Source organism: Magnolia sinica, chromosome 12, assembly GCF_029962835.1.
Source record: "Magnolia sinica isolate HGM2019 chromosome 12, MsV1, whole genome shotgun sequence".
Lineage (NCBI taxonomy): Eukaryota > Viridiplantae > Streptophyta > Magnoliopsida > Magnoliales > Magnoliaceae > Magnolia > Magnolia sinica.
The window spans coordinates 58,741,274-58,813,362 of NC_080584.1; the positions used below are offsets into that span (position 1 = coordinate 58,741,274).

A 72,089-nucleotide genomic window follows, 5' to 3' on the forward strand; every position below is an offset into this window, starting at 1 on the left:
TATAAAATTCCCACTAGCCTTTGCCTCTGCTAATTTCCCCATCCAGACCTTATTAAGACCTTTGTATTCATACCTTCTATCTTGGAAACTGAAATTACAAAGCACAGTAAATACCATTTAGTTTGGAAGAAGTATCCTATATTTCACATAGATTGTTAATTATTTATTGGATCATCTGAGTTTGTATTTGACAAAGGTCTCCTTTTAGATCAGTCTTGTATTTTCTTATCTCAACCATGCTCCATCAGACCAGTGTTGAATCCAAGCCCTCAAAATAAAGTAAACGTTTCTTCTTTTTTTTTTTTGGCCATCAAATGAGGAAATGTTTGTTAAATACAAACATCTCCACAGATGAGTGCACCATATATTTAAAAGAAAACAGTTAATTATTACTATTATTTTATTTCAGGGAAGTCTCATACATACAAAATAGCATTTGGATGGTAATTCAAATGCACCCAACATGAATGATATCTACCCTAACAACAATAGGATACCAATCATGTATTTAAGTTCATGTCCCTTAATCTCAATGAGCACATCCTTACAGGACTAATTAGAATATCCATCTTTTGTGGGCGTCACTGACCACACATCCACAATCTTCCTAATTCTGGGAGCTATCTTTTGTTGAAATTGGAGTTCATTTTGTTAAACACACACTCACACCCCACACACACCCACACACTCACACCATAGTGGAATTTCATTACAATTGGTACTCGAACCCATAACCTCATGTTGAAACTCTTGCTAGTTCATTCATTGCTCCTATTTTAGGAAGGAAACAATAACAAATTTTGGGAGAATGCAGAGCTGCCACAGGTGGGCTACATAAATCAGGTTTCCTAGAAATGAGGCCAAAAAAGGCAAACTTGCAAGCATGAAAAGAACCATGAATCAGATAATTGTAAGATCAAAGGCGAAGAATTCTTGCAGAAATGGCCAATCGATATTGTTATAGTTAATTATTCATGTGATGGCTAGAAGATCTTAAATTGTTGAATGCTCCAAACTATTAAAAAATAAAAAATAAAAAATAAAAAAATAAAAAATAAAAAATAAAAAAAACAAAAAAAACCTCTAATCATTCAAGAGTAAAAGCACCGTTTTCACAACACAAGTTCACTGGGGGGGTAATAATCTCAAAATTGATACACAAATTCCTACAAATAGCTCATTTCCTAAGCTATTTTTATTCCTTGTGCTATCTAAAGTTGTAGTCATCTAACCTTTTTCTTTTATCCAATCTATGATTGGTTCATCATTCAATGTACCTATGTCTGGAATTGCCTTTAACGCCCCCGACTTCCACTATGTGAGCTGAAATTTAAGTTGATTCATATTTCTGTATACTTCCAGCAATAGGACTTGGACGTTGCCATCTTTCCTATTCTAAAAAATGTCCATAATCACATGGGTCCCGGAGCCCTTTGCAATTATTTAGTAATAGAGACTTGGATATCTGACAACACAAACTGGTTTTAGAATAGCAAGATGGAAAGGGGCATTTTTCATTTTCTGAATAAACAAATGTAAAGAAAACATAGCAAAAGTCAAAGCAGATGTTCTAAAAAAATGTGATGTTTTGAAATAAACAAATAGATGCTTTTGTAAATGAAAGGGTTCCACATCAAGCCAGCTTCAGTGATTTGTAAGAAATGTTGATAACTCACTGCTTTTTAAGAGCGACATAAGAATTCAATTCTTTAATCTGCAAAAAATGAGAAAGTATTCTCAAGTTCAATACATAACAATGAATATGGACAAAAAGCTTATTAGAGTTTCAAACAAACACCGAGAAGTTGCAATTGCATATAAAGAGTAAAGATCTTTAAGGAGTGAATAACACCATTGATTGTTTTTTCTCACTACGCATTTCATTGGTGTCTGGAGTATTTCTACTCTCCTCTTCCTTAACTTCTCAGTCAAACTCTTTGATAAGCCTGAGAAACAATAACCCAATGACAAGTATGGAAAGGTTCTTTCATCTAGGGGATGAAATTTTCCACATCTAGTTCATCTAATAAACTAGTATCATGCATGAAAATGGAATTTTCCACCAACCTCTTGCATTCCCGCATCTTTCCTGTAAGTTCTTCCAACTGCCGGCTCTGCCTATTTGAGTCTTTAATCTTCTCCAGTTTCTGTATTCCATTTCTACAAGAAAACATATTGCACATTTCAGATATCTTTATACAAAATGATGAAACCCCATTAACCTTGAGTGCCCTAGCCCATGCCGATGCAAAGCAACCCTGTGTCTTAAGAAGTAAACATTTCCAGGCACCAAATGCACATCAACAGCTTAACAGAGCAACCTCGTGTCATAAGAAGTAAACACTTCCAGGCACCAAATAAACAGATAAGCATAATTTCTTTATTCACATTCGATTGAATTTGGGACCCAAATGTATTGCTGAAATTTTGTTTCAGATCTAGAATTTAGAAAAGCCAAGTTAAAAACCCAAACGTATTGCCGAAAATTCAGGAACATTTGAAAATCCAATAAATGAAAAACAGAAAATCGATTCTGAGATAAAATTACAAAGAAAGAGATTTACCGTTCTCTGAGATGGAAATGAGGAAATCGGAAGGGCAGGCATGAACCGAAAACTGATCTCTCCATCTTCCGTGGCCAATTTTAGGATTCCTACTAAACGTATGGAGAAATAAGAAAAAAACCAACACACACACACACATTTAGTATGTAGAAATAAGAAACACACACACACACACACACACACACACACACACACACACACACACAGATTGAGCGCGAGATGGACAGAGAAAGAGGGAGAGACCTGAGAGAGGGAGACCGAGAGTGCTCGTGCCATGGTCATTGCTTCGACGCTCGATTGAGAGAGAGAGAGAGAGAGAGAGAGAGAGAGAGAGAGAGAGAGAGAGAGAGAGAGAGAGAGATTTGGTCCGTTATTGAAGGGAGGAGAGAAGAGGAGAGAAGGGTTTTGGGAAAGAAGAGGCGGGAGAAGGGATTTGGGAGAGAAGAGGTGTGTGGGAGAGAAGCGCGATTTGGGGGTAAAAAATAGATTTTAGGTTTTTTTTCATTTGGAAGGAGCGGCGGTGGATTCACGGTATGCGGGCAGCTATGTAAAAACGCCCCTGATTTCTATCTACAGTGGCGGTTGATCAAAGCCGCGTGTGATAAAAACGCCCGTAATATTGGTATATTTTTTGTAGTGTATTAGACAAGGTGAGTTAGACTTAACCGGAATTTTATGTGCAGTAGAAGCTAGATTGTGGCTTACACCTGGTAGAAAGCTTTGATCATGCACCCATGTGAACTCCCCAGCGAAACATTGCGGACCTCCTCTTAAACCTATACAATAAAATAACTTCTTCTACTTCAACTCATATTACAAAGATGGACAGACATAAAATGAAAAAAAAAAGAAAAAGAAAGGAACAAATGAAACAATTCCTTGGTACGTATTATACTAATAACAACTTGGACATTTTCCTTGCTCCCGTTCAATTTTCACTTAGCAACTATCCAACATAACTGCCCTATGATCATTGCAGAAACTTTGCCATTTCTTCCAAACCTATTTTGAAGTAGTTGTATGCATATCTGAATGTGTTTCCAATGATATGGTTTTATGGTGCATTTGGCTCCTAACCTTGAGAAATGGAAAAAAAATAGTTTGTGATTTTGGAATCTCTGCACTTAGTAGAATTTCCAACAATTGAGAAATGGGGCTCCCATGTGCTATATTGGACAGAAAGGGGTCTTTCACATCCACATGTGCATTATTTCACAATTTTTAGAAATTCTACAAAAAGTAGAAATATTGATAATCATGAATTATTTTTCTCATGGTCCTAGTCAAACGCAAGCTGAGGCTTTGGTTTCCCTGGGAATTTCTATCACTGTCTTTTGCCTTTTTTTTCTTTTCTTTTCTTTTTTTTTTAAAAAAAAAAAGAAGATGGGCACTTGCCACTAGCATTGTATTGATGAAGAAGAATCTACATCATTCAGGCAATGGGGCCACGATGGACAAAAAAGAAATCAGGCCCGACTATCATATACCCAAAGCAGAAAAAACAAACAAAAGAGAGGCTGGCAATGTGCCAGGAGGGCATCAGTAGCGAATGGGGTGGCGGGGCAGCAGAGGAGGAAGAGCATCAGGAGCTGCCCGTGCAAGAGGAAGCAGGCAGGGGAACACGCAAGAAAGAGGGAAAGAACAACATTTTCCTCTCCTAACAAGAACCGGTGAGAGCTACAAATGCGTACAGACATACCTAACCACAGAAATGTTAGAGCATAGGAGAGGGAACTTCTAAGCTTGAGGTTGAGATATAAATATTATAGTCACAAATTTTGGCTCTCTTGAGAAAGGAAAAAAAAACTATAAAAAAGAAAAAAGAAAAAGAAAAAGAAAGAAAGATGCTCTTTTTTATATGCTGCAGTGCCACCATAATACAATATGTTATGGTGGCAATTTTCCACCTCGCGGATTGCATCATAAGTGATGATCTGAACCGTTCGTGTTCCAAACTCCATGGTACCCTAGCCATCATAAGAAGCATTGTTGAATGGGTGATTTCGTATAAACATGAATATTTAATAGCTCATAGTCAAATCAAAGATTCAAAGGTCAGGATTATAAAACCATATCTTCTATACGGTAGCATCATGAACATGAATGGTTCAAATCATTTAAAGGTTGCAATTAGGGGTGGAAATCTGCCATGTACAATATTGTGCCATGGCGGCAACCTACCCCATCAAAACTCTCTCTCTCTCTCTCTCTCTCTCTCTCTCTCTCTCTCTCTCTCTCTCACTTGGACAAAAAGAAAATCCAAATGCACTGCAACTCATGAATTCTCTAAAACAAACTCCGCTTCTACCGACAAAACACCAGCTTAGTTTCTTCCCAAACAAATAAAATTTCAAATTCAGCAAAGTAAAAGATCCAAACATTAGACATCATCTCTTAGATAATGGTGTTTGCTGCACACAAAATTTTTCACTACAAATCTACATGTTACTTCTGAATTGGTCTTGTAATTTCCAAACCTTCTATTTCTCCCTTAAGATTCACTATCACACCAACATTATATTCGAAATACATGTATACACAAATAAATAGACTAGAGCATTTGAAACCAATTGAAACTTCATGAGCATTTTCACAAACACATCATGAGCAATGACATTTTCACAAACACGTCAAGAAAAGAACAATGGTATTGTAGACATATATCTTATGGACTATAAACAATGTATATTGATAATGGATTGTTCGTCAATTCGTCAGAAAATTCATCAATCAGAGATAAGGAAATAGGAAAATTTTCAACAAATTCAGAGGAAACGATGAGAATGGACCTGAAATTCGTGTTCGCCTTTGCAGGATCAGTCAGAGAGAGATTGCAAAGGGAAACCCTAAAAATCTCCTGGAAGAAGACCCGTCTCCTCTTTTTCTCTGAATTTGTTGGATTTCTCAACTGAAAGCTTGAGGTTTGAGAAACAGAAATTTATACAAAGAGAGAGAGAGGAGGCGATTAGGGGCAAGTAACTGAACCAAAACTTACAGGATTTCTCTCTGATTCACTAGAAAATGCAAATGAGAAGGGGAGAGAGAGAGAGAGAGAGAGAGAGAGAGAGAGAGAGAGAGAGAGAGAGAGAGATGAATTTGGAAGATGACGCTTCGATGGAAGATGACGCTAGATGGAAGGTGATGCTCGATGAAAGAGGGAGAAGAGGCAATGGCGCTCGACGGAAATGGCGCTCGAAGATGAATTTGGAAGATGGAAATGGCGCTCGCGGATATCCTCTTTTTGATACGATAAAAAATTGAAATCCGAATTCTGTTAGTTTTCCATTATTATAACACAAGCTATATTAACAGCCGTACATGCATGGGACCATTTTCTAGATGCTTAAATTATATTATATAATATAAGTATAATTATTTACCATCTACAACTAGACCGATCATTTGGATAGTCTGGATAAATCTAAATCTTTGCCAGTACTATTATGAATGAGTCACCATTATTTTAAATCAAATACAAAACTCACATGCTTTCACTCTCACGAAAAATGGTACTTGAGCTTTAGATCTGGTATGGCTCTGTGGGCCCCACCATGATGCGTGTCAAACATCGACCCCATCAGTTAGATGTACCATTCCATGGTGGGCCCATGAATTAAAAATCAAATCAATATGTGACTTATGTGGGCCACACCACATACAAAAGTTGAGAGGGGTTATCCTCCATTAAAACATTCATAATTATTTTTGGGCTCACAAAGATGTGTTTCACAAATCCAGCCCATCCATTATGTGTATTCCACTTGGATGAGGGGTCATACCAAGTTTCAGACGCATCCAAATTTCAGGTGGGGCCCCACCAAATGCTTTTATATGTTTTAGGCATGTCTTCACATGATTTTAGATGGCATGGCCCACTGGAGTTTCGTATATGGCTGATTTTTAGGATATCCCATAATTTAAAGGGGACCCATCAAATGCACGGTGTTGATGTTTGACACACGTCATGGTGGATCCCACACAGCTTGACCTTGTGGGGAGTTCTCATGAGCTCGACCTATAGAACGTTTTCCATATATATATAATATTTAAAAAAATATAAAAGTCTATGATGTATTTATTATATCCACACCGTCCATCCATTCTAAGATATCATTTTAAGTCATTAGCTAAAGAATGAGACATAAAAATCTGTAGTGGACCTTGCACAGAAAACAACGGAGAGGGTGATTCCCACCGTTGAAACTATCCTAAGGCCCATCGTAATGTTTATTTGAAATCCAACTGGTTCAAAAGTTTAAAAAAAAAACTTTTGTGGCCCACCATTGAAACAAATATCAGCTTGATCAAAAACTTGTGGCCTTTAGAAGTTTTTAATGGTGGGCATTACTGTCCCACTATTTTCTATGCTGGGGTCCACTAGAGCTTTGGATTTAACTCGTTCTTTCGACATTGCCCTAAAATGATCTCTCCAAATGGATGGAAAGTGTCGATACAAAACATACATCATGGTGGGGCCCAAAAATGAGAGGTATATAAATCTCAGGTGGACCACACCACATGAAAACAATAGTGATTGGATATCCATCATTAAAATCCTCCTAAGGCCCACTTTACTATTTATTTGACATCCAATCTGTTTATTAGGTCATGTAGGCCCCAACAGAGCTCTTTGTTGTCCAACTCCTGTGGCCTGACCTCAGCCAACCTGATGCCAGACTTGACCTTGGGCCCACTTTGATTTATATATTGTATATCCATATGGTCCATTTGTTTTGCCAACTCATCGTAGGATATGAGCCCAAAAATGAATCATATTCAAATCTTAAGTAGACTACAACATAAAAAACAATGGTAATTGAACACCCACCATTAAAAACTTTATGGGCCCACCTTGTGCCCACTGTAATATTTATTTTTATCCGACCTGTTGATTAGGTCAAACATACCCGATCAAAGGAAAATAAAAAAAATAAAATAATTAACAAACAAATATCAGCTTCATCCAAAATGTGGTGTGGTCCAACAGAAATTTGGATGTGCTCCATGAGCTGACAAAATGGATGAATGGTGTGGATATACAATACTTACTTCAAGGTAGGCCCAACAGTTAGGGCCGCACCTAAATTGAGAGGTATATATATAAAGATCATTTTATGACTTGATCCCAAAAATGAGAAGTATATAACTCGATATCTTAGGTGCACCACACCACATGAAAACAATAGTGATTGGATATCCATCATTAAAATCCTCCTAAGGCCCACTGTACTGTTTATTTGACATCCAATATGTTGATTAGGTCATACATATTGTTTTCACTTTTATATGGCCCCAAAATGTTTTTTAATGGTTGACACTCATTTAACACTGTTTCCTGGAATGTGGTCCACTTAAGATTTGGATATATCTCATTTTTGGTCTCATACCGTAAGATGATCTTTAAAAATAAATTAATGACATGGATTAAACACATACATCATGGTAGGGCTCACAGAGCACCAACCACTAGCCATTAGATGGTGTTAGGGGGAGTAGTCAATTCGTTCCCCTTATTTGTGGTGTGGTCTATTTAATCTTTGGATATGATTCATTTTTTGGATAATTCTCTAAAATTATCTCAAAAAATGGATGAACGGTGTGGGTTGATCCCAAATTTTCGGTAAATCCAAAACTCAAGTGTACCATGCCACACGAAATAGGGTGGAATAATGATTTCCACCGTTGATACCTTCCTTGGGCCCATAGTAATATTTATTTGACATCCAACATGTTCATAATATCAAAAAGATATAAATGAAGAGATATCTCATAACCTAAAGGGGACAAATCAAATCCACAGTGTTGATGTTTGACGCACATCATAATGGGGCCCACAAAACTTATTAACATCAATTCTTAGGTTCTCACGAGGTCAGTAAGCTGGGTCACAATTTTGACCAGAATATTTGGCCAATTTTACATGTCTGGTCCATTCACTCTATTTTATTGATCATTACCCTCAATTTGACTAGTTACTCGCCCTGATCATGCTACATATTATAAAGATATTGGGCAAACAAGATTGATCAACAATTTGAGTGAATTTTGATTTAAACATCTGAAGTTATTTACTCTTCAATCTGGACTGATCAGATTGTCCAAAAATGGTTAAAGGTTGTTCATAATATCAAAAATATATGAATGAATAGAAAACACAAACATCAGCTTGATCCAAAACTTCTATGGCCTCCAAGAAATTTTAAATGGTAGAGGTTCAATCACACTATTTCCTGTGGTGTGGTCCACTTGAGCTTTGGATATGCATCCTTTTTGTTCTTTAGACCTCAAATTATCTGTTAACATGGATGAATGGAGTAGATAAAATAAATAAATAACGGTGGAACCCACAGAGTTTACTCTGGTAAGGTTAACGAGTAACTCACCTAAACGTAGTGGAGAAGGGTTTCCTTAAAACATTCATAATCATATATTGGGCTTGCCTAAATGTGATTCACATATCCAACCTACTCATTATGTGTGTCTCACTTGGATGAGGGGTCATACCAAGTTTCAACCACATCTAAAACTGATGTGGCCCCACCAAGTGCTTTTATATTTTTTAGGATGTCTTCACATAGTTTTAGATGGTATGGCCCACTTGAGTTTCGTATACAAATGATTTTTGAGATATCTCATAACCTAAAGGGGACACATCAAATCTACGGTGTTGATGTTCGACACACATCATGATAGGGCCCACAAAACTTACTAACATCAATTCTTAGGTTCCCACGAGGTCAGTAAGTTGGGTCACAATTTTGACTAGAATATTTGGCCCATTTTACATATCTGGTCCATTCACTCTATTTTACTGATCAATACTCTCAATTTGACTAGTTACTCACCTCAATCAGGCTACATATGAGAAAGATATTAGGCATAAAAGGGTGATCAACAATTTCAGTGAAATTTGATTTAAATATCTGAAGTTATTTACTCTTCAATCTGTACTTATTAGATTATCCAAAATCGATTAAAGGTTCAATTAGTGGATGTGCCTAATAATTTAGTAATTTTATTTTTCATAGATAAATTTCAATTTCCATTTAAAAATAACATTTTTTTTTTCAAAATGTATATTTTTTTTACTCTTTTAACAAAATATCATTTTTATTATAAAATATTTCAAAAAAAATTTAAAATACAAATTAACATGTGATATTCTTTTCAATATTTTTTTTCACATGATATTACAAATCATTTAAATATTACCTTTTAATTATATATATAAAAAATCTCACTCATATGATATAAAAATTATATATATATATATAAACATACTACCTTTACCTTACCGACGGTTTTCATCCGTCGGGAAAACTCTAACCGCAAAACTTTTCGTAAGGCAGCGGGGAGATTTTCCAAGTTAAAATTATATTATTATTCCTGACAAAAAATTGTGTTTTACCAATTATTTCCTCTGCGTTAGTAAAACATTAATCCCGACGGCTTTGGTCCGTCGGTAAAAATCTTACCGTGAAACTATTCAAGGTAGCGGGAAATTTCCCAATGTTGAAAACTAATAACATTATTCCCAATGAAAATTTTCGTTGGTAAAAGTATTATTCCTGACGGTTTTCGTTTGTCGGTAAAACTCAGAGCGAAAATTTTTTAATTGAAAAACATAACACTTAATCGACGAAAATTTTCGTCGGTATAACTTTATTCCCGACGGTTTTAGTTCGTTGTTAACACAAAAAACATAACACATACCGACGAAACTTTTCGTCGGTAAAAGTATTATTCTCGATGGTTTTAGTTCGTCAGTAAAACTCAAGGCATAACACTTTTACCGACGAAAATTTTCATCGGTAAAACTATTATTCCTAACGGTTTTAGTTCATCGGTAAAACTCATGGCGATAATTTTTTAATTGAAAACATCACACTTTTACTGATGAAAATATTCATCAGTAAAATTATTATTCCCGATGGTTTAGTTCGTAACACTTTTACTGACGAAAATTTAAAAATATTATTCCCGACGGTTTTAGTTAATCGGTAAAACTCAGGGCGAAAGTTTTATGAGTGAAAAACATCACTTTTACCGACGAAAATTTTCGTCGGTAAAAGTATTATTCCCGACGGTTTTAGTTCGTCGATAAAACTCTAGGCGACAAATTTCTAAGTGAAAAACATAACACTTTTTTCATCAGTAAGTGGTTCGGTGCTTTTTACCGAAGAAAATTTTCTTTGGTAAAAGTTACCGCGAAATTTTCAAAATAGCGTGAAAATTTTCTATCTTAAAAATTAAAATAGTTTTACTGACTAAATTTTTCGTCGATAAAAACATTATTACTGACAAAAAAATTCATCGGTAAAAGTTCAGTTTTACCGATGAAATTCAAAAGGTACTTTTACCGATGAAATTTTTTTCGTCGGCAAAAATTTCATCGGTAAAAGTGCTATTTCTTGTAGTGTCGGTTTGAATCACCATCTCATGCAGGCCCATCACCGATATTATGGATTTCGAGGTTATCATCAGTGGCTCTGCTGGGTTGCTCATCTTTCTGACCCGATCATTCCCCTTTAATGTATTCTCACAGGTGTCCGTTGCAAATGAGGGCCTCGATCTCTTCCTTGAGGTCGAAACAATCATTGGTGGTGTGACCATGGTCACGATGGAAGCGGTAGTATTTCTGCTTATTCCGCTGGTCTACACTAGTTTTCATACAGCTCGGCCATTTCAGCAGCTGTTTATCCCGTACTTCCAAAAGGACTTGTTCTGGCTAGGCATTGAGAAGGGTGTCTAAATTGAATTGACTCTCAAGACATCTGCTCGACTGCTGACCTCTTCTCATACCCTCACCCGGTTTCTTTTTGCTGGAGGACACTTGGGATGGGGCTTCCTCTCTATGTTTTTTGTCCTTCGCTGAGCTCTCAGTGTTTCGAGTAGCCTTTCAAGAACTGAAAAGTTCCTCGACATTAGAGTACTTCTGTGCTTGATTCATGAGCTCTCCCAGAGTCGCGGGAGGGTTTTTCCCTATTGAAAAGAGAAACCTCCCTTCTTTAAGACCAGCTATCATGGCGATTAGAGCTATTTTGTCTGAGTAATTGTCGACCTGCACCGCCTCCCCATTGAATCGCACAATGTAGTCTTTCAATGTTTCACCTTCTCTTTGCTTGATGGTGAGCAGGTGAGTGGACGATTTCCGTTGTTCTTTTCCGACAATAAACTATGTCAGGAACGCCTTGCTGAGGTCGGCTAAGGAACTGATCGACCTCGACTTCAGCTGCCTGTACTAGCTCTGCACAGTTCCTGTCAAAGGAAAAGGCACGACACATGATTAGCTTGGATGCCGACTAGAGCTCCATCCAATCTCTGAAGGATTCTAGATGCTTAGTATGGTCCCCAGAACCCAAGTATGGGGTGATGGGTGGCATCTGGAACCTCGAGGGTAGGGCAGAGCTTATGATGTCGTTGGTGCACTACACTAAAATTGTGAAATGGCAACGGATTTTGCGACGGATTTGGTTCGTCACAAAAAAGGCTTGGTTTAATGACGGATTTAATCCATTGCTAACGGGAAATGTCCGTCGCTCACGTTATTTTTCTCGAAATTTGCTAGGTCAAAAGTTGCGGAGTTTAGCGACGGACCAAAATCCGTCGCTAAAATCAAAATTGTGAAGGATTTTGGTCCCTCACAAATTACCACCCAAAATAATAGTTAGCAATGGATTTTAGTTGCTTTTGCGACAATTCATGGTCCGTTGTAAAATGACTTTTGCCTTGGACATTTGTTTGTTTTTTTTTTTTCTTGTTTTTTAAGAATATGGTTGAAAATTATGTTTTATCGTGGTATAAAATTGGTTTTTTTTTTTTTTTGTCAGCTTGTTAGTACACCCCACTATTAGTGTACACTTCACTATTAGCCACCCCCACTAGGGATTGATGCCAAGGCCTCAAGTGTTGAAACGAGTTTATCTTTCACTCAGTCTACCACTTGAGCTATGGATCAGGGTGTTAGTATAAGAATTGGTTTTTAATAGAATTTCAGTGGTTCAATTGTACTTATTTGTATCTAAAATTATTTTTGTATCAATTGATTTAAGGTAACGAATTTTTTATTTTGTTTTTATATCAAATGAGTAGAAATTATTATTTATTTTTTTCATTAAAACTAATATTTAAATGCTTTGTAATATGACATGAAAAAGAATATTGAGAAGTTAAAAAAACAATTATGATTATAAAAAGATGATTGAGAAATAAAATGGAAATAATTAACGATGTTTGAGAAAATTTGAGATTTTGAAAAAGAAAAACCGTGATTTAACAAAAATCTAGATTTTGGAAAAAAAAAAAAAAGAACATTGAATAAAGTTGATAATTTTGAAAAAAATAATTTGATTTGAGAAAAAAATAATATCTTGAAAAAGAAAATCAAAAAGAAAAAAAATGTGAAAATTTTGGCAACTTCGAAAAAATGAAAATATTTTGAAAAAGAAAATAAGAGTTTGTATTTTGAAATAAAAAATAAAAATGAGAAGTTCGATAATAATCGAGAAGTTAAAAAAAAAATGAAAAAAAAAGAAAAAGATAATCAAGAAGTTCAAAAGAATTAAAAATTTGAAGATAATCGATACCTCAACAAAAAACTGACATTTTGAAAAGGAAAATAACAAAGTACAAAAAAAAATTGCGATATTGAAAAATAATTGAAAATGTTTGAGAAAAATTGAAATTAAAAAAATAATTAAAAAAAAAGTGATTTAGAAAAACACAGATTTTGACAAAAAATATCATTTTGAAAAAGAAAATTGAAAAGTTGGAAACAAAATGGTGCTTTTGAAGAAAAAAAAATAGCATCTTGAAATTTTTGAGAAAAGAAAATTAGATTTTGGGAAAATTTTTGAGATTTTAAAAATACAAATTCAGAATTTGTATTTAAATTTTTTTTGAAAAGTTTGATAGTAAAAATGAGATTTTGTTAAAAGTTATGAAAGAAAAATTAAGATTAAAAAAATATACATTTTGAAGAAAAATGTGATTTTTAAAAGGAAATTGAGATTTATCTATAAAAAAGAATAAGATTTTTTACTAAATTACTAGGCACATCACTAATTGAACCTTTAACTTTTTATGGGCACAAAGATTCACCTGTGAAAAAATGATAGCCCAAGTATAATGAAGTGTAATTGGGATTTGCTAAGGTTGATCTAAATGATCAAGTATGTTCAAAACGTACATGCTAATTAGCATAGAGAACAAAAATCGGCTCAATATGACTTGAAACAAATTAGATCCATCTAAAACACTCTTTAAATGGGCATGATTAGTTTGTTTAGTCTAGACTGATTTTGGACAATCTGAACTAACCTCGAAGTCAAATCTGACCATTGGATCGCAAGATATGGCCCATCATATTGTTGATCAATCATGTCCACCCAATATCTTTCTAATCCGAAACTCGATCGTGGTGAGTGACTAGTTAAATCGAAGTTTGAATAAAAAAATTTGCATTTTCAAAAAATTTGTGAAGTTTCAATAAAATAAGTTTGAAAAATTTTGAGAATTTTAGATAGAAATTGAGATTTTGTGTTTTGAAATAAATTAAGAAGTTTTATAAAAGAAAATGAGGTTATGAAAAAAATTGTTATTTTGAAAATAAAAATTTTGAGAAGTTTGAAAATATAGATTTTGAAAAAAGATAAAAAATTTGAAAAAAAAAAAGATGATGATTGAGAAAGATTCAGATTTTGAAAAAGAAAATGAGATTTAAAAAACACTGAGATTTTTGGCAAATTTTTGACATTTTGAAAATGAAAATTGGAAAGTTTTAAAAATAAAATTGTGATTATTGAAAAAAAGTTTAAAATTTTGAAGAAAATTTGATAATGTTGGAGAAAATCTAAGATTTTGAAAAAAAAAAAATTAATAAGATAAAAAAAAATGAAGTGTTTTGAAAAATAAAATTTGAAATTTTTATGTAAAATTGTGAATTTGTATTTGGAAGATAATTGAAAGAGTTCGGTAAAAAATGAGATTTTGTAAGAATAACTCATAATGAATTGTAATGGCAAGAATAACTTATAATGATGAGATTGATCTAATTCTATGATCAAACCATCCTAATGTTCATTTGAACAGAACGGTTAAATGTATTCATATTGTGCTAATTAGGATATACTACAAAATTCAGCCCATTACGACTTCAAACGAATCAGATTAGTTCAAAACACTTTTTAAATCGGAACGAATAGTTTGTCAAGATCTTGATCAGATTTTGGACAATCTGTCAGTCTAGATTGAAGAGTAAATAACTTCAGATGTTAAATTAAATTTCACTCAAATCTGACCATTGGACGTAAGATATGGCCCATCATATTGTTGATCAATCTTGTATGCCCATTATCTTTCTCATATGTAGCTTGATTGGGGTGAGTAACTATTCAAATTGAAGGTATTGATTAGTAAAATAGAGTGAATGGATCAGATATCTAAAATGGGCCAAATATTTAGGTCAAAATTGTGACCCAACTTACTGACCTTGTGAAAACCTAAGAATTTACGTAAGTTATGTGGGCCCCATTATGATGTGCGTCGAACATCAACACCATGCATTTAATGTGTCCCTTTAGGTTATGAGATATCTAAAAAATCATCCGTACACAAAACTTTAGATTATAACATGACAACCTCATGTCATATAACATGGTAACCACGACCCATATAATATGACAACTACGACTCATGATGACTATGACTCATATAACATGACAACTACGACCCATATAATATAACAACCTTGATCCTTACCACATTACAACCATGACCCATTGTAATGCCCCAGATTTTCAGGGGCCGAGTAGGGACTCGGCTCTTGAATTCCCAAGTGCTACGTGTTCCCTAATGGGCTCTAAATTCTAATGCGTTTGGGTTTATTCATAGCAATGAGGAGTTACGCAAACTATAAACATGAGAATATCATAAAAATGTAAATACGAGCCACTAAACATGTAAGATATCCAAAATACAGTGCCAAGAAAATCCAAACCAGGAACTAGACCCACCCAGATAAATATCCCAAAGTGACTAGGGCCTTGGCCCATGTCCCGCGACCATCCAACCATAAATTAGAAGAAACCGTCGAAGTCTAAGAGTATATCAGCTGTGCCACGTCGTCCACACTGACATCGTCCAACGCGTCTCGCTCCAGGGTTCCTACATCTATATCGGAGTTTGGTTGGTGTTTTAGAATACCGTCCCAGAGTGGGAGTGAGTAGCTAACTCAGTGGTATCATTAGCAATAGGCTACACAAATTATCATGCATAGAGTACATTTAATAAACAACAAACAACATAGAACCCTAAATACTGTTGTTAATGCAAATGCATGGTTATGACATGATGCATGCTCTTCACCACCAACACTCCTTCAAGCGACAACATCTAACTTTCGCGAACCAACACTCCCTCAGTTGCGATCTCGACTGCATAATCATCACAATAATAATGCAATACTGTGGAACATGTTAGCCAGGTTGATTAGTTTAGTTCATTCATTCAGTAGGTTGGGGAAACCGAAATACCATAATGGAGTTATTGCTCTAACCCGATCGTGCGGCTCAAGGGCCGTAGTCATGTGACTCTTGCAACCCTTAACCCTATTATGGGGTTGTCAATCCCGAAAAGTACTATAAACATAGACGAAATAGATTGAGACTTAAATGTCCTAATCGTGATCACTGTAAGGAGGTCGTCACCCCACCATAGGCCGACAGCATGGTTACAGTGTCCCATACCACCGTTCTCGGCTCACGAGTCTAAGTGCTTAATGGACACTACGGGGAGGCTCGTCACCCCAGTGTAGGCTGACAGCACAGGGATAGTGTCCTATACCACCATCCCCAGCTCACGAGACTTTGTGGGCCGTACGTAGCGATTAGATGTGGGCGCAATGGTCTGAGGGTACTTCGGATTCATACATGCGTGATTAAAACATGGTTAACGTACAAGGATGGTCGACTTATAGTCAATATGCCCCGACGGGCTGAATCGTAACTAATTGGCCTGAGAACACTGCCTCATGTAGTCTAACTACGGCCAACAATCTACTGTTCAACTATTCGGGCCAGATTCACTCATTGACAGGTACAACAAGGACCGCCCAAGGAATTTCAGGTAATCGGCCGATCCATAGGGGAAATATGCATCAATACACAGCAAGCAATGATATAATTCATTGTAGGATGGACACTATTTTAGTATAAACAACACATGAACAACAACATATTAAATTCCACCCAATTTTACAGATTATACGTAACATATTCCAGCCTATACAATCACATGGACGATCATATGACAATACACAACACTTAATCTTCCAGGGACCAACATAAATCACATAATTCAGCCATACATTGAAAATCGAGGCAAGTAACTCAACTAGTCAGTCAATTTGCAACATCTCATGCCTTCACCCAATCATAGTTAATCACGAAATCAGGGAATCAACCACCAATCAACAATTTACAACAAATCATGTCTTTATTCTAAGCAAAATTAACAACTAATCAGGAAATCAACAACCAACCAGCAACAATTTGGGGAAATTTAAACATTTGTATCCTACATGACATGCGAATCAACAAGTCACATGTTTAGGGTATTGGGGGTCTAATCCCTTTCCATAATTTCAGCAATTCCTAGTCCAATATCCTATTTATGCAATCCAAATGAAAATTCAGCCACATGCACTAAGAGTTCACCAATCACATTCATTAAACCTACGCTAGGTGCGATAATCGACCACCTAAAGGTAATGGTCCACACCTATTCTTGGTCAGAGGTTACTGGGATTGTCCTAGTGACACCGGGTCCACAAGCTTGAGGTGCTGGGGCCTTGCATTGCATGGAGCGGACAGAAAATTACATGCATGATGCTAATAAACAAGGAAATGAGGTTTAAGACCATATCTTCCCTTAGATGGGGCGGAATTTCGCTCCAACGACGAAATGTGTCGGTACTTTTCGGCAATGGAGAGGTGAGGGTGCCGGAATTTCCAAATTCCAAGCACCAAGCTCACATGCACACCACAATGGCTCTTTCTCTCTCCTCCCTTGCTCTCTCTCTCTCTCTCTCAGATTTCAGCTGCTGGAATCTTAGCAAATGAGAGAGGTTTAAACTTATATAGGTCCAGATTTATTTCTGTTGGCCCTGAGTTTCATGAAGTGCCTTTAATGGCCCTATGAGACCCATTCTGGTTATTGGGGTGCCTTGATGGCCCCCTGGCCCATCTAATTTATGGGATAGATGTCCTATGGCTCGATGAAGGGATAAGTAAAGTTTGATCGCAAACGGATGTGGGAATTTGCCGCAGCGGCCCAATTCGCGATCAACGGTCACTGTTCCATAATCAATGGTCAGATTTTATGGGCAAGGGCGGGGAAATATTTCTAAACTATGGTGCAAATTTGGGTGAAATCCGACTGTTGAAATGTCCTAATTTATCGTCCTAAGTGGTGGGGCCATTTGCTTTAAAATTCAGATTTTTGGTTAATACTAGGGAGAGTTGCATTTTACAAGTGCTGACTAGACAGCGCAAATCGTCTATTTCTAGGCGTCGTCTGAGTCGATCATCTGCAATGGACCACAAGCCCAATAGGGCAAACATTACTCTAAAATTTTGAAACTAGCAGCCCACTAACGAGCAGTGTAGAGCTTGTTCGGGTAATCAGGGCACTTCTAGGATAAATTGAGTAGGGGGATTTCTAGGGTGCTCACTTCAAGAAAAGGGGGCTTTAGCCTTAATTTTTTAGCCTTGGTTGAAAAATGGAGGCTAAACGTGTTTTTTAGCCTCGGTTGCTAAGGAACTGAGGCTAAAAGTTCATTTTTTTGCTTCAATTGCTAGGGAACTGATGCTAAAAATCAACTTTTTAGCCTCAGTTGCATAGTAACCAAGGCGAAAGGTCTACTTTTTAGCCTCAGTTGCATAGTAACCGACGCGAAAGGTCTACCTTTTAGATTCAGTTATATAGGAACCGAGGCGAAAGGTCTACTTTTTAGCCTCAGTTGTATAGGAACTGAGGCAAAAGGTCTACTTTTAGCCTTAATTGCATAGGAACCTAGGCGAAAGGGCTACTTTTTAGCCTCAATTGCATAGTAACGAAAGGTCTACTTTTTAGCCTCAGTTGCATGGGAACCGAGGCCAAAGGTCAACTTTTTAGCCTCAGTCGTATAGGAACCGAGGCGAAAGGTCTACTTTTTAGACTCGGTTGCATAGGAACCAAACCGAGGTGAAAGGGCTACTTTTTAGCCTCAGTTACATAGGAATCGAGGTGAAAGGTCTACTTTTTAGCCTCAGTTACATAGGAACCAAGGTGAAAGGTCTACTTTTTAGCCTTAGTTGTATAGGAACCGAGGCGAAAAGTATACTTTTTAGCCTCAGTTCCACGAAAGGTCTACATTTTAGCCTTAGTTCCACAGGAACCGAGGCGAAAGGTCTACATTTTAGCCTCAGTTGCATGGGAACCGAGGCCAAAGGTCAACATTTTAGCCTTAGTTACATAGGAACCGAGGCCAAAAGTCTACTTTTTAAACTCTGTTGCATAGGAACCGAGGCTAAAAGTCTACGTTTAAGAATATTGAAAAAAATTGAGAATCTTGAAAGAATTAATAATTTTTAAAATTTTTGACAATTGTGAAAAAATTGAGAATTTTGAAAAAAAATGGAGAGTTTTGAAAAAAATTTGAATTTTGAATTTTCTAAGAACTAAGAATTTTTTTAAAATTTGAGAACTCTTAAAAAATTAAGAATAAAAAAATGATAATTATGAAAAAGTATGATTTTTTTTTAAAATTGAGAATTTTTAAAAAATTCAGAATTTTTAAAATTTTTAAAATTTTTGAAAAAAATAAGAATTTTGAATTTGAGAATCTCAAAAGAAATTGAAAAATATTAAAAAATTGAGAAATTTCAAATAATTGAAAATTCTAAAAAAAAAATAAGAATTTCTAAAACTATTAAGAATTGATTTTTCTTTTTTTTTTTTTTGATAATTTTGAAAAAACTGAGAATTTTAATTTTTTTGATAAATTTCAACAAATTTATAATCTTGAAAAATTTAGAATTAAAAAAAAAATAAATTAAGAATCTTGATTTTTTTCTTTTTAAGAATTTTTGTAAAATTGATAAAATATAGAATTAATTTTAGTGCAGGAACTCAAAAATGAAATAGATCCAAATCTCATTTTGGGCCCTACAAATGAATGGATGATTTCCGCATTGCCTGCCACGTGTACCGTAGAGAGACGAGTATAACATGTTCCGTTTCTTATAGATCCAGTATATCATCTCCGTGGCTTTTATTCATCTTGGAACTTAAGCTTGAAGTAGAGCCCTCTCTCAAAATCCCTGAGCTCCAAAAGGAAAACAGAGCGAAATCACATTTTACTTCTGCAATTCTCTCTGTCAAAATCCCCAAGCTTTGAAAGGAAAACAAATCGAAATCACGTTCAACTTCTGCAATTCGATCCTTTACAATGCCTAGAAACGTCAATTCTGTCCTCCACACCAGCAATCTGTTCGTCGATTTTAGGTACTCGTTCTCTCTTTTTTTCTACTGATTTCTCAACTAAAATCCTCTCGAAAATTAGAAATCGAGGCAGAAATCTTCATTTTCGTGCGTTTTCTCCATTTGGCCGTTCAAAATCCAATTTTCGCATTTTTTTGGTTCGATCTAAAGAGTTTTTTTAAAATTTTTTTAATTAATTTTTTATTTTATTTTATTTTATTTTATTATTATTTTTTTTTGCTGTTTTCACTGAAATCTTGCTCAGGAAGTGGAAAATCATGTCGTTTCTAACTCATTTGCTGGATTTGAGCAGTTTTTGCATTGCAATATCAGTGATTAGGGTTTGGTGTTCGATCTGAGAGCAAAACCTTGTTCTCTGCTGCGAAATCTGCTCCTCCATTGCCGATTTCCGTGCAGGCTAGATAAACAAGGGGCATATACACCGATATCAGCTCCTCACCGAACCGAACCCTAGCTCTTCTCTGTCTTTTCCAATATTTCTCTCGTCTTCGTCAGATCTTCCGCCTCTCTCTCTCTCTCTCTCTCTCTCTCTCTCTCTCTCCCCCTGATCATCAGATCCTCAAAAGACAGCAAGCTCTTTTCCATTTTTTTCCACATATGGATTTTTTTTTCTCAATTTTTAGTGCTTAATCTATTTTAATATGAATCCATCTTATGTCTCTCAATTCTGAGAGATTTCGTTGGATTTTGATCTGATTCTCGAATCTCATATCCTTAATTACGGGTTGGCTACACCTACAACCCACACTTCCTAATGCTAGGGAATTCAACATGTCCAGGTAATATTGGAGAGGGTAGAGCATTTAGCTCAGTCAGTTTCTGTATACGAAGACAAAATATTTCAAAAAAGAGCTCGTATTCAGTAGGTAATTGGCTTGTTCTTATTCTTATTCTTCTCATCTTTGTTTATCATTGTCTGACAAGCTTGAAACTGTCATGCTTCTTGTTTTTTGTTGGGGTTAGGTCCCACAGCTTCCATGTTAAGCAAATCCGGGTTAGTGAGAATGTACTGTAATCCACATCTTGTCTGTTTTCTCATTCTTTATGGGATCCTCCTTTTGGGTTTCCTTTCCAGCACTTCCAACTCTCAATTCCACTCTCCTTCCTTTCCCTACACACATCCATCTGCATTTCACTTCTTGTTTGAGAGTTTCCTTTTCCAGAAAAATGGAGTGATTTGAAACGAATTTCTTTCTTTGTGAAAACAAATTCAGGTGCAGGCATGGGTATTTCCATGTGGTGAACAATGACTACACTCACTGGGAGATGTATGCGATTGGCGGAAGTGCAAATCCCACCATCAACAGCCAGGGCAACAGATATCTTGCCCCGACGAATCGCTTTGCCAAGGAGGTAATGTAACAGTAACAATTGAATTCTCTAACATCTCCACTACCATAAACTACATTTACAAATTGAAAAATGGTATGAGCAAGCTCTGTTAGAGTAGATTCCCACCACTAATCCTATTATATTTGAAATATCTGTTATAAATTAGATTATATTAGATTTTAGGTTACCTTTAGTATATAAACATGTCATTGCCAATGGAATAATTCACCTAAGATCTTCACAATGTAGTTGCTAAAATGTAAGAACTCAGTGATTTGGTCCTTAGTACAAGCTAAATGTATGTCATCTCATCTAGTGAGGTTGTCACATTTCAGGCACTTGTGGTGAAGCTAAGGGAAGGCACCGGGCCAAATGCTAATACTGGTGTTGTCACTGGAGTTCTTGCAACTGTTGGGGAGCTTGCTAGGGTGGTGGGTTTACTTCCCTATTTTTTGGGTTATATTTTGAATCACGCAGTGTGCTATGGTACAAGTTCCAATTTCATTAAGTCCGATACTTTAAATTAGCTTGCCTTTTATGTGGGTGGTACGAAAAGGAATGATGAAAAGGTTCTATTTTGATGCTAAAGGTTTCTAGTGAGCGGTCGACATGGTTTACTGCAGCTCTTCTATAGCTTGGTTCTGGGCATTCTCCAGTTCCTTCACATTCTTGTTTTGTTAATCTCGTTGCTGAAAATAAATCAATTCCTCCATTTGCACTGATCCATTCTTATGTGTGGGGAGGGTCTGCTACCGGATTTTTCTCTATTCAGTTAGATGTTTCATTTCATTTATCAATGGTTTTACTAAGTTTATATTGAAATATCTGATGAGCAGCATAAATGAAGTCCCATAAAGAATGGAGATATGTAATTCTCAAAATTCTTGTTACTGATGGATGCAAAACTGAATATGTACTGCAACAGTGCCATTGGCACTCTCCTGAACTGAATATGTAGTGCAACAATGCCACTGGCACTCTCCTCAGAGGACACCGTCAATGGGAAGAGGTACGGTGCTACCTATCTCTAGAAGGAAATAGATAATATCTTCATTTCTGGATGTCCTGATTCCATAGCATAGTTAGGACTTATTTTTGTGTCTTGGGTGAAAAACTGCCAACATTGAGGTCTCTCGCAAGGTTATTATTGAAGGCCATTTGAGAAACACCATGGCTTCAGTGAATTATAGCTGTGGGTATGTAACAGATGCGTATGTTTATTGTGTGATTAGTCATTATATCATACAACTTTGCACGTCTTACATCTGTGTATGTTTATTCCTTCTCTTTCACCTCTGTACATTGCTTGATCTTTCTTTCTTATTCTGGATCATTGCGGAAAAATGACTTATGGTTATCATACACATTTAGCCGTTACTTCCTCTCACTCAGTTTATCATACTCAGTTAAAAGGAGTACTATTTCGTTTATAAATTATATATGAATTGTCTTGTAGGTAAATTATACATGGAAATAATTTTATATACAGAGGTAATTATTTTAAAGAGACAATCCAATATTCATGTATCACTATAAGATAAAGCAACTCCTAGTTGAATGAAGAGACATGGATTATCCAATCAATAGATCTGGATTGTCCATTAGGTTCAGCCACACTTCATGGGCCACCATGTAAAATACACTGATTGGATTATCATAACTGTCCAAAAGTTGAACTTTCATTTGCTGACATTCTATTTTCCAAAACATGGATGTGTTGGTTAGAGTCACCTGGGCAAGGTGATTGTTTGGAATCATTAACAAATGTGCCCCACCAAATGGGTGGTTAATATGTTAATTGGACCTTTTTCATAGCATTCTCGACTCTCCATTTTATGGTTCTATTAATTGGATGGCTTGATTCGTGTCCCAACGAAGGGTGGGTTGGGTTAAAGGGACTGTCAAAATCATTTGATTGGTCTGTCTAGGTAGCCTTATGCAATTGGGAGCAATGGATCATTTCTCTAATTAAATTTCAGTTTACTTAGTTCATAATTTCTATGGTCAGATATCCCAAATACCAAAAGAACTAGTTGATGCATACAAGAAAGTAACAAGAACGTAGGAGGTAAAAGTGCACAAAAGATGTTCCAATGTCGCACAAAAAAAATTGCAAGTTATTCTTACCATGCCTCGAGAACATTCCAAAAGTATGTAGAGCAAGCATATGAAATTCCTGGAAACTATTCTTTAGTGCATCAACATGGTGATTGGCACTGGCCTTATAGTTTGACTTTGTTAATGCTTGTGTTGGAATGAAGTACCCTGAAATTTCAGTTTTCTTTGGTTACATGGTTCACCACGATGCTTACCACGAAGATCCTTATGCAAAGGAGTTTGGCATCAAAATCAGTGAGAAACTTGCTTCGGTTGAAGCACGCATCTTACCTGAACGTTGGGTAAGTAAATTGGTATTTTTTAAACAAATGTGGGATTTGGTTCATTGACTAGCTAATTTAACCACAGGAATTCCCTCCTGTGAGTGCTTTATAATTTTTCATCATTGCTTCTGGTTGGTTTTGCAGCTTAAATACCATGACATTGGTAGAGAAAAGGATTGCTTGCCCCAAGTTGGTCAATGGAATATGATGAACAAGGTATACTCGTTCAGAAGTTGAAACTCTCATTTTAACTATGAATTAAATATGCACGTTGGTTCTAATCGGTGGCTCCAAATTCTTAGGCTCCCTATTCTTGTTGCTGCGATTAGAAAAAAAAAAAAACTATAGCCCTGTCCTAGTTTCTGTTCATGTCTGAAATCGATAGAATAAAATCAAATAATACAAGAAAGATGTTATTCCTATATATAAAAAAGAGAAACTATTATGAGGGAAAGGAAATTAAAGGATTTAGCGTTTGACCTATTATTATGTTTAATTTTATTTTTTTAAAAGCAAATCTGTTCATGGCTTTCAGTAAGGATGGGTTTTTCATTCATGATATTGAAATATGTTTTTCTATGGCATATTGGGACATGGTTATTGTATTGCTTCTACAATTTCGATCCTCACATGAATTCTCTCTCGATTATTTCGTTTCAGCCTGTGTAGATCTAGATTGGACTTCTTGAGGTTAAATTTCATATTAGTAATTGGTTTTCATGTTACGTAGGATGCCTTGAAATGATGTTACTGGAGCTTGATACTGATAGCATCTGCGACAGATAATTTGTCAAGGCAATTTAGGGAACTGTTTACTGCATTTACATTTGCTATTCCATGATAAATCCACATGTAACTTGTTGCAAATTACCTTGTTGTTTTTCTTCTTCTTCTTCTTCTTGTTTTTCTTAGGTTTGGTGTTACTGGGATTATTTATTTCAAGTTTTGTGGAACTAATCATTATTGTTTAAAGTCAATGCATAAAATCATGGTTGGTACAGCATATAAATCTGCATATAACTTGCTGCAAATTGCCTTGTTTATTTGTTTTCTTCTTTATTTCTTATGTTCGGTGTTACTGGGATTTATTTATTTCAAGTTTTGTGGAACTAATCATTATTGTTTATGAAATCAAGGTTAGGTGGTTACTAACATCGCTGTCAAATCGCGGTTTTGTCCATTAGGAATTTTCACTGTCTGTAACTCAGCGATACTGCCATTTCATACTTTTCTTAGAAAGCATTGACCTTTTACATGGCATATGAACCCGAGGAAACCTTGGGACCGTGTCTTGTGCCCTTTCTTCCAGCCACGTAATTATTTATTTATTTTATTTTAATTTTCCCTTTGTATTTATAGATTTCCCAACTGAAGTTCGGAAGGTGTGAAACTTTTTTTAAAAACAATTTCCCGACAACATTTGCAGGTTTGTTTTCCGGGCCAATTGCAACTATTCAAGTTCCAACTATCAACATTTGCAGGTTTGTTTTCTGGGTCAAGAACATTGCTCCAGGATTGCTTCTACAAAAATTTTAAATCCAGTACACTTCTTTTTTCTTTTATTTTTTAGAAGGATTTTTCCTTTGGGAGTTCCATTACTTGCTGCCCAAAACATCTACACTGAACACTTGACACGCCATCAATTCCCATGAAGCAAAATGTATTTTTTTTGTCTGCATTTTTTGTTTTGAGAATTGACGATTTATTTTTTTATTTATATTTATTTTTTCTGTTAAATATGATTTTCGAAAGCTAAGACAAAGATTTGTATATCTTTCATTTTCAAGTTTGAATTGGCCAAGTTTATGGAAAACTAATGAACTTTACAAAAGAATGGTTGGACCCATGAATTCCTCTCTCTCTCTCTCTCTCTCTCTCTCTCTCCATATATTTCTCTATATTATACATAGACACATATATAATGGTATATGTTCAAATGAGATTGGTATTCTACTGCATGTAGGTGTCATGACTGCATATATATAGCATTTGGGAATAAAGATATTAAATCCAGAGCTGAGAGATTTTTTAGCAGTATCACAAATTCAATTGAGACAGTTCTGAGGCGCAATTTGGAAGTCAGAATGGGACTTATTGCAGATGGGGAAAATTCTATAAACAGGATAAAAGCAGTCAAGTCACCAGATTCTATGGCAGTGGCATAGAAGCAGATGGAAATGATTGGGATGATGGGCAGGCACTGAAATGCAAATAATAGCAGATTAAGTACTTCATCATATCAGGGCCCATGTAAAGAACAACTCAATCTGACTAGAAAAAGCTTTAATGGTTATGAGTGTATGCTGCGAAGAACCCCAGATTCGTGAGATTTGTTTATTTTAGAAAATTGAGAATGGGTTATGATTGAGCATGTGCAGGTTCGGGGGCTCCCTTGTGCCCACAATTTCCATGTGGAATGCATTGACGAGTGGCTCCGACTGAATGTGAAGTGCCCCCGTTGCCGCTACTCCGTCTTCCCTAACCTCAACCTCAGCGCACTCTCCAACCTTCACGCTGACTCTGGGTGCCCTCTGCTAGTGTTTTGACAGCCACACGCTACGTGCACATGCAGCTAGCAGGCCAGAGCTACCTGTTGAGGTTGCAGGGCCTGCAATGCACAATCCGAATGGAGAATGCTGGTGGAGGCAATGATGATGTTGGCCTGGAAGCAGCAGAAGATGGACGGGCAGTGTTATGTCAGGGTCCGCCAAGCACGATGGCACCAGTGATGACGGGCGCGGCCATGACTTTGTATTATTTGTGGAACCTAATGTTATGTAACAGTTTGATTGAGTTAAACTTTAAATAGACTGTTGTTAACTCTTTTGTTGGTATTATGGCTTTCATGATTGATTGTTTCATGAGTGGATTGAATGAATGGATTTGTAGTTTAAATAAATATTAAAAAAATAAACATTTTTAGCCTCAATTTGTAACTGAGGCTTGGATTTAGCCTCGGTTGTTGAGAACCAAGGCTGAAATTCCGTAGCTAAAGGCTTTAGCCTCGGTTGTTGAGAACCAAGGTTAAAAATAGATTTAGCTTCAATTGGAGGCAACTGAAGCTAAAATTTGGATTTGGTCTCAGTTGGAAACAATGGAGGCTAAAATTTTGATTTAGCCTCATTTCGAGAAAACTAAAGCTAAAAAGGTTCTTTTAGCTTCATTTGAAGAACCGAGGCTATAAAAGTCATTTTAGTCTCTGTTGCTAAAACTGAGGCTAAAGCCTTTAGCCACGGGGGTTTCAACCTTGGTTTGGATAACTGAGGCAAAACTGAGGCTAAAGGTTTTAGCCTCACTTTTTAACCTTTTTAGCCTCAATTTTGAACCGAGGCTAAAGCCCTCTTTTCTTGTAATGCTCGTTGTTGAGGTATGGATTAACTAAGTTCACAATATGGCCTATTCGAAATTAGCTAAAGTGGTGATTCAGTCATGATCACTCTAAACCGTCGTTTTTAGGCTAAAAGAGTAACTGGGTCGATTCGGTCCATTGATTAAGGTTCGACCTATAACTGGCTCGGGTTTGGGAAGATCTCCGATTAAGTTACGGTAGTTTGATTAGTCGGTGGTAGGTCGGTTACATTTGGGCCCTACGTGAACAAATCATGGGGTTGAACTCGATGTTTAAGTGATCGGTTGGATTCATTGGTCTTCTACGGTCAATCAATCCTATTTGTACGGTTCTTATCGGTACCAGCCGTGTATAAGCCCATCTCGAGTGTCAAGGGTCAGTAAGTGATGACGTGGCTAGTTATAAAAAAAGAAAATTTTAAGAATTTTAGTAATTCAAAATAGCGAAAAGTCAGGGTGTTACACCCATATAACATGACAATCACTACCCACACCCATATAACATGGTAAGGGTCATGATTGTAATGCAACAAGGGTCGTGGTTGTCAGGTTGATGTAATTAATAACTTATTTATGTTTAAATAATAGGAGTCGAAGCCTACAATGGAGTGATCCGTTCCGTCCACCTTGTCGGCCAGCTTGTCGTAGGCCGAAAAAATCCTGACTTGTGTAGTGTTCATTTCTAACAAACATCATAGTGAGCTTAAAAAGTTTCAACAATGAGTGCCATTGTCACCATTGTTTACTATTATGTGGCCCACACGAGCTTTAGAACAGGCTAATACTTGAGCTCTAGCCCTAAAATGACACGGCAAAACAGATGGGTAGCATGGATTATACACATACATCAATGTATGCCCCATGAGTTGGGCCTTGCCTACGCCCAAAAAAGCTTCCGTCCACATTACTTTCTTAGCATTAATACAACGTAACTTCTTATTCACTCAAAAACCGTGCTACTATTGAATCAAGAACAAGAGAATTTTGGTTTGAAAATTTTTTCAAAGCTTGTAAAAAGGATAACCTCGGAATATTTGGAAGGTGGAACCCTTTCGACAATTTGACCATACAATGATGCCAATACTGTCAAAATCCCAACACTTTTCCACGAACCAACAAAGTGATGATAAAGACGTGGCCGTTCCAAAATGAAATCTCTGTGACCATCCTCGGTTCTTTTCACTTTCATGATTAGGAAATCAAGGTTATTTTCCCTTTCCTGAGTGGTAAACTAGTTGTGCTTCGGTGAAAGATATGCTAACTACAAAAGCCATATCTTCCAGCTGCGTCAAGCATAGTTGCCTCAAACATGAAATAGTGTCATATGCCCATCCGTTTGACACCACCCAGGACCATGCAACACTTACCATAAGGCCCACCTTGATTTATGTATTCTATATCCATGCTGTTTATCTGTTTTGGCAGATAATTTTAAGGCATAAGCCCATAAATCAAACAGAACCAAATCTCTGGTGAAGCATACCATAGGAAAGAGTGGTGATGTACCATTAAATACTTCTTATTAATCACAAAAATTTTGTATCAATCTGACGTTTATTTTTTCACATCATTTAGGTATGTGTGACCTCATCGACCGGTTGGATGGTAAATAGACATTACCAAAACATTATCCTGAGCCTTATGATTTTTTTTCATGGCAGGGCATTCAATCAGCATTGCTTCTTGTGTTATGGTCCACTTGAGATTTAGATCCGTTTCATTTTTAGGCTAATGCCCTAAAAAAATCTAGCAAAATGGATGAAACGTGTGGATATAGAATAAATACATCTAGGTGGGCCCCATGGTAAGGGCTGTGCACCGTCTTGGGCGAGGTCTAGCTGCACCTAATTGGCTTCCCATTTTCTCCGGCTGGGTTTGGGCAATGTCACGGTCTAGCACCCACTTGGTATTGATTAGGAACTGAAAAAGCAAATGGTCGATGAAGACGACATATGCTTTCAATCAACTCAGTCCATCCTTTTGTTTTTCCAGCTCATATTTCAGTCATGAGCCCAAAAAGTGAGGTAAATTCAAATCTCAGGTGGACCATACCATAGAAAACATTGCTGGTTGATCACCCACCATTAAAAAAAATGATTAAGGGCCATGATCTTTTTTGATCAAGCTGATATTTGAGTTTTGGCTTCACCTAAGTTTATGTGACCTAATCAACAGTTTGGATGGCAGATAAATATTACAGTGAGCCCCAGGATGTTTCTAATATTGGACAATCAATCACGTGCTATTTCCTGTAGTGTGGTCTACTTGAGAATTTGATCTGCGTCATTTTTGGGCACATCATGAGCTTGCAAAATGGGCGACGTCGTGAATAAAACACACATCATAATGGATCAGCAGAGCCTTTTCACAAACAACCAGCACCGAGGTGTCAAAGCCGAATCTAGTTGGATTTTATTGGCATGTTCATCCGCTTGTCACGATGTGCAGAGCTTTTGGTCCCCTCCTATACTTGTTGACAGCCAGAAGGAGCAGGCAAGGTACAGCAACTTGCGGAAACATACTATCTCGATTACACCATTATTTACCTGAGCTCAGTTTTAACCAACCATGTTATGTATATACATGTGAAATCTACTCTCCTTGTCTGGTGAAAACCATGCGTGCTCACTGAGGGCACATTTGGTTCATGGGATTAAATGGTATTGAATCGTATTAAATGGGATTAATATTATTATTGAAAAGATTACACGCATGGAAATATCATGATATTTTGGTCATCCAATCCTATGTTTGGGATAAAATTCTTGCTACAGGAAAAACAATGCTTTAAGCAAAATCCTATTTGGTGGACCATGGAATTATAATTAACAAACCAAAATTACAACGAATGGATGAACGGCATGGATAAACACATGCATCAATATGTGCCCCATATGTTTAGTGGATTTAAAATCCATAAAAATCCTGCATGGAGCAAATGCAATTCCACCTCAATTCCAACCTTTCCCATACTCCCCAAATGCTATGAATTTGCACAGACCAAATACAATTGCATCCCACGTAATCCCATCTAATATCATGCCCAAATGCCCCTTAAACGGACAAAGTTCAGTCCAGGAAAACACTTGGATAAATCAAACTAAGGGGTCGCTTGGCACTGTGGATTGGAAGGGATTTGAGGGGGTTTCAAATCCCCTGGTTGTTTAGCAGCATAATAATTGAGGGTTTCAAATCTAGGGTTTCCAATCCCCTCTTTGAGGGGGTTTATTATCTACTTTGAGAGGTTGGATTATACCTAAAATCATTTCAATAGTTGCAGGTGTAATATGTGTGTCACTATACACTATCATTCTATTGGGCACATGGCCCACTAATGATGATCAGCACCGTCCAAACATTGTCCATGTAAATCTACACCGTCCAAACATTGTCCAGCACTGTCCAAACATTATCCATGTAAATCAACAATTAAAAATCGTTGGTTAGTCACTCAGACATGATCTTGTGCTTGTGGCCCACCTGAGACTTGAATTTCATCGTTTTCAGGCAAAGCATATATTTCAGTAGGTTTATCACAACCATTGTGTCAAAAATTACATATCTCACTAATTAGAGATATTAAAATTGATTTAGTAATTAAATTCAAACCCCTGTAAATATACCATGGATGGGTACTTTTGGATTAAAGTTGATTCACACTCCTAGGTGACAAATACACTGGGAGAATTGCAAATACAGGGGGTTTCTAATCCCGAGGGTTCCGAATCTAGGGGTTCCAAATCCACGCTGCCAAACAGGACTTAAGGGTAACGTTGTAAAATTTGCTTAGAATATTTAAGTTCAAGTGATGTGAAAGGATTAAGTTTTTATCGGATTCAATTTTATATCTTCCCTTCATCCTGCTTAGTCACACTAGATTAACGGGTTTGATGAAAGATAAACACCCCAACCCACTCACAAATCTATTGTTGGCCTCTAATCCTTATCGTTCCTTATGGTGTGTCCCACTTGATACGTGGGCTTAAAATAGAGAAGTGCACCTGATGGATGGTTCAGATGGAGTAGATTTCACCGATAAAGTGTCAAAAAGCCATAAAACATGAAACAAGTGTTGCATAGGATTCGGGTCCTACCATCTTTCTCTTCAACCTGCCACTTATGTAGGATATGAACACGAATAAATTGGCAGACTCTACCACTGTTGTAATCAATTGGACAGTTGACGGTAGAGCTGTACATGAACCTGAGTTAGCTCGGTTAGCTCGCTTAACTCGACTCGAAAGCTCGATTCGACTAGTTTTGAAATTGAGTTCGAGAGAGTCAAGTTGATTTTTTGAGCTTGAAAAAATTTCGAGCCAAGTTCGAGCTTGACTCAAGTCGGATCGAACCGCAACTCGAATCGAACTTGGATCGAACAAGTTCGGTGACTTGGTTATTTTGATGTTGATGTTGCTTGACTCAATGAAGTATCGGCTAGTGGTGAGGAAGGTATGAATATGAAAGAAATACCCTTGTATCTTGATTTTTATGTTGCCTACCGAGCATTTGATGAAATACCTTTAACCTGATGGTGTAGTTTTAAATTCTATGAGAAATTGAAAGTGCACTTCGTGTGTTTGATAAAACATCGTAGAGGCTTGATCTTGGCTTAAACTCGACTCGAACTAGACCGAGCTGCTGACCGAACCGAGTCAAGCTGGCCAGTTAGGGTCGAGGACCAAGCCGAGCCGAGTTCAAGCTGCGGTCAGCTAGTGGCCAAGCCAAGTCGAGCTATGCCAAGCTTGACTCGGCTCGACTCGTGTACACCTCTTGCTGACGGTCTCTATCAATGTACATTTATGGCCCACATAGTAAGAAGATCATCCTGATAGCTTTTAGATGGGTGATCTTCTTGGTGGGGCCTACTTTTAATTGTAATGATGTTGTATCAAATGGTTGGCCATAACTGTACGTTGATCAGATGCACGGAACCCATGCATGTAACCCTGGTGGGCCACGGGCCAAAAAATCAGGCCAATCCATGACTTGGGTGAGCCACATCGTAGACAATAATTAACAGTAGATATCCACCCATTGAAATATTCATGATCATTTATAGGGTCGATTGAGATGTGCTTCATACATCGCACCAATCTATTGGGTGTCTCCCACTTGGATGAGGGGTCACACTAAGTTTCATTTGTATCTGAAACTCAGGTGGACACCACCAAGTTATTTTAGATGCTTTAAACATGATTAGGGGTCGTTTGGCACCATGGATTTGGGGAGATTTGAGGGGATTTCAAATCTCCTGGTTGTTTGGCACCATAAAGTCACTTTGGGTTTCTAATCCCCTCAAACAGAGGTCTTGGATTACATCTAAAATACTTTCAAAAGTTGCACGCATTTGTAACATGTCCTTTTTTTATTTTTTTTAAAAAGCTTGTTAGTACACCCACTGTCAGTTCACACGCATTTGTAACATGAGTGTCACTAGACTATTAATCTATTGGGCACATGGCCCACTCATGATATCCCAAAATAATTAGATTACCAATTGCATCACTATAATTACTTTTAATACGATGATCAGCACCATCCAAACATTGTCCATATAAATCAACGGTTAAAATTCGTCGGTTAGTCACTCGAACGTGATCTTGTCCTTGTGGCCCATCTACAAGACTTGGAATTTCATTATTTTCGGGCAAAGTATATATTTAAGCAGGCTTATTATAACCATTGTGTTAAACATTACATACGTTCACTAATTAGAGATATTAAAATTGATTTAGTAATTAAATTCAAACCCCTAGAAATATACTATGCATAGCTACATTCAGATTAAACTTGATTCTAAATCAAGGGTGTCAAACACAATAACATAATTTCAAATCCAGGGGGTTTCAAATCCAAGCGGTTCGAATCCAGGGGATTCCAAATCCACACTCCCAAAAGGGCCCTTACACTGTTGCCGCTGTTGTGACCCACTTGTGTTCAGATAGGATTAATTTTTCTAATGTCCCATAACTTAAAAGGGGACCAACCAAATTCATTGTATAGATGTCCGGCCTACATAAAGCTTAACCTCGTGGAAAGCTTTCATGAGATCAACCTCATAGTATCATTTTCCACACACTTACATCCTACCTCTTGGACTGCCCATCCATGACAAAATTCGCAAGCATCCAAATAAGCCCCTAGATTAACACTGGCAGGCCTAACAAACAAACTGTCAAACTTATACATGTGTGCCGATTTTGGGGGTTACGTAAGTTTTGGACCAATATGATATTTGTTTTTTCTTTTCATCCAGTTATTTGTGACCTCATGAACAGATTAGATGGAAAATAAACATGACGGTGGGCCTATAAATGTTTCAATTGTGAGAATCATTTTCCCACTGTGCTATTTGTTGTGTGGTTTACCTGAGTTTTGGACATGTCTCATTTTTGGGATCATGATCTAATATAATCTTGCCATATGGATGAACGGAGTGGATATAATAAAATACATCATTGTGTGGCCCATGTAACTTTGATATCTTTTGAACCGTTCGCACAACTTGCTGCTCGAGGAGTGTCAGCGCTCGTCTCTGCAGGACAGGTACCCAAACTAGCCATATTGGTGGTGTGCGGTACACCGGTCAATCCGCTTCCTTAATGGCATACAAACTCTCAACATGGGATCAAGAACCCATGTGGGTGTGTTAAAAAAAGAAAAAAATAAAGCCCAGGCAAGAGATACTATTTCATCATAGATCCAAACCATGCATTTTGTGTACTCCATCCAACCCATGCACTAGCCCCCATAGTAGCTTGATGCTCAGAAAAATCAGGACTATCCCGTCCTAAGGTGGGCCACGCTGTAAAATAATAATTGACAACCACATAAAAACATCTAAATTTAAGATATGACTTATATGTAGCTGAATCGGCCTGATTTTTTAAGCATCCAACTTGTACGGTTGGAAAACTTTTGTTTATTTATTTATTATTATTATTATTATTATTATTATTATTATTTTTGTTTTTTTGGGTTAGCTAGCCACCCCTACTAGGGAATCGAATCGATGCCAAGACATCAGAGTTGAAACGAGGTATCTTCACTCAGTCCACCACTTCGAGCTTGGATGATATTTATTTATTTATTTTTGTTTAGTTTTTAACACACGCTCACACAGTCATGCCTTAAGTGGGATTTCACAACCTATGGATTCTCGAGCCCTTGACCAGGTGTTGTGTTGAGGGTCAAATATTGCATATCAGACCCCATTTATTACCTGGATTTATGAGCATGACTCTGTTTAACGGCTTGGTTTAACTGTGTATGTGATGCAGAGTGTATGTACGAGCCTGGACCGAAATGGGTGCTTAAAGCATGGACTTAACGCTCTAATGACACCAAGGCAAGGAACGGACTCTAGAAGACCAAGAGTGACGGAATTATACACCAGGGGTCCGCGGAAATCGAGGAATTGAAGCTCAAGTGGCCTGAAAAGTGTCCAGAATGCAAGATCATAGGGTTCCCACCATCCGATCAGTTCAAAACTCCATACATGGCCTGAGGACCATAAATGAACCGTACACATAAAATTTCAGCTCCTGGATCACTGTGGAAGTGGCCCAACGGATAGATCAGCCCCTTTAATCATTATGTGGGGCCCGGATATGCTTCAAAATTTTTATAGACCGCGTTAAATGAGCTGACAATACAGATGGACGGAGCAGATTTCTCACGAACATCTCTGTGGGGGCCCCACCTATGATGAATGAGCACAGCATCATGCGCAATCAGCATTGCACCAGGAATGTATGCACGGTCAAACTGAGTTTTGACCGTGCTTTCCAAAAGAAGAAAAGGAAACAGAGCTACGGGCCCCCTGTTTTTCTGCCGCTGGCGTTGTTGAGCGTAGGACCGTCCATTGGGACATGATCAGGCCCACTTCCATCATCATTCATGACGATCGGATCTGTTCATCATGACCACAGGCAAGTTTCGGTCACCCCAAAGATCAGAGCGCTGCAAATGAAGCCAAGAATCGCTGTCCACATCCTCTGCTGTTACCCTTCAAAATAAGAAATAGATTTCAAACGGTAGTGGGGCCACCACCACTACGTGCTGATCAGATATGATGAACAGATCCATCTATTGAGGGGATATGACGCATCCGACCGACCTTGTGATGCGAAAGGAGAAGGAAAAGCGGAGAGGAGACTTCCTTGCGCCGAAAGTCTCGGGATTTCCGGACGGGTAAGCAAGTTGCGTTCCTACCCACCATCCGAGCATCTGATTTCGATGGCCCACAAGCTCTCCGTGACCCATCCAAGCCGTCCCTAAGCATCAGAACGAGGAGAAGCCCTGTGGCCGAAAATCTGCCATGATTCACTGTACCATTTTCCTGGATTGAATCAGTGATTCATCCTTTCTTGATGGGCCACATATGAGGATCTGAACGGTCCGTTTCGTGTGTCAGGGATGCAGATACACATCAGTATGGGTGGAACATCTATACGCTGCAGAGTGGGTGAACGAGTCAGGGGAAATTGCTGTTTTGGTGCGCAGGAATGCCAGCCACAGCAAAGTTCTGGAAACTGCGTTCTTGGCTGCGTAAAAGTTCCGCAGCAGATTTCCGGACGGCTGCTATACCGCAGAACGCACTCCCTACCTATAAAGGAAGGTGGGTTTTCTGCTGGCGAGGGGGAGAGTTTTTTTTTGGCAAGGTGAAAAGCTGGACGTAGCTGCTGTGCACGAGAGGAGGGGCTGCAAAGCTGGGAAGAGTTTTTTTTGGATTTTGTTTTCTTGAGGTTGAAAGTGCAGGTAGTCTGGCTGCTGGCACGTTGGCTGACAGTTTTGGACGTGAGCATGAGGGGCTCGATTTTGAAGGCTTGAACGTGGGGAGGAAAATAAGAGGGAGGAAGAAGAAATTCGTGGCAGGGATGTGACTGACGATTGCAAGAGCAAAAGACATCCGGTCTTTGTTTCCGTTTCCTTTTCCTTTTATTTATTTAATTCTTCTGATGTTTTTCTCCTCTGATTCTAGCATGATCACGCTAGGCTAAACCTCTTAGCTAGGGCTAAGAGGTGAAGCTTGTAAAGTGATGGGAGTCTTTACTTATGCCTTCTTTTGGTTTAAACTGAACTGATGTTGCTTGTAGTTAATTAAAGGAATGTTTCGTGTCTTTAATGATCTGTTGTGACTGAAATTACAATGGATCTGCAATGGCTTTGAGTATTTCTTTTTCTTTTTGATGTTTATGACGTCAGGAGGCCCTGTTGTTCACCATCGTCTCCTGGGCATGGTAGGATGACAGTACCCTTCCTGATCTTCATACATTGTCGATTGGTTGGTAATTAGTTTAATCCTGTTGTTTACTTTGTCTCCTGGGCATGGTTAGATGATGGAATCCATTCTAATTCATACACCTTTCATCTCTTGAAACCTATATCAATGGCAGTTCAGTAAAGTTCCATAATTTGTGATCCTGGCATACGATCTCCCTGATCTCTACAAGTGGATCCTCTGAATCCCTAGTTCCCGTCCTCTGAATTCCTTAAAGTCTTAGATAATTCTTCCACAATTATTCCTTAATTTCTATTTGGTTTAGATCACATCTTAGTCTAGTTCTAGTTCTTCTTGGTTTCAGATAACGTACAGGTATCAGTCCCTGTGGATTCGACCTCGGTCTTACCGAGTTTATTACTACATCACAACCCTGCACTTGGGGAGTGAACAAGTTTTTGGCGCCGTTGCCGGGGACTGATAGTTACGATTTTCTGAAATTAATTGGTTTTAGGATTAGTTTAAGATTAGGATTTTACTAACCTTAGTTTTATTTATTTATTTATTTATTTCTATTTGAGTTCAAAACTAACTTGTTTCCTGTTTTATAAGATCTGGACATAAGTTTCTAAATTGTAATTCCTTCCTAATCTCTCTACTTTTTCTATTTTTAGAATTAGGATTTGAATTTTACAAATTTTCTAATTTTGGAACTTTCCTTTTTAGAAACTAACTTATTTTTTTGTTTTTGTTTTATTTTAGTAACTTTCTAATTCTGACACTTTTAGAATCTAATCTTGTTTCTTTATTTATTTTTAGAATTCTTTCGAAACTAACCTTCCTATTTTGTAGGCCTTTAAGATAGAAATTTCTAATTCGGTAAGCTCCTTCCCTACTTTCTATTTTGCAGTTCTCTTTTAATAATTTACTTTCTAGTTTAGATCTTTCCTAAGTTACTTTAGAAATTTCCACTTTCTTTTAAGAATTCCTTCTTTTAGAAATTAATTTACTGTTATTTTTCTTCTCTTTTTAGGAATCTAACTTATTTTTGTTTTATTTTGCAGGTTTTTAACTTAGGACTCCAATTTGGTAATTTCTTTCCAACTCTCTCTTTCTTTCTAGATTTTCTTTTCCTTTCTTAGGATTAGGTTTTTAATCGAGGGCTGCGAGTGTTTTCATGCCCAAGTGGGCCCGTGACGACACTCGACGTCTCTTGACTGAAGGAGGACTGGTTGAGGGGTTGACTATCCATCGCAGGACTAGACACCACTCGAAATCCCCTGAGTTAACTGAGGTTATGGCTGAAGACCAACCTCCTCCACTTCCACCCAGGGTGGAGGATACCCAAGATGAGAATGAGGTGCAACAGGCACCCCCGCCTCGTACCTTACGAGATTATCTGCAACCGGCGGGAGTGAGTATGCCCTCATGCATGATTTTTCCTGAAAACACAGGACAAATGGACATCAAGCCAGGAGTTATCCAGCTCCTTCCCAAATTCCATGGACTTGAATCGAAAGTCCATATTTACATTGAAAGAGTTCGATGAGATAATAGCTACATTATGTTTTCCTAATGTATCTGAAGATTCAGAGTGAAACTCTTTCCTTTTTCCTTAAAAGAGAAAGCTAAGACGTGGTTACATTCATTGCGCCCTAGATCCATTGGCACATGGAACGATATGCAAAGGGAATTCATAAAAAATTCTTCCCACATCATAAAACAATTACCCTCGAAAAGCAATCATGAACTTTGCCCAAAAGGAAGATGAAACATTCTTTCAATGTTGGGAAAGGTTCAAAGATTTGGTCAATTCATGCCCACAACACGGGTTTGAAACGTGGCGCATTACAAATTTTTTCTATGATGGACTGACATCTTCCATGCGCCAAATGGTCGAGACAATGTGTAATGGAGAGTTCATTAATAAAGATGTCGACGAGGTATGGGACTACCTCGACGGTGGCTGAAAAAACACAATCTTGGGACTATTACCCAAAGTCGAACACCACGTCTAGGCCGACTCAATTAAAGGAAAAAGGTGGATTATATCTCTTGAAAGAAGAGGATGATCTCAAGTGTAAAGTGACTACGCTCATAAGGAAAGTTGAGGCCATGGAAGGAAAGAAAGATAAGGTCAATGAAATTGTTTGCGGCATCTGTGATTGCAACATTCACACAACTGAAAACTGTCCTACAATACCTGCCTTTCGAGGAGTGTTGAATGAACAAGCCAATGCCGTAAATAATTATCAAAGACCTTTTACTGGACCTAACTCCAACACATATAATCCTGGCTGGAAAAATCATCCGAACTTCAGTTGGAGAAATGGACAAACGGCGACTCCTCCAGGTTTCTTCAATCAAAATCCAAATCAAGTGAAACCTCAAGAGGAACCGGTTCAAAATCCCATACAAGAGCTGGCTCAGGCAATGCGAGGAATCACAGAATTTATGCAAAAGATAGATTCTCGTATGACGGTTATAGAAAAGGGGATGCTTCCTGCACAACCTCTCCCCAATCCTAAACCGCAGTACGAGAATAATGATCCCAGCTCTTCAAATCAGATGGGGCATGCTAAATCTATCACCACTCTTAGGAGTGGGAAGATCATTGATAAAACTCTTCCGGTTAGGCCCGAAAAGCCCCAAGAACTAAAAGAGGACAACAATGATGGATCTAGTGATGCCCCACAAAAAGTAGAACCGAAACTTCTATAGAAGGCAGTTGCTCCATTCCCCCAACGGTTGGTTTCACCAAAATCTCTCGCTAACTCTCAGGATATACTAGAGGTGTTGAAACAAGTGAAAGTCAACATTCCTCTACTTGATGTCGTTAAACAGATACCTTCATATGCAAATTCCTGAAAGACTTATGCACGACCAAAAGACGGAAAATTATTCAAAAGAAAATCTTCTTAACTGAGAAAGTGAGTGCCATCCTGAAGCAAGACGTGCCGCAGAAATTTAAGGATCCCGGTAGCCCAACCATATCATGTGTAATCGGGAACCATCGAATTGATCACGCACTTCTTGACTTAGGAGCGAGCGTCAATTTGATTCCCTACTCGGTATACAAACAGTTAGGTTTAGGTGAATTAAAACCCACCCTAACCACACTACAACTTGCTGATCGCTCTGTTCGCGTACCAAGAGGGATAATTGAGGATGTGTTGGTCCAAGTTGATAGATTTTACTACCCTGTAGACTTTATCATCCTGGACACTGAACCCATCAATAACATGAGCACTCAGATTCCTGTCATTCTTGGTCGCCCATTCCTTGCCACGTCAAATGCAATTATCAATTGCAGGAATGGGATCATGACTATGTCTTTTGGAAATTTGACATTGGAGTCAAACATTTTTTTCAATAACGGCAGCAATTCAGAGGATGATGACGAGTTCCACGACATTAACATGATTGACTCTTTCGTGGAAGATACGACACCTCTGACCTTATCCTCCGACCATCTAGAGACGTGCCTGGCCCACTCCCATGATTTTGATGATGACATGATTAGGGAGACGTGTGCCTTGCTTGATACCGCACCGGTACTTGAAGTTAACCGATGGAGGCCACAATTTGAAGAATTACCACAAACTGATGTAGTGCCTCTACCGTCTAACCTCAAGCCGCCGAAGCTTGACCTAAAACCTTTGCCCTCTGATTTGAAATATGCCTATTTAGGTCAAGATGAGACATACCCGGTGGTGATCTCTGCCCACCTGGAGAAAGAACAGGAGAGTATGCTTATATCTACTCTCATTGAGCATAAAGGAGCCCTGGGATGGACGATAGCGGACCTCAAGGGAATCGATCCCTCGATTTGTACTCACCACATATATCTTGAGGATAATGCAAAAACCGTTCGACAACCACAACGTAGACTAAATCCAAACATGAAGGAAGTGGTTAAGGCCGAGGTTCTTAAGCTATTAGACGTGGGTATTATATACCCTATATCTGATAGTCAATGGGTGAGTCCAACTCAAGTGGTCCCTAAGAAGTCCGAATCACCATCGTAGCCAATGCTAATAATGAACTCGTGCCAACTAGAGTCACTACCGGTTGGAGAATGTGCATTGACTACAGGAAGTTGAATACCGTCACGAGGAAAGACCACTTTCCTTTACCATTCATTGATCGGATCCTATAAAGGTTAGCTGGTCATTCCTAATACTGTTTCCTTGACGGGTATTCGCGCTACCACCAGATCGAGATAGCCCCCGAACACCAGGAAAAGACCACATTTACATCTCCGTAGGGCACCTTTGCCTATCGAAGGATGCCATACGGACGATGTAATGCCCCAGCCACTTTTCAGCGATGCTTAGTATCTTTTCTGATATGGTAGGGCAATATCTAGAGGTCTTTATGGACGACTTCTCTGTTTATGGTCCATCTTTCAGCAAGTGCTTGGAAAGTCTTAAATGTGTGCTGAAAAGATGTGAAGAAAAGAACTTGGTACTTAATTGGGAGAAGTGCCATTTCATGGTTCAAAAGGGAATTGTCCTTGGGCATATCATCTCGTCCAAAGGAATCGAGGTAGATAAGGCAAAAATCGATCTTATCTCTAACCTACCTCCACCCAAGAACATCAGAGACGTGCGATCCTTCTTAGGACACGCAGGATTTTACAGGCGATTCATAAAGGACTTTAGTCTTCTCTCTCGTCCTTTATGTAATCTTCTTCAAAAGGATGCTCCGTACGAGTGGACTGAGCAGTGCCAGGAAGCTTTCACCAAGCTTAAGGGCACGTTAACCACTGCACCTATCATGCAGCCACCCGACTGGAGCCTTCCTTTTGAGCTTATGTGCGACGCTTCTGATTATGCTCTCGGGGCGGTCCTAGGCCAGAGAAAAGATAAGCGGCCCTACGTCATTCATTACGCAAGTAGAACTTTAAATTCTGCCCAGGTGAACTACTCGACTACGGAAAAGGAACTCTTAGCTGTAGTGTTCGCCTTGGACAAATTTAGGTCCTACTTGATCGGATCCAAGATCATTATCTACACAGATCATGCGGCACTTAAGTATCTTCTTTCTAAGAATGATTCTAAGCCCCGCTTGATACGATGGATCCTTCTACTCCAAGAATTTGATTTGGAAATTAAAGATAAAAAGGGAGTAGAGAACGTAGTGGCCGATCACCTTTCTCGCCTTAATACCTCTGATTCCCTTGAGGCGACCCATATCAATGATATGTTCCCTGATGAACAACTGTTCAGAGTCTCCCATTCACCTTGGTTCGCTGATATTGCTAATTTTCTTGCTACAGGTGCCATACCGACACAGTGGACTGCGCAAGATAAGAAGAAATTTTTCACCGAGGTGCGCAACTTTTTCTGGGATGATCCTTATTTATTTAAATATTGCCCAGACCAAATTCTAAGGAGATGTGTACCAGACGATGAGCATCAGAGTGTCATCTCCTTCTGTCACTCAGAGGCCTGTGGTGGTCACTTTTCTGCTAAAAAGACCACGGCCAAGATTCTGCAGTGTGGCTTTTACTGGCCCACTGTGTTTAGGGATACTCATGAGTTTTGCAAAGCTTGTGAGCGTTGTCAAAAATTGGGAGCATTGTCCCGTCGAAATATGATGCCTTTGAATCCCATTCTTATCATTGAAGCATTTGATTGCTGGGGCATCGATTTCATGGGACCATTCCCCCAATCATTTGGAAATCTGTATATTTTGCTCGCCGTGGATTATGTCACTAAATGGGTCGAAGCGATTCCGTGTCGAAAGAATGACCATCGCACGGTCATTAAATTCCTAAAAGAGAACATCCTTTCTCGATTCGGAACGCCTCGAGCCATCATTAGTGATGGGGGCTCACACTTTTGTAATAGACCATTCGAGAGCTTAATGAAGAAATACGGTATCTCTCATAAGGTGAGCACCCCATACCATCCACAGACAAGTGGACAAGCTGAGATTTCCAATAGGGAGATCAAACACATTTTGGAGAAAACGGTTAACCCAGATCGTAAGGATTGGTCAATCCGATTGACCGATGCTTTATGGGCATACCGTACTGCATTTAAAACTCCTATTGGAATGTCTCCCTTTAGACTTGTCTATGGGAAAGCTTGTCACTTGCCTGTGGAGTTGGAACATAAAGCGTACTGGGCGATCAAAAATCTTAATTTCAATCTGGACAACGCTGGCTCGCTACGTAAACTTCAATTGAATGAACTTGAAGAAATCCGGAATGATGCGTACGATAATTCGAGAATTTACAAGGACAAGATGAAAGCATTTCATGACCAACACATTTTGCGAAAATCATTCACGCCTGGTCAGAAGGTCCTTTTGTACAATTCTCGATTACATCTCTTTCCGGGTAAGCTTCGATCTCGTTGGACCGGTCCTTATATTGTTGTCACTGTTTTTCCGCATGGGGCCGTTGAGATAAGAGATCCCGACAATGGCAAGGAGTTTAAAGTCAATGGACATCGATTGAAACCATTTGTCGAGAAATTTGATTCAGAGGACATGTCCATGCCTCTGACTGATCCTGTTTACCAGGATTAATCTCCTAGTCTGATGGAGGTATAGGTAAGTTTCCTGTTTTCTTAGGACTAGGGTAGTTGCTTTATTTGTCTGGCTGAAGACGTTAAACTCAGCGCTCCTGGGAGGCAACCCAGCTTGTCAACTTATTTCATTTTCCTAGCTAGTTCAATGTTTGTGGGTAACATTCCTGCAAACCCTCACGAGACTACAACTCGTCCACTAGGGATAACCTAAGGGTTTAAAGGCTTATTGCATACGTTAAATGCAATCGAGAGCACCTACGAAAGTGGTATAGGTAGGATTGTATTTTTGTTATTTTATTGTACTTCTGTTGGTTTCTCTCTTGTGCTGACCGCTCCTACGTAGAAATCTTTGGAAAGCCTCTTGATTCTTTCATCCAGGTATTATCTTTCCATCACTTCTCATCTACTTTTTGTCCCATGTGCATCGCATGCTTCTTTCTTTTATATTGAGGACAATGTAGATTTTAGGTTGAGGGTGGGAGATTATGTCACCTAATCAGCATTTTCTTGGTCTTGAACAAAAGTTGTGAAAATTTTAAAAAAACTTTCTGACATTTTGTTGAAGTCGAAGTGATTTTGACGGCCATCTAGGGCACTTAGAATTTCAAGATGCGTGATGTTGGTACTTTATGACTCTTGGATTCAGTTATCTATTAAATTTCACAGCTAAGTTTGAATTATTAATTCATTATTAGAATTTGTAAACATTGGTTGAGTCATGAATTCGCAGGACACATCTCGCTTGCATAGTAAGGTTTCAGTTCGATATTAAAGGATTAACTTGGTAATCACTAAACATGAAAGGAACCAACTTGGAAAATTGAAAGGATTGGGCAAATGGTCTTCACCTTAGGTTTGCTCCCTATAGGTGTAAATTTAATTCCCCATGAATGATATGTGAAAAAGTTGGGTGTACAGACTTTACCTTAGGTTTGCTCCCTATAGGTGAGGATCTGATCCCTCTTCTTGGCGTTACTTCTAATGAAAAAAAAAATAATAATAATAATTAAAAGAATAAAAAGATAATGTGTAAGCCAAGAAGAGTTATCGTGAATTCTCTCAGTTGTTACCAATGATTTCCTTAAATATCAAGGGGAATCTTAATGTTGACAAGTCGAGATTAGATTATGCATTCATAGATCTCAATGGTTAGAATTTTTCTAATTAATGGAATAATACTTTGAACTTGATTATGAAGTTTACCATGTACTGGAGTCTAGGAGAAAGTAATATCCAACATTCATGAATCTTAAACTTCTAGTATCTGGATTGTTCCCCAAAATCATTCGAGTTTTTAAAATTATGATATAATTCTCAATTTATTTTTCGCATACTTTGCTCGGGACTAGCAAAATGCTGGTTGAGGGTTGTGTTGAGGGTCAAATATTGCATATCAGACCCCATTTATTACCTGGATTTATGAGCATGACTCTGTTTAACGGCTTGGTTTAACTGTGTATGTGATGCAGAGTGTATGTATGAGCCTGGACCGAAATGGGTGCTTAAAGCATGGACTTAACGCTCTAATGACACCAAGGCAAGGAACGGACTCTAGAAGACCAAGAGTGACGGAATTATACACCAGGGGTCCGCGGAAATCGAGGAATTGAAGCTCAAGTGGCCTGAAAAGTGTCCAGAATGCAAGATCATAGGGTTCCCACCATCCGATCAGTTCAAAACTCCATACATGGCCTGAGGACCATAAATGAACCGTACACATAAAATTTCAGCTCCTGGATCACTGTGGAAGTGGCCCAACGGATAGATCAGCCCCTTTAATCATTATGTGGGGCCCGGATATGCTTCAAAATTTTTATAGACCGCGTTAAATGAGCTGACAATACAGATGGACGGAGCAGATTTCTCACGAACATCTCTGTGGGGGCCCCACCTATGATGAATGAGCACAGCATCATGCGCAATCAGCATTGCACCAGGAATGTATGCACGGTCAAACTGAGTTTTGACCGTGCTTTCCAAAAGAAGAAAAGGAAACAGAGCTACGGGCCCCCTGTTTTTCTGCCGCTGGCGTTGTTGAGCGTAGGACCGTCCATTGGGACATGATCAGGCCCACTTCCATCATCATTCATGACGATCGGATCTGTTCATCATGACCACAGGCAAGTTTCGGTCACCCCAAAGATCAGAGCGCTGCAAATGAAGCCAAGAATCGCTGTCCACATCCTCTGCTGTTACCCTTCAAAATAAGAAATAGATTTCAAACGGTAGTGGGGCCACCACCACTACGTGCTGATCAGATATGATGAACAGATCCATCTATTGAGGGGATATGACGCATCCGACCGACCTTGTGATGCGAAAGGAGAAGGAAAAGCGGAGAGGAGACTTCCTTGCGCCGAAAGTCTCGGGATTTCCGGACGGGTAAGCAAGTTGCGTTTCTACCCACCATCCGAGCATCTGATTTCGATGGCCCACAAGCTCTCCGTGACCCATCCAAGCCGTCCCTAAGCATCAGAACGAGGAGAAGCCCTGTGGCCGAAAATCTGCCATGATTCACTGCACCATTTTCCTGGATTGAATCAGTGATTCATCCTTTCTTGATGGGCCACATATGAGGATCTGAACGGTCCGTTTCGTGTGTCAGGGATGCAGATACACATCAGTATGGGTGGAACATCTATACGCTGCAGAGTGGGTGAACGAGTCAGGGGAAATTGCTGTTTTGGTGCGCAGGAATGCCAGCCACAGCAAAGTTCTGGAAACTGCGTTCTTGGCTGCGTAAAAGTTCCGCAGCAGATTTCCGGACGGCTGCTATACCGCAGAACGCACTCCCTACCTATAAAGGAAGGTGGGTTTTCTGCTGGCGAGGGGGGGAGTTTTTTTTGGCAGGGTGAAAAGCTGGACGTAGCTGCTGTGCACGAGAGGAGGGGCTGCAAAGCTGGGAAGAGTTTTTTTTGGATTTTGTTTTCTTGAGGTTGAAAGTGCAGGTAGTCTGGCTGCTGGCACGTTGGCTGACAGTTTTGGACGTGAGCATGAGGGGCTCGATTTTGAAGGCTTGAACGTGGGGAGGAAAATAAGAGGGAGGAAGAAGAAATTCGTGGCAGGGATGTGACTGACGATTGCAAGAGCAAAAGACATCCGGTCTTTGTTTCCGTTTCCTTTTCCTTTTATTTATTTAATTCTTCTGATGTTTTTCTCCTCTGATTCTAGCATGATCACGCTAGGCTAAACCTCTTAGCTAGGGCTAAGAGGTGAAGCTTGTAAAGTGATGGGAGTCTTTACTTATGCCTTCTTTTGGTTTAAACTGAACTGATGTTGTTTTTAGTTAATTAAAGGAATGTTTCTTGTCTTTAATGGTCTGTTGTGACTGAAATTACAATGGATTTGCAATGGCTTTGAATATTTCTCTTTCTCTTTTAATATTTATGACGTCAGGAGGCCCTGTTGTTCACCATCGTCTCCTGGGCATGGTAGGATGACAGTACCCTTCCTGATCTTCATACATTGTCGATTGGTTGGTAATTAGTTTAATCCTGTTGTTTACTTTGTCTCCTGGGCATGGTTAGATGATGGAATCCATTCTAATTCATACACCTTTCATCTCTTGAAACCTATATCAATGGCAGTTCAGTAAAGTTCCATAATTTGTGATCCTGGCATACGATCTCCCTGATCTCTACAAGTGGATCCTCTGAATCCCTAGTTCCCGTCCTCTGAATTCCTTAAAGTCTTAGATAATTCTTCCACAATTATTCCTTAATTTCTATTTGGTTTAGATCACATCTTAGTCTAGTTCTAGTTCTTCTTGGTTTCAGATAACGTACAGGTATCAGTCCCTGTGGATTCGACCTCGGTCTTACCGAGTTTATTACTACATCACAACCCTGCACTTGGGGAGTGAACATGTTGAAACTCCCCAGAGTTTACTACCGGAAGAAGAGTAAGGATCCAAAAGTGTATGCATGAAAATCCTCATAGACATATTAGATGTCATGTGCATATCACTGTAAGGCCACTCACGACTCCTGTAGATTATTAACCTTATTCCATAAGGATTTGTATAGGAAGGTCATTCTTTCCTTGAAGCGGATTGGCTGGTGTACCACACCACTGACCTGCCAGGTGTGTTGACGTCACCAAGTTATGTGGATCTTATCATGAGGTATGCATTATATCTAAACTATCTGCATATTTTTTCAAGCTCATCCCAAGGCTTGAACTAAAAAAATAAGACAGATCCAAATATTAGGTGGACCACACTGCAAAATGTAGTGGGAGATTAGACATTTGCAATTGAAACCCTTTTGGGTCATGGAAGTTTTGGATCAATATGATTTTTTTTTCCCCTTTCTATCCTTATCTATGCGTCCTTATGAACAGATATTGAATCGAAAATAAACATTATTATGGGCATTAAAAATGTTTTAATGGTGAGAATCATTATCTCCACGGTTATTTGTAGTGTGTTTCGCTTGAGGTTTGGATCTGAATATTTTTTGGATCATGATTTAAAATAATCTTATCAAAAGGATAAACAATGTGAATATAATAAATTACATCATTTGGGAGCCCATGTAACTTTAATCTCCTTTGAACCGTTTCTAGAAGTAGCAGCTCGAGGAGCGTTAGTACTCGTCTTCACACGACACCTACCACATCAGCCACATTGTTGATGTGTTGTACAATGGCCAATCCACTTCCTTCCTTTTGAACGACATGCATTTACTTAGGGCTGTTCATGAGTCAACCTAGCTCGAAAAGCTCGCTCGACTCGCCTCGAGTCAGCTCGGATTGACTCGCTTGAAAGGCCGATTCAAGTCAAGTCAAGCTCATTTTATGAAGCTCGAGTTGAGTTCGAGCCGAGTTTGAGCACGGTGCATTTCAACTCGAACTTGACTCGACTCGGTTCGAATAATAATTTCAATATATATATATATATATATATAATAGGTAAAGTTTTTATTTTTTTAAAAAGAAACCCTAATAGTATTAGCACCCGACCGGCGCTACCCTTTCCTTTCTTACCCTACCTTCTTCTCTTTCTTTTTATCCCACCTAGACCCCAGGCGTTGCCCGCACGCTCGCACGGCCTGCCGCACCCAGCACTCCAGCAGTCTAGCTCGGCTCCGCCGGTCATCCAATCTCTCTTTCTCTCATTCTCCAGATCTCTCCGAGGCTCTGAGCGAACCCGCGCCCCATTCGTACTCGGCCCAATCTCTCTCTCATTCTCCTAGTCTCTCCAAGGTAGGTGTTCAACTTTTAAATAAAAAAAAATTAAAAAAATTAAAAAAAAAAACTTGTAGATTTATATGATTATAGATTTATTGTAGATTATGGGCTGGGCTAGGTTGGATTGGATTGGGGGTTGAGGTCTGGGGTTTAGGTAAACTTGTAGATTAGGGATTGGGTCGGGTTGGGGTTTGGGTTAACATATGAACAAGCTGGAGCTCGACTCAAGGTAAACTCGACTTGACTCGTTCCATTAGTTCGACTCGAACTTGACTCGACAACTTTGGCAAACAAGCCAAGCTTCAATGTTGAGCTCGAGGGCAAGCTCGAACTCGAGTATAGCATATACGAGTTAAGCCAAGCTTGGCTCACCTCGACTTGACCCGGCTCGATGTACAGCCCTACATTTACTCATACATGAGCACTATCTGATGGGACCTGTCATGTTTTTAATTAAGAAGTCGTTGAGAGACGGAGAAAATGACAAGAAACATCTGGACAACGTATGTTGACGTTACTAAGTTCCGAGGGCCCTGCCATGATATGTGTTTCTTTCACACCTTCCGTCATTTTCTGAAATCATTACTAGGCATCAGCCCAAAAATACAGCAAATTAAAGCCAAATATCTGAGTGCACTAGATCACAAAAACCAGTGGAGGTTAAACGTCCATGAGCAACAGAAGTTTTAGATTAAGCTGATATTTAGGTTTCCCCTTCGTCCATGCCTGTGCGGGTCCTAAAAGTTTCAACAGTGGATGCCATCATCAAAATTGCTTTATGTGGTGTAGTCCACTTGAGCTTTGTATCTGCCTCATTCTTAGGGCTCACGCGCTATGAAATGATCTCACAAAATGGATGAACATTATAGATATAATACATACATCATCATGGGGTTGACAGAGCTTGGTGGGACCCACCAAAGTACATGGTGGGGCCCACTTGAACATGGTGAGTCCCTCTCCCCAACTTGGTACATCAATGCGGTAGATAGACTTATGTAGGCTAGTAGACAAAAAACACATGGATCCAATAAAACTTGAGCGGGTAGCATGTTACCACGTTAGTGAGCTTCTGAGAATCACAAACGATTGTATATTTAAAAGTCTGCTGGCTTCGCAGGAAAAACAGAGTACGAGCGGGCATTCATGGGTCAGTCGGGAGTTCGAAAGGGTGCATGGGCCAAAGAAGAAGATCTTCTGCTAAGGAAATGCATAGAGAAGTATGGAGAAGGGAAATGGTATCTAGTTCCTCAACGGACAGGTAAATGATTTTAACCTACTTATATCTTGAAGTGATAGGAAATAGCTAGCTTAATCTCAATCTATTGCTAACGCAGAGATTACTATGCAGCACAAGGACTTTCTTGTCTACATATTTCCCACTGTGAGAATATAATCAACTGAAATCTACTGAAACGGTCACTCATGCTGTGTGGGCCTACCATATCATGTTGTATATGTAAAATCTACTCCGTTCATCAGGTGGGAACACTTTTAAACCGTGCATTGAAATTATCGGCCCTGGTAAAAAAAAAAAAATTTCTTATGAGGACACTAATGGGAAAAATGTAAAGTTTCTACAAAAACCTCTAAGCTCATGCCATGTGACCGGCCTAAGTTTGGATTAGACTGATATTTGTATCTTTTCTTCCTAGTGAGTGACATCTGATTAACGGGTTTCATGAAAGATACACACCATGGTAGTGCCATACATAAACCTATGGTTGGCATTCCATTCCCATTGTTCTCCGTGACGATTGCTAGCCAGAGTTATAGATCTGGCTGAGTTTTGTTCCCAGGGACTTGAAGCAAGGATAGAACCTGAAGAACTGTCAATTTTACATATATAAGGTGTTGTAGAGGATTCCACTCCATTTCCAATGGGGATTTTGAAAATCTCATTTGAAATGAAATGAAACTTCTGATACCATACAAAGTTAGGTAACTTTGTGCATATACTTTCCTTTTTATTATTTAAGAGTAAGAAAGTAATTAATATATTGCTCTCTCCTTGAATTTTAAGGCCTCAATCGGTGTCGTAAGAGCTGCAGATTGAGATGGTTTAACTATCTCAGTCCAAATATTAAGCGAGGAGAGTTTGGTGCAGATGAAATTGATCTCATCAGTAGGCTTCATAAACTATTGGGTAATAGGTAAGTTGAGATTCTTGTTCTTCTTTAATGTGGAAAGTAAGAAAAACCATCTTTCTTGTATATTAGATACCAAAAACGTACTCTAAGATTCCTGTATTTAGCAAAGCCTGCATTCAAGAGTATTTAAAAGGGACTGCAGTAGCCTAACTTAGGTGGGAGTGTAGCTACCAATATGGAACTTTCATGAGATCCAAACCGTTCATAAGGTATGCTGACTCTCTTTCAAACTGCAAACCAGAAATCATGAATATCCAAGACTCAGGTGGGCCACACATAGGAAACAGTTGGGAGGGAATGCCCATACATTAGTTTTGTTTAGGGCCCACCATGGTGTGTCTATTTCATCCAATCCATCCATCTAATTTCCCTCATCTGTAATAAAACATTCTCCGAAAATCACGTTATTCCAAAAGTGAGGTAATTTATAACACATGAATTTAGAGGTTTTAGGTGTAATTCCTTGTGAGGTGGCCCATCTGACTGTTGGATCTACCTGATTTTTGGGATCAAGATGAAAAGAGGGATGTTATACCCAATGGACAGAGTAGATCTCATGCACGTGAAGTCATTCCCCTTACACGAATGGTTAGTCACACGAGTTTTCATTGCAAAACTCTACTTTCTTTTTTTCTCTGTGAAAGACATCTAACAAAATCATGCCATCTTTCTTTCTTTCTTTCTTTCTTTTTCTCAGATGGACATTGATTGCAGGTAGAATTCCGGGCAGGACTGCCAATGACATAAAGAACTTTTGGAATTCACACTTCAGTAAAAAAGTTACTTTCCATTACAACGGGGAGACTGCAAAAGCTAGCAATGCCAAAGCCATAAAGCCACAGCCTAGGAAACTCTCCAAGAGCTTGCCTAGCTCTGAGAATCTTGAAGCCTCGAGAATGCAAGAAGAGTGTGGCAAACCACTATTTGCTCCAGACAAGTATGCAATGTGGTGGAATGGTTTGTTCCAAGAGGGAGGAGAGAATTGGCCCTTGAACAATGGAGATGCAATGGGAGAACTGTTACTTGCTACCGTTGACAATGGAGAGGCTGAAGGAATAAGAGACGAAGATTTAACTTTTGCCGAAGACCATCAAGATTGGGATGACTTGATTTTCGATCCAAGTCTTTGGGTGCAATTAGAAGGCCACTGATTGGTTGACATTTTAAAATCGTTTGATCTCTGTTAGTAATAGGGACTGTTTGTTTTTTTGATTTTCTGGGTAATTACAAGTAAACAATCTATTATTATCATTAGAAGGTGTTTTTTTGAATCCACTATTATTATTAAAAAATTTATATTTAAGGAAATCGGATTGCACACGCTCTTGCGCTGACCGTACTGAGTAAACCCAGTTAGGTCCACCTTGTATGTATGTGGTCTATCCACCGTCCATTTTCCCATCTAATTTAAGGGGTTGAGCCCAAAATTGAAGTATATCCAAATATCAAGTGGATCATACCACAGTAAACGGTGGGGATAATGATTTCCACCGTTGAAACCTTGCTAGGCCCCACAGTGATGTTTATTTGTCATCCAATCTGTTCATAAGATCATACGGACATGGATGAAGAGAACACAAATATAAGCTTGATCCAAAACTTTTGTAGCCCCCGATAAATTTTCATGGCAAACATTCAATTCAACTGTTTCCTATGGTGTGGTCCATTTGAACATTGTATATGCTTCATTTTTGGTCTCAAGCCCTAAAATTATCTGGTAAAATTGATGGACGGAGCGGATAAAATACATAAATTATGATGGTCCCCAGGACCCCACAGAGTTTACTCAGTACTTTTCACGTAGGAGTTACTACGCAATCTGCTTCCCTACATGGGATTCAGCGCGCACGACTAGTATCCAGACTCGCCACTAAAGTGACGTAACCGAGTTACGTGGTCCTATCATGATGTATGTTTTGTGTCCGCACTGTCCAACCATTTGGAGAGATCGTTTTAGGACATGAGTCATGGAATGAATCAGATCCAAAACTCCAGTGGACCCTACCATAGGAAACAATGAAGAGAGTCACGGCCACCATTAAAAACTTCCAGAGGGTCACAAAAATTTTCGATCAAGCTGATATTTATGTTTTCCCTTCTTCAATGTTTGTGTTAACTTAAGGTCCACCGTGATTTTTATTTAAGTTTTCATTTGGGGATTCAACACATGGGTTGAGTAGCGAGACTCGCTATCAAAGTGATGTCACGTAGTTATGTCGGTCCCACCATGATGTATGTTTCGTATCCACACCGTCCATCCATTTGGAGAGATCATTTTAGGGCATGAGCCAAAGAATGAATCAGATCAAAAACTCGAGTGGACCCCACGACAGAAAACAGTGAAGATAGTACACTCACCATTAAAAACTTCTAAGGGCCACAAAAGTTTTCAATTAAGCTGATATTTGTGTTTCCGCTTCTTTAATATCAGTGTTAACTTATGAATAGGTTAGATCTCAAATAAAAATCACAGTGAACCTTAGGAAGGCTTCAACAGTGGATGTCACTCTCCTCACTATTTTCTATGGTGGGGTTCACTCCAGCTTTGGATTTACCTCATTCTTTTTATCATGCCCTAAAAAGATCTCTCCAAATGGATGGACTGTGTGGATACAACACATATTATGGTGGGCCCCACAGAACTTGGTGGCATCACTTTAGTAGCGAGTCTAGCTACTCAATGTGTAGGTAGTTAATCTGCCTCCAATTTCTTTCTTCTAAAATTTAATTAGGCCATGTCATTTATGATAATTTTATAAGATAAAAAAAATATTTACAAAATCTGCTTGATTAGCAAGAAATATTAGCTACAACCCAGGTTGAGTGATGTCTGTGGGATCCTCGCCGTGGGCCCACCTTGATCTATGCGTTGTATATATACTCCATCCATCTGTTTTCTCATATTATTTTAAGACTCGACCTGAATCGGTACTTGTGATCGGGTCAGATTCAGTTCGGATTAGTCCAGGCCAGACCCGGACTCGAATTAAGTTAGGCATGCTAGACTCGGTACCGAGTCAGGTCAAGTTCGGATCAGGATTATATCAAAATCGAATCGAGTCAGGTCCGCCCTAACTCGGTTTGAATCGACTCAATGCACACCTCTAACCATGATGGTTATTTTTTTTATCCACATAGTTTATCCATTTTGCCCACTTACATCAAGGCATGAGTCTAAAAATAGATAGATCAATATCTCAAGTGGAACACACCATAGAAGAAGTGGTGATTAAACACATACCATTATAAACTTTGTAGAGCCCAATGTAATGTTTATTTTCCATCCAACCAACTGATAACATCACAAAGACATGGGTGAAGAGAAAATACAAATATTAGCTACGTCTAACCAATACTTCTGTTCGTAATTTAAGGGAAGTAAGGTTTCTGTTTCTATATTCAGACAACTAATTCAATATTTCCTAAGTGATCCTAAGTTCTTTTCTAGGGGACCTATAAGACTTCAATTTATACTCTAAATTCCTCCTAGCTAGTGGAACTTTCTTCATAGATTCAATTTGTTTATTCTACTAATATCTGAGGGGCTCTAAGTATTATTTCTATGTTTGTTCATCCTAACTACTTCCTAAGGGGAAAATTCTAAGTTTCTTCTAAGTTAATCCCTTAAGAATTTTGTATGTGGATCCCACAGCTAGACTATCTTAGACTCTGCTTTGATACCAACTTGTAACGCCCCGGTTTTCAGGACCCGAGTACGCAACTCATTTCTTGAAAACTCGGATGTTAGCAGATTATCAAATGGTAATCAATACAAGATCAAAGTACTATCAACGGAAATCAAGACATAGTATAAGTATAATTAAAATGAGAACAATATCCTGGCCCACTCAGCTGGGGGCCCAATACAAAACCTTAAGTTTCAAAGTGTACTGAAATAAACATAACAACTAATCTACTGATTCAGCCCGGAATATGCAGCCACTTCCTGGTGCGGCTCATCCTCATATGGCTCTTCCTCTGTTGCGACGGTAGCGGTCCCGAGATCCGCTGCATATTCATTCATCCTTGCACTGGTATCCTTTATACGGTTGAACATTGATAAATGAGTGGCTAGCTCAGTGTGATTTCCCTTCAATATTACACATCGCCGTCCCAAATAAGAAATAACATAAAAATAACCAAGCAACCAAAACATAGAAAATGCAGTCTTATTATATGCATGGATGCATATATGCACCATCGATCCGGGGATGCTCATCCGTTCGGAAGTTGAGCTGTCACCCATGCAAAGGCTGGCCATTAGCAAAGCACATCATGTATGTACATTAAGTACCACATAATGACTGTCATCATACATCACGTACGTCAATAAATATGCCATGTATACTTGATTAGCCAAGCCATTATTAGTCCAATTACAATCAGTCGATTTAATAAATTCAAGGTCACTACGGAGAGCTCGTCACTTAGCATAGGCCGACGGCTCGGGCATAGTGTCCCATGAATCTACTGCCTTAGGGGTGTATAGAACCCATCAACACGTGGCCAATCAATTCTCAATGTAGGGAAACTTTCACTGAATGCTGATTAGAAATGAAGTATTGAAAACATTAAATACAGCGACTAAAGTGAGACGGTATGTATGAGTCAATGCGAGTAAACAACGGTAATAACAAACGTTGAAAAGGTCATTCCATAGTTAAGTAGGTGGAATCACTGCATAGGTGGTGAATCCCATGAATTACATTGCCACTAACCATAACCTCCATTTTGAGGGTCTAATTTCACTACAATCCGTTCCAATACACCATAAGTACAGACTCTCTTTAAATAGAGGTTTCCATAGAGAGATTTCAGATAATATGTGACTTACAACTAATATAATCATATGAGGGTGTGACATGAAGATTCAAGCATGATTCAATAATCAAAGTAAAACTCATGTATACATATAATTCAAGAGTCATGTGTTCATAACTTATCAGTTTCTAAAGCATGTATCTCAAGGAAGCCAATTAAGTGATTCATATACTTAAGTAACTAGTCAATCAATTCTTGAAGCATGTGCTTAAGCCAATTAACCAAGCATTTTAATAAATCTAAGACAAGTAATTGAGTTAAGTTAACTCAGTATCCAAATCAACTCTAAGACATTTCCCTAGGTAACTAATCAAGTATCCTAATCAATTCTAAGACATGCATTTAAGTGATCTAAACAAAATATTTGACCATTTCTAAGACGTGAATTCAAGTAAGCTAACCAATAGTCAAATCTCTTATAAGGCATGCATTCAAGTAAACTATCGAATGATCATCCACTTCTAGGATATCATTTGCAGCTATTATAAAGGCTATCCCTAATCCAGTTTAGAGGTGGAAAGCTCTAGGGGAGAAGTCATCACCTGAAGGGTTACAGTCTCATCCTTGTTGCGAATTCCCGTGCATATCTTGCAGCCTAAAGTCACGCAAGTAGTCTCCTAAAGTCAGAGTTTATATTAGACAAATATTCTCCGAGGCCTTTTGTCTATCCATTTTATTGGAATTGTGTGGGGATTTGTGAAGGTATATAGTGTAGGAATTGGGCTTGAATAGGCCCACTAGATCTTGTGTCCATACAAGGCCTAAGTTGGGCCTGAAATTACCCATCTCTAAGGCCCGAACCGGGCCAGACTTGGCCCAGCAGCCATATACAACAAATGCCCTAAACTCTGGCCTGGGTTAGTGTTGCTGGCAGCCCAAGTTAGCTGGACTGGCTTGTTTTAGGCCAGCAGGTAGGCCCTAAGTGCGGCCTGGACTAATGGTTTGACCCACATGTTTGCAGAGTGCAGCCCACCTGATCCCACAGGGTGCGGCCCACTGTAGTTGTAGTGAGGCCCATTGAGGTGGAACGTGGCCCACTGTGGTTTGTCTCTAGTGTGGCCCACTCTGTGGCTTACTTGTAGCGGTATACTGGACCCTAGCCAGCCATGCTTTGGCCCAGTTCTAGGCTGGTTTTCAGCCCAGTTCACTGTCCAATGCACGGTTGATTTCAGCCCTCCTCCCAGCTATTGTTTTTGGCCCGTACTATGGCCCAAAACGTGGCTGGTCTCGGCCCATTTGAGAGTCATTTTGAGCCCAATTCTCGACCCTACTAAAAGGTTGTACTTGGCCCATTGCACGACCCAAAACTCAGCTCGTTTGCTGTCCAGTCCTGAGGCCGAATTCGGCCCAGAACGTGGGATGGTTCTGGCCCATTTCGTGGACCAGTTGAGAGCTATTTTCAGCTCCTGACATGGCCCATTTACAGGCCTATCTTCTACTCGTGGCACGGCCAAATCTCGGCCTGCTTTCAGCTCAACGAAGGAGCATTTTTCAGTTTGTTGCAAGGCCTTATGAAGATGGAAGGGTAAGGAGTTACTTCGGCTTGACTCGGGCGTGGCCTGAACTTGGTCGAGCTTAGTTCGGAGTGGAGCAACACACGTGCCCGCCCTCACTTCTCTCTCTCTCTCTATTTCTTTCTCTCCTTTGGATTTCCCTTACTCCCTCTCTACTATGGTGCTACAGCTCTACACTAACCTAACTCGGTCCAATCTTGTGCGGGCTGAGTTGGTGCAGTGCGCATTGAGTCCACTCGGTCGCACTCGGCCACTCTCCTCTCTCTCTCTCTCTCTCTCTCTCTCTCTCTCTCTTCTTCTTCTTCTTCTTCTTCTTCTCTCTCCCTCTCTAGTGCGAATTCCAAGGGCAATAGTAGCCCATTTATAGGCATGAGAGAGAGACCTCCAACGACTGGGAAGAAAATGGCTCTTGCAAGGGCCATCTTTGAAAATCCGTAATGCATGGGGTCCATCTGACCCGGAGGATGGATTCCCACTGCAATGGCCCACCGGGAAAGTAAATTTTTAGCCCTGGTGGGGCTCATCTCGTGATCATGGGTCGGGTGGTTTAACGGAGAAGATGAAGTGGCTATTAATGGAAAATCACTCCCTAAGGTACTTTGGTACGATCTGGTCTGTTTGAGCGGACTAGATGGGACTGCTTATCACTACGGGGCCCACTTTTTGGGTCTTTAATGTGCATTTCCAATCCATCTCATGAGATATTCCCTATCGCGTCACTTTCTCAAGAGTTTGAGTGTTTTCTCTCCATTATCTTGTACCGCCTTGTAGGAAGGGCTAGGATTGCTCCACGTGGCCCATGGAATGGCTAGAACAGTGCCAGTGTCCATTTCCCGAAACGAAAATGTCTCCCTTTGCTTTTTACGGTGCAAGAGGTTGGTCAGCCATTTTCGGCAATGGAGAGCGTGGTTTTCAAATGGCGGACGGATGGCTGGGATTGCATGACCACACTGATCCTGATCCACCCATGTGACCCCTTGTTGGCCCACCACTCGACGATTTTAGCCATTCATACCATTTCAATCGGTCCCGATCCCAATTTCGCATTTTTATGCATGGGTCCGTAAGCTTATAGGGTTTTGGTTGGACGAGCCCCACGGATCTGATGAAGAGTTTAGATCATCCAGATAGTGGCCAGGGTGGGCCACCTTAAGAGTTGACATCCGTCAGTTCTTAAAAGTGTTTTAGCGGGAGAAATCCGCCTTTTTGCAAATAGGCTCGGTCGAAGTCGGTTTAACCCACCCGACTCGTTCAGTGCACATCGTGCACAGGTACACGGGGTGCACTCACACTTCGTGTGGGGTCCACTGTGATGTTTGTGATAAATCCACTCCGTCCATTCACCTTGGGAGCCCCACCCAGGGGTCCTAGCCCTGTTTGGGGCGTAACTGAGGCCCAGGTGGGCCGTACCACATGTCCTAGGCCCTATCTACGGCCAATACACTTTGATCCATGGTTGGATTGGTCCAATATTCTGTTTCAATGGTTAACTGAGAATTGGAGACGTAGTGGGTATTTGGTTGGCTATTCACTAGCCATAAAAGGTCGATTACTAGTGCATCGTTCTAATACTGCTTAATTTGATGATTCACATAATGTTTTAATCTTGAGGTGTTTAATCAAGCTTACTCTGATGGCTGTTGTAGGCTTTGACTCAACTCCTAGGTCTCCTGATGGACAACTTCAATGATGGCTGGAAGCCCCATCCTGTATATGTTGAGTTCAAGTTGTCTGTTAACTGTTTCTGGATTCTCATTGATGTAGGTTTTAAATGGTAACACCTGTGTACCAGAGGTGCGGGGTGTTACAATGGGCCAAGCCCGATTCTCATATTAAAAGCAAAATATAAACATCCACGTAGAGGTTAGAGGTTTAATATATATGGTGAAATGATACCATGAGAGCATGTTGTGTTTGAACGAATGGTTCGGTTTAATCAAACGACTTAGTTGGAGATGACTTAGAGGACTTGGCCACGTTTTTGGAGTTATTGGATGGATCGGATTAATCAAAGAAAGTTCAAAGACGTAATAATTTGAAGCCCTGATGAGTTTTGGTCGATATGTTAGACCATCACGAATTGTGTCCAGAGGAGTTCTTTGATCGACTTTCTTCATTGAGATGTGCTGGAGAAATGAGAACCATTAGATGGAGATTTATAAATGGTTATGATGAGTTGGAGAGGATCTTACCAACATTTTTAAGAGAAAAAGTCGTGTGCGGCTCAGAGGTTACACAAAACAGAAAGAGATCTCATTTCTTTGAAATTTCTAATTATGGATGGGGAAATCATGGGATGATAGGTGGGGTCCAACAAAAAATATGAAGAATCCAATCCACTCATCAAGTTTTAAATATCATGCTGGGTAAAAGTCTGAAAAATGAGGCAGATCATAATATCCTATGGGCTACACTGCAAAGAATAACAAAGATGTGATGTTGACCGCTAGCGGCTAATGATGTGCAATCCAGATCGACAATGTGGGCTCCACAAAGATGGGTGGCATGCAACGTGTGTTGGGTTGTGAAATAAAAGGAGGTGAAGGAGGGACTAGGAGAGACGGCCAGGCTTGGGATTCTTCGCAGAGACGTGCTACACATTGTTTTTTAGCTTTTATTTTTGTCTTTCATTTTCTTTCAATTGATAGGGACTAATGGGGCCTATTGAGGTGTTTGTACGAAATCAACACAAATCACTAGTTTTTTCATAATATGTTAAGATGCAGGCTAAAAAATGAGGTAGAACCAAATCTTAGGTGGGCCACACATCATGGTGCAATGCTTACCGTTGAAACCTTGTTCTTTCTTATCTTATGTTTTTCTTATTATTTTCTTTTTTATTTTTATTTATTATTTTCTGGTCTACCACCATCCTTAATATGTGTGTACGTACACATGTGTGAGGGATGAGAACAGTAGGTGATGTATATAGATGAATCAAACCATTTGTATGAATAAAACGAACTCCAGTTTGTTGTTTTGTTTTGTTTTTTGTTTTAATTATTATGTGCATCCATTTAAATACTCAGAATCTCTCTCTTCTCACTTTTGTACTAGAAATCTTAAAACATAAATATCTCATATTCAGACCATAGGTTTGGAGCGAAACTTTACCATGGCTTATTATTTTGTATACCGTATAAATAGATTAAGTTTGGACCTTGATCTCTCAAGGATAACCAAGATGCCTATTTAATGGCTTCTCACACTTTCTGATCCAAAATAACATTTACATAGATCTAATGGAAAAGTTAGCTGGTAGATTTGACGTATGTCCTATGATCTTCTAAATGATTAGTTTATTTAGGCATTTGGATGACCCAGTTGGCATATCAAACTGTGATGGATGATCAATTGATGGTCTAAAATTTAAGTAATTGGATAGTTATGATATTACTAATGTATACGGGTTATTGTATAGTCGGTATACGTATAAAGTGATTTTTGGATGTACTCTATATTAGAAATGTACACCGTTAAATTCAAGTGGTTGGTTCGCGGCTGTAAAATGCTTATATTATAGTTTTGACGATAAGTTAAACATATAAATAAGTAATGAAGAAGATGAACGGATTCAAATTTTAATTTGATGTGTGAACGAGTGGATATGAAGATTTGGGAGTTACTCTACTTCAATCAGGTGATCCAAATTTAAGGTGGATGGTCAGATATCTATATCAGATGGTGATAGGTATAGTTCGTCCCATTAATCAATGGTCGAAAGTACTTCTTATGTTTTAAATTCAATCTAAACAGCAAATAAACGGTTAAAATGAACAAATTTACAAATATACAATTGAACAAGTGTAATCATAAATTCTTATGCATCACTCTAAATTTCGGGTTGTCACGTATGGTACCAACAAACACAAATGAGGATCTCAATCCATATGAAGCCTATCATAATTGTGATTTGGATTTCAAGTCATTCTGAATCAATGTGGTCAAACCTCCATTGAGTGGTGGAAACATAGAATGGTAGATGTAGCTTCCATACAAACCGTCCCATCAAACAGAATGTCCAAATCAAAGTCTCCACTGTGGATGGAGCATAGCTTGAAAATTGGACTCAATGAAAGGGCTCTAATATCAACCATCACAAACTGCCATAGGATTCTCAAACAGAATAATAAATCATGTATACATTCATGACATTCCATACCATCCAAATAATGGGTCCCTTATGGATGAAAGTAGTTGCATTTGGCCAACGGTGCTCAGGTACCAATTTATCAATTTTGAAATCACCAAGAGAGTGTATAATTTCAAATTCGACTTCAAGAATTAGTGGACCCCACTATAATGTATAAGTGAAATCCACCTTGATCGATCACTAAGTACGTTAGCCCATTTTAGCTGTAGGTCTAACAATCACTAATCCATAATTCAGGTGGGCTGTATGAAGGGAAATAAGTGGGAGAGGGATGTCCACCCTTGATTTTTTTTACTGGCCCACCATGATGATTGTTTGAACCCACTCCAATCGTTAGCTTGAAAGTTGAAAATTTAGGCATCAAGACAAAAAATTAGGCACATTCATGATTCAGGTGGGGCACACAAAGCAAATAATTTGAAAACTAAGTGTTACCCTATATATTGTTTCCAATTATGTGGGCCACCTGAATCATGAATCGGGCTGAGTTTTGGGTCGTACGTGTAACACCCTGACTTTTTCAAGACCCGAGTATATGACTCGTTTCCCAAAAACTCGAGTGTTAACCTTAAAGGATGGTCAAATTTAAGTATACATTTTTTTTTTCATTCATTCAGAGTAAGCAGATGAGCGCGGAGTGGACAAATCAACATAAAGGAAAATTTCATTTACATTTGGAATATACAAAAAGCTGTCCATAATGACTTATACCAACCAATGCCCATATTCTTACAATTTCAAAATGAAATAATATTACATGGGAAATAAAGTAAATTACAATAATCTTGGGATGTGAAGTCCTATAGCAACTCTGTGAACAGCATCGGCTTGCTCTATACTGTTACGGTTTGATAGCGTCAATGGCTATCGTAGTGAGGTGCACCCGCTAAGATTGCACACTCATCATTTATAATCCAATACAGATTGCAAGTCATGAAAATGGATATATTAAATAGGACATTTCATAATCATGATCTTACACTAAAAAAATCAAGCCAATCAACAGAATCTCCTCATAAGAAAAATATAATAGCAATTGTAATATAAGGGGATATGTCCAGATGATCAAATAATCAATCATACAACTTTCTATTGCACTTAAAAATCGCATTGTACGTGAACTCCGTAAGATGGCTAGAAAATCGATAAGCGAACTTTAGCTCCACCCAAAAATCATGGTACAATGGAATCTATAAGTGAATAAAAAATCAACCTTTAAACCTCTACTTCGCCTAGAAATCAAATCATACATGAACACCACAAGATGGCTAGGAAATCGCTAAGTGAATACCCGCTCCAACTGGAAATCATGGTACAAGTGAAATCCATAAGTGAATAAAAAATCAACCTTTAAACCTTTACTTCACTCAGAAATTAAATTGTACGTGAACACTGTAAGATGACTAGAAAATCACTAAGCGAACACCCGCTCCACTCCGAAATCATGGTACGACTGAACACCGCAAGATGAAGAGAGAAGAACATACCGACATCTACTTCACCAGAAAATTATATCGTACGTGAACACCACAAGCTTGCTAGGAAATCGCTAAGTGAACACCCGCTCCACCTGAAAATCATGGTACGACTGAACACCGCAAGATGAAAAGACAAGCAACATACAAACTCTAGACCACCTGGAAATCAAATCGTACGTGAACACCGCAAGATGGCTAGAAAATCGCTAAGTGAACACCCGCTCCACCCGAAAATCATGGTATGACTGAACACCGTAAGATGACTAGAAAATCAACATACAAAACTCTACTCCACCCGAAAATTATATAGTACGTGAATACCGCGAGATGACTAGAAAATCGCTAAGCGAACACCCGCTCCACTCGGAAATCACCATACGATTGAACACCGCAAGATGAAGAGAGAATCAACTAGCCATAAAAGGGCACCGATATTCCATAGAGGCCATAAAGGGCAAATAGACAATCCAAGCCACGTAGGGCAAATATGGACCACAAGGTAGAGTCCACAACAAGTTTTATCTCATCCATCAAATGATTACAAGTAGCAACATCTAATCGACTAGCTGGTTATACAAATGAAAATTTCATGTGATTATCGAACAAATCATTTATGCTTGCTAAATTTAAAGAGACATGTCCATTATAGGAATCAATTTCAGAACAGATTAACATATTCTTATAATAAGGTAAATAACTCAACAAGAGGAATTAATGTACCATCCATGTCTAGATTGATGAATTTAAGTGGGAAGCTCAAAGGGTGAGTCCTCACCTTATGTGTCGAGTCGCCCATTAGTGTCGCTAAGAAACACAGGTGTCATTAGAACCAAATCCTACCATACATTGTAAAATCGTATAGTCAGATACAAGTTTTATACATTATTTAGGATGAGGGTCTTAACCTAAGGTTTGGATTAGCTAGGTTTTAGAGTCTTATCTTAAAGTTTACTTCGATGCTTAGATTATTGGATTTGAATATTAAATTATTATTAATATTGTTAATATTATTATTATTATACAATGGATCGAATAATATTCATAATAGAGGTATTAGTCCATCGATATTAATAATAATGATTCATAAGTTCATATTTAAATGTACCGACATTATCTCATATTCTTGTAATGACTAGTAATCTCTTAAATAATACAAGTATTAATAGTAGAATATTCACTAATGATAAAGACCAACACTAATAAAATATTGATTTACATTTGACCGTACGCTAATAATATTGATAATCTCATGGTGATCATTAACATTAAGGTTATAATTTATACTAGTTGATGTGATCTTAATAATCCGTGTAATGAAATTAAATAGCATGCCCTACTATCTATGATAATATTTAAGAATGCAAAACACTTATATTTAACACTTGAAATTTGCCTATAGTAACTAATACAAGTATAGGTAGTTTACTAATGGTCAATCGTGTTCAAGGTTTATGATCCTGTTAATGATAATATTGATACTAAAATCGAAATAACTTCAATCTGGAAGGAGGTGGACTTACCTTGGTCCACTCGATTTGAGTCGAGTTGACTCGACTCCACTTAACTGCCCACCTTTTCTTTCTCCCTCCTTTCTCTCTAGTTTTCTTTCCTCCTTCTTCCCCATCTTTTCCCTTTCCTTTGCTAGAATGTCCAGCCATACCTGGACAGGACGCAAGCCCAGCTGGACTCGGTACCAGCCGAGTTGACTCGGCTCAACCACAACCGGCCTCCTCTTTCTTCTCGTTTCTCTTCCTCTCTCCCTTCTTTTCTCTCTTTCTTTTTCCTTTCTTGCTTTCTACCATTCTGCTGGTCTGCTGGAAGTCCAGCAGGCCTTTAACTCGAACCAGCCGACTCAGCACTGAGTCAACACATATTCCAACCCGACACTCCCTCTCTTCCTTTTTCTCTCTCTTCCCTTTCCTTCTCCCTTTCTTTTCTCACTTTCTTTCTCATTGCTGGTGGGTCCAGCCAGCTCAGACAGATCGCCCAACCGAGTCGACTGTTGTGGCAGTCCCCGACTCTGACTCAAGCTCGGATGAGTCACACCAGCAGCCCAGTCGGGCTGAGTTGGTGCACGAACTGCACACGCCCTCTGTTTCTTCCTTTTCTTCATCTCTCCTTTCTGCTTCCTTTCTCTCGCATCAACCTTCTGATTCTGCAAGTCAACCTAGGCCGAACACAACTCGATTTGAAATGGCGCGGCAGCGAAAGGACGACGAGGAAGAGGCTCCGCCGTTAATGGCGGTTTCCAAACGGTGGAGTTTTCATCGTTTTGGCTTGCATTGGGCACTTCGGTTTGGCCCATAGGAGCTTAGGGAAGCTCTGAACCGAAGCTCCAGTGGAGTTTTCTCAATGGGTTGGAGGGAGGGATTCACGGCTGATTTTTCAGCAAAACCGACCGTGGTTTTGCTTTTGCCAAGTGGAAACGGGTTTGGACGGCTGAGATGCCATCAAATGGACACTCCAGATTGCGCCAAACGCCCCTCATGCGGATCGCTGAGCTGGAAGAAAAATAGCTCCCATTTTTGGAATTGTCGTGTTTTTGGGACTTATTTGCACCCAGAATCGTGTGCGTGCACATGCTCTGAACCACGTGAAACTTGTGGGTGTTGGTCTCACGTCTGTCCTCTATTAGATGGACGGTTTGGATTTTCCGGATGGACCATGCAGGCGGGCCACTGATCTGATCTACAAACGTACATACGTCTGCTGTTGAAACCAGAAGAAAGAGAGGACTATTACCCTTTTTGGGGGAGAAAATGACCACTGTAGACAAAACCTTTTACCCAGCGGTTTTTATGAAGGAAGACAAACTTAAGTTACCAAGTTTTGAGGACGAAACTACCCCTCCTTTTTACTGCCGTTGCTTTTCCTCTCCCTTTAACAGAAAACACATGCGCTTTTTCTCGGTACACATCCCTACGTTCCATTGCAACGAAAAACCGACGCACAGCCGTTTTACTTATCATTTTCCTTACTAAAATTCGAACTTTATCATCTCCACATTATCATTCTACATTTGGCATTTTCTATCTTGGTGAGGGTTACGTAGAATCCTTCAAAGTGGTTGCACCTCTGATCTTCGGAAAGGTACAAATTAATCCCTCATTTGAAAGCATTCGTCCTCAACTTGCATTGAGCGAGGCTACGGTTGCTGGAGGTACAGATATTAAAAAAAAAAAAACCCTAGTGTGGTTTATAGATTCTTTCCTTTGTATTATTGAACAACGATTAACTAGGTACCCGTGGAAATTCAGCTTGTAATTCAGCAAAGGTGCTTGGTCAAACTTAGCCATTGCACACTTTAATTTGAAGAAAGAACTCACGGAAATTGAGATGAGTGGAAGTCAATGACAATTGATCGACTACTCATCAAATTTTATGTGAAGTTCGGAGAATTTCATGTCAGGCTCTTACAATTTCATTTGTTAGGCTTAGTCAATTTTATGCGTTGATCGTTCAAATTCATGTGAAACTTGTTTAATTCCATTTTAGGGCTTACTCAATTTCATTTTAGAGTCGCTCAATTTCATGTTCGCCCGCTCAATTTAATGCTATGCTAGCTCAATTCAATGTTTGCCCAACTCAATTTCATGGTAGGCTCGCTCAATTCAATGCTTGCCCAACTCAATTTCATGCTAGGCTCGCTCAATTCAATGTTCGCCCTACTCAATTTCATGCTAGGCTCGCCCAATTCAATGTTCGCCTAACTCAATTTCATGGTAGAATTGCTCAAGTTAATGTTTGCCAACTCGATCTCATGCTAGGCTCGCTCAATTTAATGTTTGTATTGATAAATTTCATGTTTGCCTCAATGAATTTCATTCTTGTCTCACTCAATTTCATGTTTGTGTTGCTCAATTTCTAGTTTGCCACGCTCAATTTTCAATTTGCCATGCTCAATTTCAGCTTTCCTCGATCAAATGTTAGTTTGCCTCGCTCAATATATACTTTACCTTGCTCAATTTTTCCTCTTCCCTTGCTGAATTTCTTGTTTGCCTTGTTCAAAATCTAGGTTGCGTCGCTAAATTTCTAGGCTTCCCTTGCTCAATTATTTATTCCGTGTCGCTCAAATTCAAACTTCCCTCGATCGATTTCATTTTTCCCTCGTTCAATTTGTAGTTTGCCTCGCCCAATTTCTAGCCTGTCTCGCTGAACTTTCGCTTTTCCCTTATTGAATATCTAGTTTGCCTCGTTTAATTTATAGGCTGCGTCGCTGAATTTCTAGTTTGCCCCGTTCAATTTATAGGTTGCGTCATTGAATTTTCATGTTTGCCTTAATCATTTCCATGTTTGCCGCGCTTAATTCTAGTTGAGGTTTATTCCATTTTATCCGAACCTCGCTCAAATTTATCAAGTGCTTGATATTTAGTATGAATGTATATGATGTAATGCTTAAATTCTTATTACTCTAATTCTAATTAACCACGTGTAGAGAATTTAGCCTTGTATCCCCTTATGGTACATTTGTAATTGCTTAAATATAGGTATATTTCTAGTAGATATGACATGAACCGTCAAATTACATTTTATTTTGTCTTATACACCATACAATGTGGAATATTTGTTGAATGTTGAATGAACTTTTAAATATTCCAAATTGCTTAACCATACTTGAGATTGATATGACACATTTGTGGGCTGTCATTTGAGCTTAGAGGAATTATAAGAATCCATCTTAAATTCATGTGTTGATGTTTAATATAATGATTTGATAATATGTACAATTTAAAGAGCAATCTGGACAAAATTTAAGGGATGTACGTGGGTACCATGATGTCATGATGCATAACATCCACCCATGACATATGAGCTTTACCGGGTGCTCAATATAAGCCACATGCTGCTCCAGTTACTAGAATAGCTAATTTAACCTATATAGAATTCCCTCAGAAGAAGTAAAATTGCGAACCTAGGGACGTAAAAGTTTAGGACCTTAGGAAATTTCAGATTTAGTTGTTTGAACGTAGAAATGAAACTTAGATTCCCTTAAAATCATTAGAATAGCCATTCAAACTTGGTTGGAATCACTTTGGAATTATGACATTTGAAAAGATAGAGACTCAATATTTTAAGTTCTCTAGGAGATTGATTGCATAACCATGAAACCTAGGAACAACACGTAGGTCCCCATTAAAAACTTTTAGAATGATTGTTTGAACTTAGAATTAAACTTAGGAATTATGGGAGAACAAACAATCTGTTATGATGTATATTAGACTAAACAAGAATGTTCCTTGAACTTGACCTCCATTGAACTTTTTAGTAACTTAGCATTTGAATTTTACCATAATTTTCCTTAGTTGAAATGACATTGCGAAGACACTCAGTAGACAGTAGGTGAAATGAGTTTAGGCATTGTAAGTAGTTCCTTACCCATTACATTGTACATTAGATCCAATTTAAGCACTCCCTACACTTAAAACCCACACTAGGAGTTAACAATGAAAATTCACTAAGAAATCTCATTAGTTAGAGATGATATTTCTCATAACTTTTAGCAATTAGCACTAATTAGAAGCAAATGTATAAAGGTTTGAGAAAAAAATTCCAGCACTAAATGGAGCATATTGAGATTAGGATTTTGTATTTCGAATCCTCAAATACATCTCGTTGATCAGAAACAACATCTCTCGTGTGCTTTAACAATTAGAAATAATTAATAGTGAAATTTTAGGTGAAATTTCAACCCTAGACTCTGGTTGTTGAGACTATCTTTGAAAATATATGTGAGTTTAACATATTGTGAACCCAAATCCTCATGTAGAAATGTTAAGTTTGTATTTTTTTTTTTTGAAAGTGTACTAGGCCATCATAGAATTGTCCCTTGTTAAAATAGAAGACTATATGGATATCCCATGATAGATAGCATTATTGAATTTAACAAGCACCACATGAAATCATTCTTATCTCTGAATTTGTAATCCATATAAGCTCTTCTTGTTTATTTAAAAAAAATTAACGCATTGTTTACATTTTATTTCCTTAAGCTATGTATCATCGTCATCTATTATGGAACGTGAGTACTCGCTCCTCTATTATTTAATCGAGTTTTATCTTATGGCAAGCTTCCATTGCTTAATGATTCACTAATATAATGTCATTGTATCTTTTTTCAGATAATGTCTACTACGAGAATCATCTGCTGTTATGGCGGGAAGATTGAATATGAGAACAAGCGATACTCGTACACTGGTGGGGATTCGAAAACTTTTTCACTACGTGTCGAGACTACGTACGAGGAGCTTCTATATAGAATTTACAGGATTATTAAGAGTCAACCAACAGATTGTGATATTAGGATGAAAGTAATGTATCCTTGCACAAATGAATCAATCCCTCCAACTGTAATCGCAGACGACGATGACGTGCGAGAGTTCCTGGCAACACAGTTGGAGCATTCGGATAAATTCATTCCCTTAGTCATTGAGACAACGCAACACATTAATTGGAAAACACACATAGATAGCTTGCCTGAGGAGCATGGCGTGGAATTTGAATACAGGGCATCTCCATTACAAGTGGTAGTGAGCAATGATCAACTGCCCGAGCTGCCTCAAACATCAAACTTTGTGAGTAGCCAAGTCAGCTGGGCACGTGACCTTAACCTTACTTATGAGTATATGGCACCGCCTTTAGTAACAACAGCAGATCTGCCATTATCATCCACCACCTGAGCTGTACGTGTAAGCGACACTCCGCTTTCAGACCTTGCTAAAAGCAAAAACTTCATCACTCGTCAAGTTCCCGTGCCATTTGATGATGGTGCATTCACCAATGCAGCACTGCTAGAATATACAGATTCGTTGGGTGAACCGATCGATATAGCTGTTGGACAAACATTTAAGGACAAGAGTCGATGCCAGTATGTTCTAAGCCAATTTGCAATTCGCAATAAATTTCAGTATAAGGTACTGTACTCAAATTCCAGCAGATTTAGCATGGTGTGCTTTGAAGATAAATGCAACTGGAGGGTTGACGCAAGTCGGTTGAATGATACCGGGATATTCAAGATACGGAATTATACGTCAGAACACACGTGTGGCATGTCGTGGATGAAGAGTGATCACCGGCAAGCAAGCAGTAAGTTAGCGTGTGATCTGGTTGTTAGCCGCATTGAGCAACGGTTAGGTTTGAGGCCACGTGATATTATCTTCGCTGTGCAAGAGAAATATAATATTCTTATCAGTTATAGGAAGGCATGGAAAGCTAAGGAGCTTGCAATTAAACAGGTGATGGGGTCTTACGAAGACTCTTACAATCAACTCCCCCTGTATTTGCATGAGTTGAGGATGGTCAACCCAGGGACGGTGACTGCCGTGTTTGTTAACCAAGAGACTTGGAGGTTTGAGAGGTGTTTTGTAGCGCTCGGACAATGCGTTCGAAGTTTTCAGAATTCTATGCGGAGGGTATTAGCCATTGATGGGACACACTTAAAGGGTAAATACAAGGGTGTTCTATTCATCGCTACGGCCTTAGATGGGGACAATCGTATATTTCCAATTGCGTTTGGCATCGGGGAATCGGAGAACAGCATGAGTTGGAATTGGTTCCTTACCTACCTCAACGATGCGTTAGGGTATCTGGAGGGTCTTGTGATTATTTCCGATCGACATAAAGGTTTAATGAAAGAGGTTCCCCAAGTATTCCCACATGCAATTCATGGGTATTGTGCGTACCATATTTATAGAAACTTGGTGGACACCTTTAAAAACAAGTCGTTGGAGATATACTACTGGCAGGCAGTTAAGACTTGCAGGAGGGCTGAATTTAAAAAATTAATGCATGATATTGAAATGGCCAACCCCCCAGTACATGCATGGCTGACAGAAATCGGCTACGAAAGATGGGCATCGTCTCACTTTACAGGTAAAAGATTCAACTTGGTCACCACAAATATAGCTGAGTGTATTAACGCCCTCTTCAAAGAAGCGCGAGAATACCCTGTTACTAAATTGATAGAGGCTGTAAGATGTAAGATACAAGAATTGTTTTACAAGTGAAGAGAATCTACAGCCTCATTTGTTGGTCCGTTGACACCATGGGCGGAGCAACAGTTGAAGGATCTTATACAGAAGGCGCGAGATGTTCGCTGTCATCCGATTTCTCGAGATGAGTACCACGTCGTGGGAAATTATAATGATACAGTCAAGCTCAGCTCGCTTTCATGTACATGTCGTGAGTTTGACATGAAGGGGTACCCTTGTTTGCATGCCCTGTCCTCATGTATAAATTACAATCTTCCTCATTACTCGTACTGCTCCCCATTCTACACAGCGCAAAATTACTTGAGCACATATAACGAATCGGTGTACCCAGTACATGACATGAGCGAATGGGAGATTACAGATGGCTTCAAGGAGTACTGTGCGAAAATTAAACCCCCGGGACAGAAGAGGCCATCTGGAAGACCAAAAAAGTTAAGAATTCCCTCACGTGGAGAAGAATCAAAAACATTAAAGTCCGGTTGATGCAAATAATCGTCGGACGTGCAAGTTTCCCATACCTGATGTGTAGCATACTTTGTAATTTATTTAGTGTTTTGTATGATATATGTTGTAATATATTTTCTCTCATGCAATAATCTTTTGGTTGTCTTGCTCAATTTCTAAGTAACCTCGCTCATTTTCAGTTTGTCGTACTAAATTTCTTATGCTGCCTCACTTAATTTCTTATGTTGTAATATATTGGCACTGATATGATAGGCTGAGTATTTAACACAAGCATAAGGAGCCCTGTTCAAATCTATTGTGTAAAACCAAGTTACTAGGAGCACCGGAGCATTAAACTAAGGCTGGACAATTACACGATGATACAAAGATGACAATGGAACAAAGGAAATTAAGAGGAATGTCAAAAAACAAAAAAATTGAGCAGAAAAGAAAAGAAACACAAAAGAAAAGGTACATTTGGTTAAGAAAGTCAAGTGAAGCCAACATATGTGGGAAAATGGCAAAAGAACATTTCAATCAACCACGTGACAGTACCGAGGAAAAGTTAGAAAGGATTAAGGCATGATAATTTGAGATATAAATGGCCCGTAAAGCAGCTGCTTTCTTCGGTAGAATCTACACCTATATAAGAAAAAAGAAAAGTGTAACAAGAAAAATGATGAATTGGTGGATATGGGAAGCATACCAAGACAATCACATTACTGCACTGCCTGTTACCCATTGACCACAACTCAGCACCGTAACCTAGTTGCTGTTAGTACCTCACTGGTTTCAAATGGCTGATTTGAATTTAGAAGTATACCCAGGGCAATTTGACAGTGAGCAAGTTGCAACTTCCACAATTTCTAGTTTGGCCCGCTCAATTTCCAGTTTGTTCCACTCAGTTTCCAAATTGGCCCGCTGAAATTCATTCAATGTCCCGCTCAATTTCATGTTTGGCCCGCTCAATTTCCAGTTTATCCCACTCAATTTCCAGTTTGGCCAGCTTAATTTCAAGTTTGGTCCGCTAAATATCCAATTTGGCCCGCTGAAATTCTAGTTTGTCCCGCTCATTTCCATGTTTGCCCCCTTAATTTCTAATTTGGCCCGCTCAATTTTGGCCCGCTCAATTTTCAGTTTGGCTTGCTCAATTTTCAGTTTGGCCCACTCAATTTCCAATTTGGCCCACTCAATTTCCTATTTGTCTCGCTCAATTTCTAGTTTGTCCCGCTCATTTCCATGTTTGCCCGCTTAATTTCCAATCATTTTCCAGTTTGTCCCGCTAAATTTCCAGTTTGGCCCGCTAAATTTCCAGTTTGTCCCGCTCAAATGAATATTCCAAGGACTACTAGTTGAGCACTAAAATAAATCCCCAACTAAAAGGAGTAATATGCATATAAAAGAATCTATTTCTTACAAG

At 38.9% G+C, this 72,089-nt stretch overlaps 3 protein-coding genes and 1 non-coding gene across 8 annotated transcripts; 3 read left to right on the top strand and 1 right to left on the bottom strand.

The window, feature by feature from the left end:
• Nucleotides 1-4,113: 4,113 nt before the first annotated feature.
• On the top strand, nt 4,114-22,568 carry LOC131220092 (uncharacterized). Its single transcript, XM_058215062.1, has 9 exons — nt 4,114-4,277; nt 11,010-11,193; nt 11,701-11,763; nt 19,907-20,108; nt 20,885-20,971; nt 21,069-21,099; nt 21,320-21,458; nt 21,773-21,868; nt 22,274-22,568. The coding sequence occupies exons 1-9, from the start codon at nt 4,114-4,116 to the stop codon at nt 22,280-22,282; spliced, it is 975 nt and encodes a 324-aa protein (XP_058071045.1). The 3' UTR covers nt 22,283-22,568.
• Nucleotides 22,569-23,405: 837 nt separating this feature from the next.
• LOC131221431 (protein argonaute 10-like) lies at nt 23,406-26,679 on the top strand. 5 transcript variants are annotated; one of them, XR_009159268.1, is made up of 5 exons: nt 23,406-23,836; nt 23,963-24,034; nt 25,245-25,299; nt 25,941-26,116; nt 26,197-26,679. XR_009159268.1 is itself a non-coding variant. In XM_058216683.1 (4 exons), exons 1-4 carry the CDS (start codon nt 23,693-23,695, stop codon nt 25,943-25,945), a joined length of 276 nt encoding a protein of 91 aa, XP_058072666.1. In that variant the 5' UTR covers nt 23,406-23,692; the 3' UTR covers nt 25,946-26,679. The 5 variants fall into 5 exon arrangements, 3 of the variants coding, with proteins under 3 accessions (XP_058072666.1, XP_058072665.1, XP_058072664.1); XM_058216683.1 differs by having other exon boundaries at nt 25,941-26,679; XM_058216682.1 differs by lacking the exon at nt 25,941-26,116.
• An 11,438-nt stretch (nt 26,680-38,117) lies between these two features.
• On the bottom strand, nt 38,118-38,223 carry LOC131222232 (small nucleolar RNA R71). The gene has a single exon (XR_009159940.1). It is a non-coding gene; the product is annotated as a small nucleolar RNA R71 (small nucleolar RNA).
• An 11,035-nt stretch (nt 38,224-49,258) lies between these two features.
• Nucleotides 49,259-51,538, top strand: LOC131220542 (transcription factor MYB1-like). The gene is made up of 3 exons (XM_058215392.1): nt 49,259-49,382; nt 50,145-50,274; nt 50,969-51,538. Exons 1-3 carry the CDS (start codon nt 49,268-49,270, stop codon nt 51,420-51,422), a joined length of 699 nt encoding a protein of 232 aa, XP_058071375.1. The 5' UTR covers nt 49,259-49,267; the 3' UTR covers nt 51,423-51,538.
• The last annotated feature ends 20,551 nt before the right edge of the window (nt 51,539-72,089 follow it).

What these genes read in the sequence shown, in the direction of transcription:
- LOC131220542 (XM_058215392.1), top strand. Translation starts at nt 49,268, where the DNA reads ATGGGTCAGTCGGGAGTTCGAAAGGGTGCATGGGCCAAAGAAGAAGAT. An exon ending in TCTAGTTCCTCAACGGACAG is followed by an intron (nt 49,383 to 50,144) that starts GTAAATGATTTT and finishes TTGAATTTTAAG; the next exon opens with GCCTCAATCGGTGTCGTAAG. An exon ending in CATAAACTATTGGGTAATAG is followed by an intron (nt 50,275 to 50,968) that starts GTAAGTTGAGAT and finishes TCTTTTTCTCAG; the next exon opens with ATGGACATTGATTGCAGGTA.
- LOC131220092 (XM_058215062.1), top strand. Translation starts at nt 4,114, where the DNA reads ATGGGGTGGCGGGGCAGCAGAGGAGGAAGAGCATCAGGAGCTGCCCGT. An exon ending in CCATGGTCACGATGGAAGCG is followed by an intron (nt 11,194 to 11,700) that starts GTAGTATTTCTG and finishes GATGGTGAGCAG; the next exon opens with GTGAGTGGACGATTTCCGTT. An exon ending in TCCATGTTAAGCAAATCCGG is followed by an intron (nt 21,100 to 21,319) that starts GTTAGTGAGAAT and finishes AAACAAATTCAG; the next exon opens with GTGCAGGCATGGGTATTTCC.
- LOC131221431 (XM_058216681.1), top strand. Translation starts at nt 23,693, where the DNA reads ATGAAGTACCCTGAAATTTCAGTTTTCTTTGGTTACATGGTTCACCAC. An exon ending in GCATCTTACCTGAACGTTGG is followed by an intron (nt 23,837 to 23,962) that starts GTAAGTAAATTG and finishes TTGGTTTTGCAG; the next exon opens with CTTAAATACCATGACATTGG. An exon ending in AATGGAATATGATGAACAAG is followed by an intron (nt 24,035 to 26,196) that starts GTATACTCGTTC and finishes GAGCATGTGCAG; the next exon opens with GTTCGGGGGCTCCCTTGTGC.